The 72089-nt window shown below is 40.0% G+C and overlaps 2 protein-coding genes across 2 annotated transcripts; one reads left to right on the forward strand and one right to left on the reverse strand.

The window, feature by feature from the left end:
* The first annotated feature begins 14156 nt into the window (after positions 1-14156).
* On the forward strand, positions 14157-43082 carry RGMB (repulsive guidance molecule BMP co-receptor b). The gene is made up of 5 exons (XM_030325533.1): positions 14157-14208; positions 15173-15248; positions 18447-18712; positions 23948-24456; positions 39718-43082. Exons 2-5 carry the CDS (start codon positions 15244-15246, stop codon positions 40384-40386), a joined length of 1449 nt encoding a protein of 482 aa, XP_030181393.1. The 5' UTR covers positions 14157-14208; positions 15173-15243; the 3' UTR covers positions 40387-43082.
* Positions 43083-62574: 19492 nt separating this feature from the next.
* Positions 62575-63131, reverse strand: LOC115520828 (peptidyl-prolyl cis-trans isomerase A-like). Its single transcript, XM_032594953.1, is given in 2 exon segments — positions 62575-62970; positions 62973-63131. Coding segments are annotated over 2 exon segments (495 nt in total). The 5' UTR covers positions 63118-63131; the 3' UTR covers positions 62575-62620.
* Positions 63132-72089: the final 8958 nt, after the last annotated feature.

Raw genomic sequence — 72089 nt, forward strand, 5'->3', positions numbered from 1 at the left:
AGCAGAGATAATACCTATCCTTCTCAAGCTATTCCAAGAAATAGAAAGGGAAGGAAAACTTCCAGACTCATTCTATGAAGCCAGTATTACTTTGATTCCTAAACCAGACAGAGACTCAGTAAAAAAAGAGAACTACAGGCCAATATCCCTGATGAATATGGATGCAAAAATTCTCAATAAGATACTAGCAAATCGAATTCAACAGCATATAAAAAGAATTATTCACCATGACCAAGTGGGATTCATTCCTGGGATGCAGGGCTGGTTCAACATTCGCAAATCAATCAACGTGATACATCACATTAACAAAAAAAAAAGAGAAGAACCATAAGATCCTGTCAATCGATGCAGAAAAGGCCTTTGGCAAAATCCAGCACCCTTTCTTAATAAAAACCCTTGAGAAAGTCGGGATAGAAGGAACATACCTAAAGATCATAAAAGCCATTTATGAAAAGCCCACAGCTAACATCATCCTCAATGGGGAAAAACTGAGAGCTTTTTCCCTGAGATCAGGAACACGATAGGGATGCCCACTCTCACCGCTGTTGTTTAACATAGTGCTGGAAGTTCTAGCATCAGCAATCAGACAACAAAAGGAAATCAAAGGCATCAAAATTGGCAAAGATGAAGTCAAGCTTTCGCTTTTTGCAGACGACATGATATTATACATGGAAAATCTGATAGACTCCACCAAAAGTCTGCTAGAACTGATACATGAATTCAGCAAAGTTGCAGGATACAAAATCAATGTCCAGAAATCAGTTGCATTCTTATACACTAACAATGAAGCAACAGAAAGACAAATAAAGAAAATGATCCCATTCACAATTGCACCAAGAAGCATAAAATACCTAGGAATAAATCTAACCAAAGATGTAAAGGATCTGTATGCTGAAAACTATAGAAAGCTTATGAAGGTAATTGAAGAAGACTTAAAGAAATGGAAAGACATTCCCTGCTCATGGATTGGAAAAATAAATATTGTCAAAATGTCAATACTACCCAAAGCTATCTACACATTCAATGCAATCCCAATCAAAATTGCACCAGCATTCTTCTCGAAACTAGAACAAGCAATCCTAAAATTCATATGGAACCACAAAAGGCCCCGAATAGCCAAAGGAATTTTGAAGAAGAAGACCAAAGCAGGAGGCATCACAATCCCAGACTTTAGCCTCTACTACAAAGCTGTCATCATCAAGACAGCATGGTATTGGCACAAAAACAGACACATAGACCAATGGAATAGAATAGAAACCCCAGAACTAGACCCACAAACGTATGGCCAACTCATCTTTGACAAAGCAGGAAAGAACATCCAATGGAAAAAAGACAGCCTCTTTAACAAATGGTGCTGGGAGAACTGGACAGCAACATGCAGAAGGTTGAAACTAGACCACTTTCTCACACCATTCACAAAAATAAACTCAAAATGGATAAAGGACCTGAATGTGAGACAGGAAACCATCAAAACCTTAGAGGAGAAAGCAGGAAAAGACCTCTCTGACCTCAGCCGTAGCAATCTCTTACTCGACACATCCCCAAAGGCAAGGGAATTAAAAGCAAAAGTGAATTACTGGGACCTTATGAAGATAAAAAGCTTCTGCACAGCAAAGGAAACAACCAACAAAACTAAAAGGCAACCAACGGAATGGGAAAAGATATTTGCAAATGACATATCGGACAAAGGGCTAGTATCCAAAATCTATAAAGAGCTCACCAAACTCCACACCCGAAAAACAAATAACCCAGTGAAGAAATGGTCAGAAAACATGAAAAGACACTTCTCTAAAGAAGACATCCGGATGGCCAATAGGCACATGAAAAGATGTTCAACGTCACTCCTCATCAGGGAAATACAAATCAAAACCACACTCAGATATCATCTCACGACAGTCAGAGTGGCCAAAATGAAGAAATCAGGAGACTATATATGCTGGAGAGGATGTGGAGAAACGGGAACCCTCTTGCACTGTTGGTGGGAATGCAAATTGGTGCAGCCGCTCTGGAAAGCAGTGTGGAGGTTCCTCAGAAAATTAAAAATAGACCTACCCTATGACCCAGCAATAGCACTGCTAGGAATTTATCCAAGGGATACGGAGTACTGATGCATAGGGGCACTTGTACCCCAATGTTTATAGCAGCACTCTCAACAATAGCCAAATTATGGAAAGAGCCTAAATGTCCATCAACTGATGAATGGATAAAGAAATTGTGGTTTATATACACAATGGAATACTATGTGGCAATGAGAAAGAATGAAATATGGCCTTTTGTAGCAACGTGGATGGAACTGGAGAGTGTGATGCTAAGTGAAATAAGCCATACAGAGAAAGACAGATACCATATGGTTTCACTCTTATGTGGATCCTGAGAAACTTAACAGGAACCCATGGGGGAGGGGAAGGAAAAAAAAAAAAAAAAGAGGTTAGAGTGGGAGAGAGCCAAAACATAAGAGACTGTTAAAAACTGGTAACAAACTGAGGGTTGATGGGGGGTGGGAGGGAGGGGAGGGTGGGTGATGGGTATTGAGGAGGGCACCTTTTGGGATGAGCACTGGGTGTTGTATGGAAACCAATTTGACAATAAATTTCATATATTAAAAAAAAAAAAGATTCTCTCTGTCCCTCTCTCGCTCTCTCTTTCTCTCTCTCCACCCCCCGTCCTTTTTCCCTGCTGTCTCTAAAAATAAATAAATAAATAAATAAATAAATAAATGTATGTTATGATATCATCAAAGTCTTTAAAATACCCTAAAACAATTATGGTACAATTCACCTCAAAATAGCATGGATTCTTATAGCTGTAAATTATAGTATGAAGATTCAAAGTGCATATTGTAAAACCAGGCAGATATGGGAGGTGGATAATTAGATATCTCTAAGTGTTCTACCAATTACCTGACATTCTTAAAACACAGTAATAAAAGGTACCTATTGGAGATCCTTCTCCCACTGGATTTAAAATGTCCAATTATTTTCAACCCTTCTGATTAGAAACAATCTCTGAAGAAAGAAAGAAAGAAAGAAAGAAAGAAAGAAAGAAAGAAAGAAAGAAAAAGAACACTCTTCAAATTGTGTTTTATTTTTAAGAAAAGAGAAGAGAAAGATTGACTTGAGAACTTACTCATAATAAATCTATTCTGGCAGAAACCCAAACAGAAACTAGAAGTTTCAAGTTTGAACATGGCATTTGATTGACATTTTGCTTGCCATCAGTCTTAACAGTTAAAGAAAATCAGTGAGTTAACATGGAGTGCCTTGCAAAGAAGTATAGAAAAACCAAAGAATATGCCAAGACTCAGATTCCTTGTAAGACATGTTAGAAAGGTAAATTTCAGGCGTGAATTCAATGACATGCTAAATTTTGAATTATCTCTTTCTCATAAATTTGAGCTATAGCATGCAACCAGCTTCATGATTTCATTATTGAGTCACTTAGTGGATTACCCAGTGTTGACTAGCTCTAGTTGCATGGCTGGAACTGCATTGTTGAAGTCACCATGTTATGAGTATTGCAGGTATACACAGCCCGATATGTTTCTTAAGTGAGTTAGCCCTGAGTGGAAACCTCTGAAGGCAATTAGCATTTTGGCAGTGGGGAAGGCGAAATGACCGAAAGCCCCTATAGCTAAAATAGCTCTACCTATGAATTATTATTCAAGCCAATATGTGTCATTTCTTCTGTGACAGGAGATGGGAGAAACTAAAATTAAACTACTGGGGAGATAACATTGCTTTAAAAAAAAAAAAAAAAAGGAGGCATTTCAGAAAAAAGCCCAGAAAGTAATTATAAATGTAAGATATCCTGATTGGGAGAAAACACTACCTAGAGTTTCACACAAGTCTTTTAGACGCTAGTATTATTTAATGCTTTCATTAAAAGCTCAGATGAAAATGTTAATAATAATCAAACTTACAAATGATTACAAGAATTACTTTTGTTTTGAAAATTAGGATTAAAATAGAATATGAACCTGAGAAGTTGGAGAAACAGGTTAAAAATAACAACAATAGTTCATTTGATAAAAGAGAAAAATGAAGTGGTTTACACAGACAACAGAGTCCTACAAAACATTAATGAGAACAGAACACCAAAGAGCATGAGAAAAATGAAAAATGTCAATAATGTGTCACTAACACAAAAATTCTATGATACATTTTACCCTTCATTAAATACAGTATTTAACACAATTGAGCGAATTCTATTTGCATTGCTCTGGTTTGGTACCAAGTGAAATTCATTCTAGAAATATTATGTAATAAAAGAGACACAGATTATATCATTTCGAAGAGAATAGAAGAATTCGTAGGTTAAGAAAGAAGTACCTTCAATACGAAGATTACAGGAATTTGTTAGTCCAGAAAAAAGAAGACAAAGTGAAAATGAAAAAAAGTATTGAATAATATATAAATGGAAAATTGTACTAGTTGTGATGGTTAAGAGACTTTATAGGCAGAGACATGGACTTGAATCCTACCTCTTCAACCCTACTATCCGCAGAAAAGAGAACATGACTTGGTAAGTTACCTCACCCTCTAAATTTCCCGATCTGTAGAATGTAGAAAATAATAATATCTAGGTTTGTAGGGTTCTTATAAGAATAAGTGAAATAATATATTACTGGAGAGTTTACATTGGTTTCTGAGTCTCATTTTTTTGTTGTTAATTAAGATAATTTAGTTACAGTAATGTTTTTCTATTTTTTTAAGTTTATTTATTTATTTTGAGAGAGAGCCCACATGAGCAGGGGAGGGGCAGAGAGTATGAAGAGAGAGAGCATCCCAAGCAGGCTCTGCACTGTCAGTGCAGAGCCCAGTGTGGGGTTCTATTGCTATGAACCGTGAGATTATGACCTGAGCTGAAATCAAGAGTCAGACACTTAACTGACTGAGCCATCCAGGTGCCCCTACAGTAATGCTTTTCTAAAGTGAAAAACAGGAAATACTAGACTACATCCCAACTGTGGGTTATTTTAAAACCAAGTCATTTTTTCCCAAAAATAAAGGGAATGATCTAAATCAGATTCCCAAACTTGCAAACAAAGCTTGTTTAAAATATTTTATTGTATTTCACAAGCACCTTTTGTCCTTGGGGCTACAGTTTGCTCTCACTCTTTTTATCTTTTGTGCCTTAAACTTAACTTCTAAGATTTCTAAACTTAATGTGTTATTTCCTACCTAAAACCTTTATATCCTCACTCTTTTCTCATTCTTCATACATATAATTTGAAGTCTACTATTTCCAGTGTCTTTTCCAAAAGGCCTACATTTCTTGTCACTTCCCTAACCACATCGATCAAATGTTGGCTGTCCTGAATTTCATAGGAAATGTGAGGCACTCTATGAGGGGTAGGACATTTGGTGAAAATCTAAATGAATAATTTCTAACGCTATAAAAAAAATTAACCATTTCATGTATTTTATTGTATATAGTTATCAGAAAGGTTTTCACGTATCTTTAGGAGATTTTACTAGAGAAAGGCATGGTTTTTCTAATTCACTGGACACCTAAGTGCCCACAGGGGAGAGAACATATGATACATGGGGGGGGGGCAGTGAATATGAAATCAATTCTGATGAGCACTCAGAAGTCTTTCATGATTCACGAATCCTGTCACTGAGACCTAGAATATCTAAGGTGTCAGATGAAGAAAAACTTGGCTCCAATTTCATTAAAATAGATCATTTAGTAATATGGAAGCTGTTATGAAAATGCTTACATAAGAAAAAACAGTTCAGAGACCTCACCTGCATTCTGAAATAAAATTGATTATTCAAACACATATTTTTACATGTGACTTGAGAATTCAGGGTTATATACAGCAAATATCTTGATGTCAGGCATGAAAATATTGAAGAGATTTTCACTAGGAAGTCTAACAAAAATCTCGAAGCTAATAAATCCAAAACTAAATCCCCCAGACAAAATTTAACTTTACCTGAGCCCTCTGCTTCCACCCTTTTGCATTAAAAAAAAAATGGGTAACCACCCTGCACTCAAATATTCCAAGATAATTAGGGGTGCCTGAGTGGCCCAGTCGGTAAAGTGTCAGACTTCAGCTCAGGTCATGATCTCATGGTTCATGAGTTCTAGCCCTGCATCGGGCTTTGTGCTGACAGCTCAGAGCCTGGATCCTGCTTCAGATTCTGTCTCCCTCTCTCTCAGCCCCTCCCCCACTCGTGCTCGCTCGCTCTCTCTCTCTCTCTCTCTCTCTCTGTCAAAAATAAATAAAAACATTAAAAAAATGTTTTTAATAAAATAAAATAAAAAAATATTCCAAGATAATCACCTCCACCCTTCCTCAAGGACTCAGGTAGCAGTCTTCTCCATCTTTGCTCATGACTCCCATAAGACAACCTGATGATTCCCTTGCCTTACCTGCCTCTCCTTCAAAGCCCCTCTCTTTTCTTTGAGATGGTCCTCATTAATAATCTTTCTCCATATTGCAACAGACTGAATAAAATCCTCTCCCTAATTGTCTGGTGCATTTTCTCTTTCACACACCAAAAACCGGTTCCAAATCTTGGCTCAGTTGATAGTAACCCATCCTGATGGTGGCTCAGGCTACAAGTCTTAGAGTCATCCCTGACTCCTCTCTTTCTCTCAAAGATCCCTGTCTGATTTATCAAGAAATCCTTTTGATTTAAACATCAAAACATATCCAGAATCTAGTCACTTCTGAATAATTTCTTCACTATCATTGATCTGAGCCACCAGCATCTCTTACATAGATTATTAAAATAACCATCCCACTGGACTTTCAGCTTCCACCTTTGCCTGGCTATTGTATATTCTCAACCAAACAACATGAGTGAATTCCTGAAATTTAGATCATGTCATGCTCAAACGTTCTCCAAAGCTTCTTATATTCAGTCAGAATCCTTACAGTGGCCTACAAGTTCTCTGCGAACCAGGCCCCCGTAATATCTCTGACCAATCTCCCCTGCTCACTCCATTCTGACAAAACCGGCCTCTTTTCTCTTTCTTGAATAAGCCAAGCATGCTCCTGCCTCAGAATCTTTGCATTGGCCATTGCATCTGCCTTGAGCTCCCTTCCTTCAGGTAGCTACATAAGCCATTCAGTAGGCTCCTCCAAATGTTTGTGCAAATGTCACTTTCTCAGTGAAGCCCACCTTAACCACCCTTTAAAAATTGTGCAAACAGGGGCGCCTGGTCGGCTTAGTTGGTTAAGCTTCCGACTCTTGATTTTGCCTCAGGTTGTGATCCCATGGTTTGTGGGTTTGAGCCTTGTGTAGGGCTCTGTGCTGATGGTGTGGAGCCTGCTTGGGATTCTCTGCCTCCCTCTCTGTCTGCTCCTCCCCTACTCACTCTGTCTCAAAAATAAACATTTTTTTTTAAGTTTTGCATGCAAACCAGTTTTCCACATCTCACTACCATGTTCTGTTTTTCCCAGAGCACTTTACTTCTCTTAATACACTCTAGAATATCTTCATACCTATGTTTATTCTCTCTCTCTCTCTCTCTCTCTCTCTCTCGGAAGGAGAAACATTTTTATGTTTTATTCATTGATGTACTTCTTAGTCCCTACCTATTTTCTTTTTCATTGATATATTCCTAATACCTATAAAAGCATTGGCACATAGTAGGCAGTTCAATAAGTATTTGTTGAAAGATTGATTGGCCAGGTAATTAACTTGACTGATTGAATGAATAAGTGGACATAACAATACTGGCTATCTGTCTATAGTAATAATGAGTGCAGTGATGAAGCTGTGCACTGATGACCTGGATTATTTTCATTATGATTCTGTTTTAAGTTTTCCACATCATTACCCCTAGTTCTCTTTCCAGGTTCTGAATGTGGTAAGAAACACTAGTATTACTGTGTATCGGGCAACATGGACACTACTTATGCATTACCATAGCCACACAGTCCTAAATAATAAGGAAATGGCGTAAGCTAAGTTGTGAATCAGGCAAGAGTATGCTCATAAGATAATTCTGTTTGTGAATTCACTAGAAACTTAGAGACCTTGGGGCACCTGGGTGGCTCAGTCAGTTAAGGGTCTGACTCTTGATTTGGGCTCAGGTCATGATCTCATAGTTTGTGAGATCAAGCCCTGAGTGGGGCTCTGGGCGGAGCCTGGAGTCTGCTTGGGATTCTCTCTCTCCCTCTCTCTCTCTCTCTGACACTCCCCCTCCCCCCATCAAAAATAAATAAATAAACATTAAAAACATAGAAAGAAACATACAGACCTCCCATTAAAGGAATATGTATCAAAACCTGTACTTCCAAGATAAAACCATAGGCTACTGGGCATTTAATCAAGCCAAGAATGTTCATTCAAGTCTTGATAAGAGCTGTACAGAGTGTCAGGATGTGAGGTGGGGAAAAAGAGACTCCAGCTCTCTTCTCTATTTGAGGAGAGAAGGAGAGATTCTTGATTGGGCTGGAAGAGGACCACAGGTTTTATTTAAAATTTTTTAAAAATAATTCTTAAGGTTTTTTTTCCCAGCCAGTTCATTTTCAATTCGCCTATTAACTATACTCATTTTGTCAGTGGCTCCAAAACTTTAGGATCAATCTCTGAAGACTGTCCAGTAAATAATATAGAACAATGAAGTCCAATGGAAACAACTGGCTTTTAGAATCAGAAAGATTCAGTTCAAATCCTGTACCAATCACTCATTATGTATCTTTGGCCACACTTTTAAATCTTTTAACGTAGTTCCTCATCTAGAAAATGAGAACAATGATCTGTGCTTCAGACAGAGGTTGTGACAGTGCAGTTAGAGCTCCAAATACTAGATGTCGCTCATACTAGTAATTAAATAAACACTATCTCCGGGGCTTTTTTGTTGTTGTTTTTTTGTTTTTGTTTTTGTTTTTCTCTTCCTGAGGTTTAGAACCAACCAAGAAATCTCCCCTCATTCAAATGCCAATTGGGAATTAAAGAACTCTGTTTAAATTTCTAAAATTCTCCCAGGTTAAGGTACTTTCTGCCATAGGTTTTTCTGTTCCTTGAACACTCCAAGATTGATCATACCTTGAAACTTTGACCTCTGCCTGGAATCCTTTGCCCCATTTCATTACAGGCCTTCATTACAGGTGTGATATCTTAGAAAGTCCCTTCCCTCAATGGTGGCTCCTTCCCACATTTATTACTCTCTATCATAGCACCCTGTTCCTCAAACTCTATAGCATTATTAAAGCTATTTTGTTTATTAACTTAATTAACCCTTTATTCTCCCTCCACCACCAGAATGTACTTTCTAAAGAGCCTTGTCTGAATTGTTTATAGCAGTATCCAGAGTACTTAGAAGATTGCCAAGCTCATTAGTGAGTGCTCAAAAATCAGCTGCTTAATGGAAGAATTAAAAGGATTTGTATTTAGTTAGTATCCTTTCTTTAAGGAGGAGCAAGTATCCTGGGTGCTGATTGCTTACCAGGGGGCTGGGGCTTGCATTCCCATCTCCCCCATGGAACCCTCCCCGAGAGGCAGGGGAAAGGGAACTTCATCTATTTCGCATAGATGCCTGTATCACTCATACATTCCTCACATTCTTTGTTGATGGACAGTCCCAACTGGGACAGCTGAAGAGCATATTAACAACTCAGCAGCAAGAGACTGACCTCTGACAATCCTTTCCTACTCCTAAAGGATCCTCTTCTTTTGAAACAAACCCCACTCCTGAATTCAGCCAGATTTATTTCACTCAAGCTTCTGACAAACATGCAGTTTTCATCCCTGGGTTCATTCTCAGGCTTGAGTCTAGCCTTGTTTCTGGCGCAAACACGACCCGAGCCTCTTTATGTGGCTTGGACAATTTGAAATGATGGGATGATGAAATATGAGAAGAGAAGAAGGAAAATAATACTTACTATTTTTGTACTTGTGATTATTTGAGCAGATTCCTTTGGTCCCATTATTGTTCCAATCTACTAAATTGAATTAAAATGTATGCTTGGGGAATTTAATATTGGTAAAGTATAAGCATATATCATCTATTATATTAGAACACAGCACTTAAAATTCTTAATTGGTAGTATTGACTATTAGAATACATGGTATCCAATTTCCCATATATCTTAGATTTCATGGAATTTGAAGGATTGTAGTATATTCCATTCTGTAATGTTTTCATAACCTTCTTGCCACTGTGTATACAGGTGAGTGTCTGAATAGAGATTTTGCCAATGAAAGAAACTATGAATTGCCACCATAGATCTAAACCAGTTCACAGAAGAATAACTTTGCATTTGTTTACCTTTCTAAAAAGATTATTTTCCAACTGCTGGAAGTTTATTTTTTTATAGAGCAAATGTAATGAAAAAGAGTGAATATTTGGGGGGTATATATATTTAGCCTCTTAAAACTCATATTACAAGATCCAGAAAAGATAGCATGTGTGTATAATGACTGCAATTGAAAAAATCAACAAATACAATAGGAAAAAGGCCAGTCCCTGTAGCTTCATGTCTACTGTTTTACACTGTGTTGAATGGCTAAATGGTTCATGACAAAAGATTTTCTAATGCCAAGCCAACCAAAAAATATGGCTTTTCTCCTGGCACTTCAAGGAGATTATGGTCTATTTGTTTATCACATATTTTTTTCATGAATATTGACTTTATGAATTTAATATGCATTCATTTACCTGTTTTATTATGCACATATGTAGGAGTATTTTAGAACTGCAGGATTTTTCTAGAAAGTTAGGCTTACATTGCTGAAAGAACAAAATAGTTTTCACATTCTGATATTCTTTTATTTATTCAACAGCTATGTGTCCAGAGGTTCCATTTTTAAAATTTACAATTTACCTGAATTCTTTACCTTAACCATCATATGTGCTGATGGTTCAAGACAGCTGTCTTACATCTTTATATAGAGGGAAAAAAGGCATAGCAAATTCTCACCCTTTTAAAAGTAAAAGTAGGTCTTGGATCCTTTATGTTATTACTCAATTTAAACAATGATCCTCCAAAATAAAAAAGAGATCTTGAGGGACTTCAATAATATTTAACTACAGAAGCTATTTTTATTAACCACATGTAGAAAGTAGCATTTCTCCTAGCATTATTTTATAAATATTCCGTTTCTTACCAATATTATTATAATTACTATTAATATTTAAAATAGTGTAATTTATTAGCAATAATAATAATTCTCAAACATGATGAGTACATAAAGGAATTATCAAATTGAGAATCAGTCCAAAACTAGAGAAGAATTTCAACTAAATATGCAAGAAAACCAAAACAAGAAATACTAGAAAACAGATTCATATGCTACTTCATATTTGAGATGACTCCCCCAATTTGCAAAAGGAAAAAATGAGAAATATCAAAAGTAAACAAGCTATGACCTTAACAACTGGAGAGTTGGATGTATACATTAGCTGAACATTTTAAAAGCTGAAGTTCCATCACATTTAAGTGGAAAATCAGAAGGTGGTGCAAATACACATTGCATCATCAGAAGGTCTTTTAACAGCACAGAAATGGTAAGTCGATTTTACTAAAAAGTGATTTCTTGTGCCTTTTCTATTCCTATCTTTGGTTTATTTTGGTTGGTATGAGAAAAAAAAAAAGGAAGATTAAAGTGAGGTAAGAGAAAAAAAAGTCGTGGAGCCTTGAACAAGATAGAATTTTGGGAGAAAAAAAGCCATGTCCTTTTACTAATGGAACATCCAAGGTCCAATCAGAAATATAACCAGTTTTAGCTTGTATGAATGGGACCATGGGCAGGGGTGACTAATACAAATGAAAGCAACCAAATTAGATAAGTTCAAAATATTTTTCCACCACTATTGTTTAAAGAACTTTTTTCCCCCAGTGAAGGTATACTAAAGAGTTTTCTTTAGTGGATGATTTTTTAAAGTGTGCATTGCTATGAAAGCTAAGCAATTCTGAAATTTTTATGAAATTGAAGAAGCAAGAGATTTTTAGGTCAAGAATTAATACTTCATTATGAAATTTCACCCTCTTTTGTTTTGGTTTCAGAAAAGATTCCACAGAAAACAAACAGCTAAGGTTGCCCAGAGGGAAAACTAAGGCTCCGTGTTCCAAAGTGGGTAGTGAATCGAAAATCCTGGGAAGTATCATGAAGCTAGAGAAAAGGTATTGATTTAATGAACGCATGTACATGATGATTGACAAGTTAGCATCCAGGTTCACTGCCCAATATTTATGGGAAGGAGTGGGGAGAAGGGGATTCTGGCAGCTTGTGCCTACTATTTCTGTAATGTCCAAAACAACCTTAGCAAGGGAGTGAGCAAGGACTGGGTCTGCATTAGGAAACATTCTCTAGGTTCGTGAGGCTTGCTTTGAACTCTTTTTCACCACTATGTGTCAGCTTGTCTTTGTGTTGGTGGAAGGAAAAGGAAAAAGAATAACATAAGACTGGCCTTTAGGTTCTAAATCAAAGCTCTATGCTGCTGATTGTTGGTGTGGCTTTTCAAAGGCAAAGCGAGTGGGGGACATTAAAATTCCTTGTTTCTATGGACCAGGAGCTGAGATGCTTTTTAGTTTTTTGGTTTGGGTTTTATTATTATTATTATTATTATTATTATTCTAAGTAGCAAGAAGAGGATTTTTCAATGTATCTTACATTTACCTTAAAATATCCCTAATATTTATTTTTCAATTTGATTGGCACTTTGACAGGAAAAAGCAAGGTGAGAAAACTCTTTAAAAGGGAACCTAAACAGAGTGTGAGGAGGCTTCCCTTGTCACGTGATTTAAGAACCAGAGGGACCATTGCCCCTAACACAGTTTCTTGATAGTGACCCCAAGGTTCAAAGACATTAGATCAGTCGCCCAGAATCCCACTCAGAAAGTCATGACAGGACCCTCCTCCTTGGATTTTCACTCTGTCCTCTTTATACTGCCCTATGCTGCCTCTAGCGTTAGATCAGGAAACTTTAAGGGATATTGAGGACAGGAGAATAGAAGAAAGCTGGAGAGGGTCAAAGATACTTAAGTGATTTACCTAAGTCAAGATGCTGGACAAGAAGAGGCAGCCTGCTCGTGCCAGGCAGTGAACGCACAGAGCAATAGCTAGCGCTGAATACCTCTGATGCTCATTTTCAACATTGGAAGATCAGCCTAGGGGAAGAAAGCTAATCGCTTCCCTCTTGCCCTCCACACCTTCTACTGGGATTCAAGTAACTGTCCTTCCTCAAACATCTTTGTGGGCTTGTTCTCTATAACACACGTCCTCACCTGTGTCTTAGGTGCCTCTTTAAATTCTCCGTCCCCTCACAATTCGCAAATCATTATCCTGGGCATTCGTAAGCTGTAAACTTTGCCACTTTGGCACCTCAGGTGGACAGGAAAGATCTCTAGATTCCTTATTTCAGCGAAAGTCCAGAGGACCGTTCCTGCCACTACCTCAACGCCTTACACCAACCCCCGCCCCCGCCCCCACACATACCCACTATTTATACACGCTAGGAAGACCCTCAGAGATCATTTATGGAGAAGAAGGGGTGCATTTTTGTGGCTGCTGGTGCACAGTTACCGAAAATCCTGGAAAGGCGGGCGCGGGACCGCATCCGTGCCTGTGCCGAGGCGCAGAGCGGGAACAGCCTGCACGTGTCCGCTGCCGCCCGGCCCCGAGACGGCTGGCTGGCACGATCGCCAACCGGGAATCGGTTGGTGCCGAGGGTGGGCAAAGGCAACACGACCCGGTGGAGGGCGGCGCGGAGGGTGGCGCTGGCGGCATGAAAGGCGTCTTTGTGCGGGACTTGGGGTGAGGAGGCGGTGAGAATGGCGAGAGCTGAGCCGGGACCTGGAGGCTGGGGCTCGGGGACGCCGCCACCCGCCACTCCTCAGCCGCGCTGGAAAGATCCGGGTAGTGCCGGCAGGGGGCGGTGTGACGCCGGAGGGGGTGAGGTGAGGGCCCCCGGGTTTGGTCTTCTTTGAGACCTGAGGGGAGAGACGCTTGGAGAAAGCGGGACGTAATTGAGAGATTTGTCTCCCCGCCCCCTCCCCTAGGTGGCGGAGAGATCGCGCTGGCTGGAAGGGTGCAGCCCCTCTCCGGACGCTCACTCCGCAGTCTAGGAGGCGAGAGAGCGGCCCCCGAGGCGGAGCCTCCCTCCTGCCCCCGGGTATCGCTGCCCCCACCTGGGGGGGAGAGGCGGGCGCCGCGCTGCCCTCCCTCTGCGCCCCCGCCGCGTGGCTTGCGGCTTATTTTCCCAGCTGGCAAGCGTCGCGCTGCAGACAAGGGAATGCCTGTGGTGAGTTGTTTATTTTGTCGAAGTTTGCGGTGGGCCAGGGGGACGTGGGGGGCGAGCGGCAGGCAGCAGCCGGGACTATTTTGTTTAGGTCTTGCTCCACCTGTGTGGTATAAATCTGCCAGCCTCAGGGCCGGCAGGGGGCCAGGGTGAGAAAACCCCAGGGCTCCAAAAGGCCTCTTTTTGCCACTTGCAGACCCTGAACTACATTTGATTTTCCACTCCTGGAATCGGCTAGATCCTAGCTTATACTACGCCCCATACCTCTAATCACTGCTTCACGTACCCGCTGCGGACAGGGCTTGCGCTGTAAAGGACGGTCAGCGCCATGGCCCAGGGACAGCTGGCCGTAGAAGTTCTTCCCGGGTACCCTTCCCCATTTCTTGAGGATAGGAGAGCTGTTTGATAGGAGGGGCGCTCTTCAAACTAGTGGGAACTTGTTTGGGCTACTTATGGCACGAAGTCCGTTCAGGCGTGTCGGGTCTACTAGTACCGCAAACAGATCCAGGTTGGCCAGAGTTTCCCAGACTTGAGGCTGGGGGTCGGTAAGCGCTTGGCTCCCAGGGGAGTCCAGAGGAATCCCCCAGGGCTGATGATGACAGTCACCACCGCGGCTGCGTTTGCCTGGAAGAAAAGCCTAAATACATTAGCGAGCTGGTAAAGCTTTTAAGGCCTTCTCCGGAGTGAGTGGCTGGCTAATGAGAGGTTAATTTTGTTTGGAAGGGAAGGCTGCGCTGGTTTCCTGAGATAAATGGACAGGAAGCGCATTACCTCCGCGCGCTGGCAAGCGGCTACCAAATGCTTTTTGCACCTGCCGCTTTGAGCGGTGCGATCCGCTGCAGAGCCCGCAGGGATCGTGGGGGCCGGTTGTGTATGCTCGGGTGATGAGCCCCACTCAGGCCCCGGGCCCTCTCCTTCCGGGGGCGCAGCGCTCACGCCAGGCTCTGGGGTCTTCTCTCACACCCAGGTCCTGCGTGCTCAGGAGCTCAGGGGCCCCCTGATCCCGCCAAGCCCCCTCCAGGAGCGGAAGGGTTAAGAATGATGTAAGTACAATCCACTAGCTGCTTTCTGCTGGGCTGTGGGACTCAGGGCTATTTTAGCCCCAGCTTTGCGTCCACCCTGGACTAGGGAGCAGCGAGGGGGCCTTTACTCTAGAATGGGTTGAACAAATCGCTACCCTGGTAGCTCCTCTGTCCTAGGTGATCTGTTAAGCAGAGAGACCCTCATGTTAGATTTATGGAAATGGAGATATATTAATGGGAATAGTTAAGACATCATGTATGGGTTCAGGAAAATAAACCTGTAATTCTTATTTAGAACCCATTAATGTTGCTGGCATGTGTTTTAATTCTATCTATTCGCACGTTCATACCATGGGATGTTTTGCTGTGACCCCTAATTGTGCTGTTCTGGTCTCATCTTTTCTTCCTGAAAAAGATGAAGGGAGAAAGACTAGAGATGGCAAGGAATAGGGTGCGTTTGTGAGTTGTGCGAGCTGTCACTTCACGATTTTTTTTCCTGATTAAAATGTAAAACTTTTATAAGTCATTGATTTTACGGGGGGGAGGGGGAATAACCAGATTTTTCTTTGTGTAATCTTAAAATTCTCCTAACTTGCAGTATTCGAGCTGGAGGAGTGGATGCGCTATAAGCGACCATTCACCACGCTCTTACTTTCCAAGCCAATTCGGGGGATCTTGCTAACCAGTCCTAATTAACCCTGCGAGTGTGTCAACTGACCTTAAGTCTTGAAAACAGGAACCACCTTGTGGTTTAATTGTGAAAATTAACATTTTACTCTAGCCGGCTGAACACTTATGTGGTAATAAAAAATGAATTGTTAGGCGTATAAATCTTGAGCTTGTCAAATTTTACAACAGATGAGCAATAAAGCACCTTAGAAAAAATGAAGTTTTCCCTCTAAAGAACAGTTCCATTCCGATGCCGAATTTGTGGTGACTCGAGGACGCCCTCTGTTGATAAGATAGTTTAGAGCAGTGTGTGTCTAAGGAACAGGATATGGATGTGGGGAAAGTGGAGGCTGGGGGCAGGGTGGAATCATAGCAAGTAATGACAGCGAAAAGACCCCAACTAAACTGAATTTGATCCCTAAATTTTGGTTATGTGTTCTGAAGTATGGTGAATAAATTGCCATGCTTTTTTCATAAGGGTCAAATTAAATCTTGGGTTAAGGAAAAAGAACCATCTTACTGTTAGTAGTCTTTGTTGGCAACATACTTTGCAAAGCTGTTCACATTTGATTACTTTAAAAAAAAAAAAAAAAGATGTTGACCAGTATTTCATTAACTTTAGTTCTTTGATTTATGTAGTAATTGCAAGGGAGTAAATTTTTAGTCCCATAGTATTTACTCCATAATATTATCTAAAAATCGTATCAGATAACTCCTCCTGCAAAAAAAGTCATTTCTCCAGGCCACTCTGAAGCTATTATTAAGCATATTATGGATATACACAAGGCTTGGATTATATCTTGGGCAGTGAAAGGTGTGTTTACCACTTGAGTCATCATAGTATGTAATAAGTAAGTAATGAAAAGTTACAGTAAAAATAGATAGGCATTCTTCTTTAGGGACCTAGTGGTTCGTACAGTTCATAATGTGTCTAATGAGTAAGCCGGAGTGATATAAGGTTTGCCCTCAATTATCCTAGTCCATTGATTAGCACATTGTAACATGTGGAATATTAACGTGTCCGTGGTTGATACGAAATTACCAATTAGAGATTATGAGTAGCGAGCGGGTAGAATTGCAAGCTACAATTTGACTATAAGTGAATTTAAAATGGCAGCCCTGAGCCCTTTGGAGGAAAGGCAAAGGCAAGGGCAGTCGAAGTAACTCCGAGCCTTTGAAGCCATCTTTTAGATTAGATACCACTTCACACCTACTGATAACAGATTGGAACCTATCATCAACCTCACAACATGCTTTCCTGTGTCTCCACTTAACAACCTCTTTTGTGGCACACAGTTGGGGTTTCTTCCTCATTTTTGGATCCATCCAAGTGGCAAAAGTAGAAACCGATCTGCCATTAAATTAATATACTAAGACCACGAAATTTTGTGGAAAAGCCACCGAGCAACAAGAAATGATGGCATAATTACTCTACACTGCATTAAAAACTCACTATCCTCATTAATCTAATTACACTGTAACAGAACACGTTGAAGTTCGCCCACTCTCAGACTCCTCCCCGCTGCTTTCAGGAAGGGAAATGTCAGAGGAACAATAACGCCAGAGCCTCGAACAGCTGCTAGCGAATTCCACCGGGAGCTGGTGGGTACCTTCCCAGCCCATCCGATCTGTTCCGGACCGCAAGTTACAATCGGATTTCCAACGCGGTGGGGTGCTAGTTTTCCAAACGTCCGGAAAGGGCTCGGAACACGGTTCCGCAGAGGTGATTGGCTGCGAAGAGACCTGCCGCCAGGCGCCTGGTAAAAGCGCCCACTTCCTCTCAGGAGCAGGAGCTGGAGCGGGAGTGACAGAGTGGGGGTGACTTAAAACACATACGCACACAACACCTTAAAGGGAAGCCGAACCCAATCACATTAATTAAAAGGAAAGTCAAAGGCCGCTTCCTTTGTAACGCCGGCAAGAGGGAGTAGCCGTTGCCAATTTCTGTAGGACAGGAGGAAAGGGGTGAAGGGAATAGAAGAGGAGGGAGCGCGAAGGAGGTTGGGCCCGGGCGCGACGGACAGGACTCTCAACAGGCGGACGCGGAACTCAAATTACAATGAGCAATCTGAGGGTGGGAGCAGGAGCAGGGGCGGGCGCTTTGTCCCCTGCGAGTGGCCAGCTGAGCCCAGTGGACCAGCGCTTGCAGCCAATGGGGTGAGAGGGAGGGGCTAGGTCGCGGGTGGAGACGACGCGGATTGGCGTGCGTGAGGAGGGCGGGGCGGCAGTGCAAGGCTGAGATTGATTGACCGCGGGGTCGTGGCACAGAGATATCCGGGCTGCAGGCGGCTGCTCGCTAGGGCTGGGCGCGCCTCTAGTGGGTCCACGCCCGCTGAACCCACGCTGGCCGGGACCAGGGCGCCCGCGCTTTGGGGGCCGGGCTCGGCACTAAGCTCACCGTCTTTGTGTCTTTTCTCCCGCCCCCTCTGCCCCGCCTGCCGCCGCGATGCCGCTGCGCCCCGTTGCCGCCGCCGCCGCCGCCTCGCTCCGCCCGCGGCGCGCTTTTCGCTGCGGCGGTGGCGGCGGCCCGTATCCGACGCGGGCCTGAAGGAGGAAAAAGAGAAAGCGAGGCACGTCCCCCGGTCCATGCCGCAGCCACGGCCCCGAACCCGCCACGGCGCCCGTGCCGCCGCCCTCGCCGGAGCCCACGAGACCTGCATGGACGGGCATGGGCTTGAGAGCAGCACCTTCCTGCGCCGCCGCCGCCGCCTCCGCCGCTGCCGCCAGGGCTGAGCAGCGCCACCGCCCCCAGCTCTGCCCGCCGCCCCTGGCGTTGCTGTTGCTGCTGCTGCTCAGCCTCGGGCTGCTCCACGCAGGTATGAGGCGCGCGCGCGAGGGTAACCAGCTGCAGGTCCAAGTGCTTTGTTCCCAAACACTCCGGCTCCCGAAGGCACACGTTGGGGCAGAAGGGCGGCGTGGCGTGGTGAGACGGTAGAGGCCTCATGGGCTCCAGCCCTGCACCTCTGCCGGGCTCACGGCGCAGCGGCAGGAACGCACCCGCAGGTCGTGCGGCGCGCCCAGGGCGCAGAGGAGAGGCCCCCTCCCCCTCCCCCTCCCTCTCGCGTTTCCCCGCCTTCGGCTCGGACCGTTGATAAATCTTCCCAGCAGTCGCTTATCGAAGATTTAGCGGGCGGGGGCGGTGGGGGCTGCGCCCCCGAGACAAACGTTCCGGATGCTTTATTGCTCGCTGCATTGGTGTTTACTGAAAGTCAGGCTGGGATCAGGTTTCCACCGCCGCCGCCCCCTTCGAAGCGAGACAAGGAGCCTTGTGCTGCTTCTCTGGAGTTGGGGGTGGCGACGAGGGGAAGAAATTGCACCAGATGTAAAGATTTTCACCGGAATTTGAAAACCTGGGGGGGTTAATCTCGAAGTAACTTAAACGTCTTTAAACAGGGATTTCTTCGTATTTGCCAAAACTGCTTTTAGTTCAGCTTTCAACCTCTGTGGAAAAACTGGTGCTTTGTGGTTAAGCCGCGTGTTTTCGGGTTCCCGGAGGGGTTGACACATCTCCCTGCTTTCTGGAGGTCGGCGCTTCCCCTGTGGAAGCGGAGTGAGTTCTCTGTCCTTAGCCAGGTAGACCTACAGATGAGCCTTCTAGCAGGTGATAGTTATTTTTGTTGTGACATAAGTTTCACTAATACAGTGTTATGTCGTTTGTATCTCAAGGGAGGGGGTATCTAGGATGCTCTTTATAAATAAGTGCTACGTCTAGGAGTTTGTCTAAAAAATTTCTTTAGTGCCAAATTGAAGCTAAATTCTCTTAATTTGAGAACTAGAGCATTAGATAAGTTTTCCTTTGAGATCTTTTTGTCCTGTATTTTATGACAGCAGTCTCAACGCTGTGATCTGGAGAATCGTGAACTGTAATGCCACCCAACTGTGTGGAGTAGTATTTATTTATTAAGTCATACCAGCCTTTCTAAAAATCTGGGAGGTCTTTTAAGTAATGGAAAAAAAAATGTGGCATTTGAGGAGACTTAATTTACTTTTGGTAACTTTGCATTGTGATGGAACAGCTGCATTTTAACACTCACTTGGGGAAACATAGAGTGTAATAGTAAGTTTTACAATGATTAAGGCTTTAAATGACTGACTTTAGAACCTTAGAAAATAATGTCAATCTGCTTATGGTTCCAAGAAAATTTTCATGATGTGTCAAAAGTTACATTCATAAGTGTTTTGTGTGAAGAATATATGTTCATAATGTCAAAGTGTAGGTTTCTTGAAATGGAAATTGAAGTACTGGGTAGGACTGTGTGTCCCTCTTGACTGCTTGGAATATTGTTTCCCTTAGTTGCCAGAGAGTTCTATTACAGAACTGGAATGTGGTCCTTGAAGATTTTTCTGGCCAATAATGAAAGCCCTAAGAAGTTGTTCTCCTCTCAGTATCTTAATGTGCCCTCACTTAAAGTCACTGTTATATTCTACCTAGAGTTTCTGTGGTGAGTGATATCTCTGGACAACTTGTTGGGGTTGGGTGATTAATTTGGTTATCGAAGAAAGGGCTTCTTTTGAAAGATAGCTTTGAAGCATTTTTCTCTTGATCATACAAGGATTGTTTCTCAGAGAAGGGAGCCTAGCCGAGTGCTCTTTGCAGATGGGCTACCATATGTTTTATGCCTGGATCCATATAATTTGCCACAGCACCCCATATGTCCCTGCATTTTACTTAATTCAGCTTCAGCATATCTTATTTCTTTTATTATAAACTGGTGATTGTGTGGCAAGTTCACACGTGCAGTCCTGGCATCAAGGAAATGGGTCTTGAATGGTGAAGTCTTTGAATCATTAACCAGAGCTTTAGACCCACAAATCCTTTAGCACTTTCATTAACTGGAATGAAAATAGTACCACACCAATCATAGATGACCTGACTCCAAAAATGAAGAGATCTGTAACTGCAGGTTTTGATTTCTGCCCTTAGGAAATGAAAAAAGAACTTTTATACTTTGCTCCCTACCTCCCCCCCATTCCCCACTTTTAGCAAATCTCTACAATTCCTGAATGGAGATCCAATATGGGAGTTACTTGCTTACTCATACACTTCATGGCCTTGTTGGCTACATCCTTGAGATTGTTTCTGCTCTGCATTTTCTTGGCATTTTGACAGGAAGCTTACTTTACCTCCTATAACAGGCAAAGTGTGCACTGTCATTATAAATTCATGAAGCCTGGATATTTCTGGGTGTATGCTGCAAATTAGTCATTATACGGGAGCCTGCAGTGGGGCTGAAACTGCTGACCCAGATGCACTCTCTAGTTAGCCCTCCTCTTTCCCATCATCTCTATTTGAAAGGCTGTTAGAAACCTCATCCCAAACAAAAGAACCCAAGGAGTTCTGTTTTATGTGTCATTTCTCAAAAGAATCAGCACCTGCCTGCTATAAAAAAGGGAAGGAGTGGGGGGGGGGGTGGGCGGCCTGGGGGAGGAAGGAAGGAGGTGGGAATCTAAATTCTTTTCTGAACAGTTGCATTTGCATTTCATGCTCTTAGTTTGGAATATTTTATGACTATTTGAAATAATTATAAGTAAATGTATGCTCGGATAGATTTTATAGACCATAAAAAGAACAAATAGGCACTGGAAGTTTAGCGGAAAGTTCTTGTGCTGTCATTTACATTGTAGTCCAGGAGCTCTTCATTATTGAGTGATCTTGGTCCAGCTTTCATTTACTTGCTTTCTGCTTGCTATGACTCTGATTTTAAAAAGAAAAACATAATTGATACAATAGTTGCTTAAGTCTTTAAGCCATCAGCTACTGTTGTGTGAGACTCAGGAATGTGGAGGAGATGTGATATGAGGAAGGAAAACGGGATTTGAGGAAAGGCATTGCGCCCTGGGCTTTGCTCTACCCATTTGTGATCCAGCCAGGACAAGGCCTGTAGTTTCCCTTTGTCCTGAACTTCCTAACTGTAAAATGGCTTTAATGCTTTTGGGGTTGATTGGGTTTTTTTGAGTAAAAACAGTTGAAAATGACTTGACTTGATCTACTTTGGAGAGAGGAAATGTATAAATACAGGAGCTGCTTTTTATCAACTCTGGAATGAGTAAACATGAAATATGCCAAACACATGAAGGTGTGCTTGTGATTTTTTTTTTTTGAGTGTGATTTAGTGATAGCTGTAAGTCCATAGCTCCAAAGTATTAAAATACTGTTTTGTTTTGTTTTGTTTTTAATTCAGGTTAAAGTAAATGCCCTATCTAGACTACACTTTTCTCTTCTTGGTCTTTGAAATTTAAAAACGGTGGGGAGGTGGCTTGAGAGGTTGTCATCTTGCAGTCTTTTCTGCTGAATTCAAGCTAGAAACAGATTACAGGCTGTTTCATTCAGGCTTAAAAGTACTTTAATACTGAAAAGATTAAAGTATCTTTCTGGAATGTTACTAGGGTTAGTTTTAAGTCTTCATCAGATGAAATCCTAAATCTTGATAGTATCCTGAAGTTTGTGTCCATGTCTTAAAATAATTATATACTTAGTGATACTCTTTTCCCCCCCCCCCACATCTAGAATAGGAATTGTAAAATATTTTATGCCTGTAAAAGATCATGAAGTTCTTTTTAGAACAGTCTCCTCATTTCTCAGCTGAGGTACCTAAGACTTGAAAGGATTGAAACTTCCTCCAGTGCAACGACCTAAAAAGAATGTGGAAGTAACACAAAATATGTCTTAGTTTCTCTAAAACTTGAGGTGGATGATTAAGAAAAGTACTTTCCTTTTCAGTAATTCTAGAGTTCCCACTTTAAGGACCAGAATATTAAACTGTTTGGCACATACAACTGACCTAGTATTGGCAATTCTTACATATTTTTATGCTTTTATATGAGAAGCTAGTGGCAAAACATCATTTGAAAACTGTGAAATAGTAGGGCACTAGTAGGTGGTTTTTCATTACTTCATTGTAACTTTGCTTAAATCATTAGGTATATTGGAACTGTCGACCTAAGGAAAAAAGTCATTTATATATGTTCTAAGAATTCTGTGTGCTATGTTCCCTTGGTTCTGATAAAACACAGTTGGTGCAGTCATCTGCCTGTGCAGCATGATTTCAGTGTGGTGTCCTTTTTGATTCAGTGTACCTTTCCTGATGAGCTGCTTGGGATCTGGGATCCAATGGTGACGGGTGTTAAGGGAGAAGTAAATCTGCAGCTTGGTTAAACGATCAACTTTATTTATTTATTTATTTATTTATTTATTTATTTATTTATTTAAACATTTATTCATTTTTGAGAGAGCACAAGTGGGGGAGGAGCAGAGAAGAAAGGGAGACACAGAATCCAAAGCAGGCTCCAGGCTCTGAGCTGCCAGCACAGAGCCCGATGCAGGGCTCAAACTCAGGGGCTAGAACTCCCTGACCGTGAGATCATGACCTGAGCCAAAGTCGAATGCTCAACTGACTCACTCTGGTGCCCCTTGACTTTATTTTTTTAAGAGAACATTTACACGTTGTAGCATCCAGGAGATTGTAGGTTTATATACGGTTTGTCAATAAACATCCTTAAGGAAATGCAGAATAACTTAGTACCTGGATTTTCTCTTGATATTCTTACCCTATAGCTGTACTAGAATCAAGTAAAGGTGTTTTAACTAATGCTATAAATTTAGGGATCCCTACCTAAGGTGTGGAACCTTAATCATGGTTTTGTGCTTTCCAAAGCAAATGAGTTATACACTTAGCAAAATCAAAACAAAGTTCACATCTTTAACTTGGCCTTAGAGCAGAGGAATCTTTCTCAAAATCTATAAACAATAGCAAAGTGATCAAATACTCCGTTTAATTTTAACATGAGAATACTGGGCTCAGACTCCTGTTCCCTCATAGTGGTTCATGATGTAAAGTTTTAAGGTAACTGATTGCGTGCAGTTTTTCTCCCAGTGGCTTAATTTGTGAGGGAAAAAGAAGCACAATGCAACCCTAGTTCTGAAGGCTTTCTTAAAATAGGAGTGTATGGAATAAAACAAACTGTTCCCAAAGGACAGTGTCATTTTCTCATGTAGCTCAGGAAGTTATGAAGCGTTTAAAAAACGTTTGGTGTTATCTTTTTTCTCATAGGTGACTGCCAACAGCCGGCCCAATGTCGAATCCAGAAATGTACCACGGACTTTGTGTCCCTCACTTCACACCTGAACTCTGCCATTGACGGCTTTGACTCTGAGTTTTGCAAGGCCCTGCGTGCCTATGCTGGCTGCACCCAGCGAACTTCAAAAGCCTGCCGTGGTAACCTGGTGTACCATTCTGCTGTGTTGGGTATCAGTGACCTCATGAGCCAGAGGAATTGTTCTAAGGATGGACCCACATCCTCTACCAACCCCGAAGTGACCCATGACCCTTGTAACTATCACAGCCATGCAGGAGCCAGAGAACACAGGGGAGGGGACCTGAGCCCTCCCAGTTACCTTTTTTGCGGCTTGTTCGGAGATCCTCACCTTAGAACTTTCAAGGATCACTTTCAGACATGCAAAGTGGAAGGAGCCTGGCCACTCATAGATAATAATTATCTTTCAGTTCAAGTGACGAATGTGCCCGTGGTCCCTGGATCCAGTGCTACTGCTACAAATAAGGCGAGTATACTTTTTTCTTTCTTATAACTTGCAGATGTTTGATTCTTCAGACAATTTTTGAAGTATGGTACAAAAGACAGTTTAAAAGGAACTTTTTCTTGTTCTTGGCATGCAGTTAACAGGGTGAATGAAAGATTAAATGAAAATCATTTAGTAAAGAATTTCTCTGGAATTCTAGGCTTATGTAAAATGTGGGTCTTAGTACAACTAAGCAGTGATATGCAAAAAACAAAACAAAAACAAAAAACACCGAAGTTGAGTTCTTTATGGAAAAGGCAGGCCTGTTTAATGGGAAAATGTATACTTTTTTTTTTTTTCTGTGAAGTCTTTTGAGTGTGACTCTTGTTGAAGAAATCCACGTTCCTATTTATCAGGTGACCAAGTGGGTGTTCCAAGTAAAGAAAGCTATCAAACCTGGGGCAATAACCCATCGGGAAACATATTTTATTGGAAATTTGGAAGCTATAGTAAAATGTAATGGCTATAAGCCAGCTTCCCAGTGGCAAAGCCACAATTGTGTTTTAGTTATTAATGTTGCCGTGACCAAGGAATTTTAGAATTGGCTATTGTGGAGCAGTGATGTATAATCCCTGTTGTAATCTCAGGATAACATTTTAATTAAGCTGAGGGGAAAACTGACAAGTTAAGCTTACCCTGCGTAGCTGCCCTTGTCTGCATTTGTGTGTGTGTGTGTGTGTGTGTGTGTGTGTGTGTACTTGCGTTAAAGAAGCTAATGCCAAATAGAGATCATTTGAACCAACTTTAAGGCACCACTGTCAGTGCAACTAGGTGAAGGGCTATGAACTGGATTCCCAGTTGGCAGTCAGTGCTAATTCAGGCATTAGTAAGTAAATACAGAGGTCAAAAAAGGTTTTCCAGAAAAAAAGACTGTCCCAAATAACCAGCTCCTTCCCTGTCTCTCCCAACTACAAAATCACACATACAGGCTATCTCATCTTGTTCATTTTCCTTTATCTGTTCATCAGTTGGTTTGGACTGAAAGATAGTTGACAAGGATAAAGCTTTTGTAATAGTTATGACGGCTCTTTTGATTCCAGGACACCCTCCCTTGCCTCTAAACATGTGTGGCATATTTTTAAGTGAATTTAAATGATTTTACTTGGCATTTTGTGGAGGTAATTTTACAACCCCTCCAGAGATAGCTGGAGACACCCAGGGGTGTCACAAATCTAAGATTAGAAGTCATTGCTCTGAACAAAGAAGTCTGTTACATTAGTCCAGACATTTTAGGTGGACTCAAAAATGTTTATGCTTTAACTCCCAATAAAAGCCCAGGCTTGCCTTTCCAAATCCTGCATCTCAAGTAAACTTTACCTCCTCTGGTTTTTGTTTTTTTTTTTTTTTTTTATTATTTTTTTAATTTTTTTTTTCAACGTTTTTTATTTATTTTTGGGACAGAGAGAGACAGAGCATGAACGGGGGAGGGGCAGAGAGAGAGGGAGACACAGAATCGGAAACAGGCTCCAGGCTCTGAGCCATCAGCCCAGAGCCTGACACGGGGCTCGAACTCACGGACCATGAGATCGTGACCTGGCTGAAGTCTGACGCTTAACCGACTGCGCCACCCAGGCGCCCCGTCCTCTGGTTTTTATAAGCATGCAAATAATTTTTCTTGTCTATATATTAAAATAAGTATCAGCTGTAAGTTATGGTAGACAGGTACACAATTATGAACTTATAACACAAATCATGGCCAAAAATCCATCATTGCTGCAGAGTCATAGTGCATAAAACCTGGGGATAGTCTTTGGGAAAATATGAGACTAAAGATTCAAGAAGGCAGTTCCACTGGGAATGGAGAGAGTCATCATTGATCGTGTAGACAATTGAGGGTTTAGAGGGCCTTCACAATACCTTTGAGATTAGTAAGTGCTTTGTGCACAAGAAAATATTGGTTCTTTTCACAAGCCCTAAATTTAATTTTCCATGCCTTGCATCCAATCACATGTCACGTCTACTTGTTACTTAGCCTTTCAAAATTCTATACTTTTTACTGATTGTGGTGAAATATTTGGGGACAGTGAATTTTGTTATGAGTATTAATATTACATAAATAGAACAATTGACACTGAAGTATTTTAGGTCATTCCATTTCAGTTGTGATTGAATCTGTCATAGTTTTTAGCAAATAAATAAAAAGTACAACTTTGCTTTCTCCCTCAGTTTTGTAATGATCAGAAGTTTCACCCATTCCAAAAAGGATGTGGGAGAAAAACCGTCCTCTGACTTAAATTCAAGCAGACAATGAGAACGCGTGGTCTTTAAGTGCACTGCTGGAAAGTAGTTCCCCACATCTGGTGACCATGCTTTTCAGCAGCAGATGACTCCATGGCTTTGCGACCTCTGGTAGTTGTGTTGTGTTGTTTTGTTTTGTTTCCCTTCTACTTTTTTCAACTCTCTGCAAAGCCCCCCAAAATATCTGGAAGGTTACTGCCAAAGACCTGTCTCAATGCTGATATGATCTGTGCTGGTGAAACACAACTAAGGGCCTAAAATTTTGCAGCACAATTTCCTTTTACCTACCCAGGGCCAAAATAAAACCTTTAAAAATTTTTAAGCACGAAAAAATGATGGTAATAAAAATAAAAATGCTCTGAAGCAAAAAGAACGTAGGAAATAAGTTCCAAAAAAGATCTGATTTTTTTTTTTCCTGATGTCTACTGTAATACTTTCTTAAAAAATCTTTCAGAAGATTTTTTTGCATGAGTCTCAGCTTTACTGAGACCTGAAAGAGGTACATAGACCAGCTCCTTAATAACTTAGCACTGCACATTGGAGTTACTGTATCATCCTTGGGGTCAAGCATTTTTAATGACGTATGTGCTCAGTGTCACTAGATTTAACAGCTGACCAATGCTATGGTAGAGGCTAGCCAACTGTGCTGCTGAAATTGTTGTATGTAAGCACTCATTCATTTCACTGTCTTCAGCTATGAACTGAAGCACTGACCCCAGCGTTATGCTCAGTGAGGGCCTAGAGATAATTTCCTCAGTCCTGGGAACCTGGCTTCTTGAGCAAGCCATCTTGTAGTCATCTTTGTGATCTCTACCTGCCCCTTAGTACCTTTCCATCCTCACAGAAAGAAAAAATGTAGGGGGAAAAAATCTAAACGCAATGAAAGTGAAGTCCTCTCTATTCAAGGGATCATTTATTAGCTAAGCCTTTTTCTTTGTCCACATAGCAAGCATCGAGTTTAGGGCAGCTAGACTTGCAGTACTCAACAATGTGGCCTCATCCACCGTCATCTACTTTCTGTCCTCCTTCCCTGGGAAACTTAGGGTGGTTTTCCAGTTGATCATGATGGGCACAGATATGCCTCCTCCAGGCCACTCTTGTTAGGCCCTCCACCAGCCCGTCTCCCTCTCTTCACAGGAGTCTTGTGCGGTCGCTACCTTGCCAGGTAGGTGTGTGTGTCGCTAAAGGGGAAGCCAGGGCTAGCTTTTTATCCCCACCCAGGGGCTTGAGGGGTTTCTGGCACAGCTGCATGCCTTGGCTGAGATCCACACCAGCTCAGAGCTGTCTTCCCCACCTTTGGCTGTGAGCGGCGGCTTCAGGCCTGCAGGCCCTGGAGAAGAGAGATGAGAGGGACAGGCTTAGAACTGGCAGAATTGGCTAAATAGGGAGGGGAAAAAAAAGCAGTTTTTGTTTTGGGGGAAGAGGCGGCCGCACTATTTAGGCTCCAAAAAGGACACATGTGCATAGCTCTCCTGGGCCCCAGACAAATATGCCAGATCATCTGGAGAGAATTCTGTTCAGTACCATCTCTTTCCCATTCTCTTTGCCAGCTCCTTCATCTCCTGTTCACTTCACTCTGTGTATCTGTGTATCTCTGTTTAAGTGGACTTAGGCTTTGTGCCATGGTTACAGAAGGCAATTTTGGAGTAAATTTGATGAAAAGATTCTTTATTTCACAAATGTACTCCTAGTAGCCTCAACAATGGGAATACTTTTTAAAATGATTTCCTACAAGTACTTTGGATACCTTAGCTCTATTTTTCAGTTTATTTTAACGTAATCTTGTCTTTGTGCATCACTCTGGCTTTGTCATCCTGTCCTTCAGTCTCAATAAAACAAAATTGTAAGTAGGAGGGGAGATTGGGGATGACGGCAAGTGCCTTTATAGACTGCTACAGAATTTTCCATGCTTCCTCCTTTAGTGAGAGAAGGCGGTTTACCTTAAGGTGTTTGCATTTGGGAAAGAGGTATGTTCTTCATCTTGGCCAAGCCAGGTGACTGTTGGCCAGGTGGCTGAGCACCCTGCGGTGCCTTGTATGTTCCGTGGGCTTCCAGCTCCTGGTAATCCTGTTGGCAGTAGTACTTAGCGCCTATCCAAAGCATGGGAGGAAGAGGCCATGCCCAGCAGCTAGTTACTTATTTATTAAAGTCCATAATTATCCCTAATTCTCAAATTCCAGCTACTTTCTGGGAAATTCCTAAAAACTTCCACTGGTTGATGATACTAGAGATATAGGAAGACTTAGATTGTTGGGTTCATTCTTGCTTTCTGTCTCCTTCAAACTATAACCCAAAGTGCATCATTGAGGTAAAACATACTTGCTTGTGGGGCCCTAGAGCATGGTTTGGGTCCTCTCCTCCTCTCTGACGCCCATTCACATGTAGCTGTTGTTTCACAGCAGTACGTGGGCACGTAAACCAGTGTTCTGGATCATTTTCTGTTGGTTACAAAATCAAAGCAAGATGTGCCTGCATTTCAAAGGCTTTCAACTGTCATGTTAAACATATCTCTGGATCAAGGTCAGGAAGACTGTCCTCTTTTGAACCCAGGCCTAGTACATCTTTGTAGCCAAGTTTTTGCCCCCGACCCCACCCCATTATGTTTTTAGTATCTTTACAGAGATAGTCTGAGCTAAACAATAATGATCATTCTTCTTTTTATTGACTAAGGAAGATGCCTCATACTCCCATAGGCAGGATTGTATTTTGAATATATGGACACTGTTCTTGCATGCTGGCTGCATTATTAGAGGGGACAGTGGCATTTGCTTTGTGAATATAGAAGCCTTTGCTTCCAAAGATGAGAAACTTCCTTGCAGGTGACTAACTTTTAAAGGCTGAAGTTTCTCTTTATTTTGTTGTGATTATCTTTTATGCAGGTAATTCTTGCCATCTCTTTAAGATTGCTCCTTGTCCTAGCATTTGCAGAAATGCTGGGGGGGAAAAAAGTAAGAGTGATTGAAGCATATTGGGGAACAGATGGGAAAGAAGTTTGCAGTTGTAGCTCCCTGCTCAGTGTAATCATTTCTCTCCTAAAGTGTATGATTAACTTGGCGCTGCATTTGAACCACCGAGCTTTACAGGGCCTACCATGGGGTGGTGAGGGAGATGCAGAAGTGGTATCAGTCTCTGTCTGGGTGTAAGCACATAGCACATCAGCCGTTGGTGGAGAATTGTGGGGCTTGTGTGTAGAACTAGCCACTCAGGGTTTCTTTCTAGAACATCAGTGGCCCACATTCATAAGCTGGTTGCAGATGTTCCTACTTAGCAAGTTGTCACAGGTGTCAAGCAGGGCCAGAGAGGTGGGCTGCTCGCTGTACCCAGGGCATACCCCTTCCCCTGGTCACTGTCACAGGTCACCGGTTCTACTCCTGGTATTTGGCACAGTCTCCCTTTCCACCCACTATCGTCAACGTGGCCCCTCTCTTGAACCTGCATTTCCTTATTCCCTTACACCCTAGAAGGATCTAGAACCCTGGCTGCCACTTTTGAAGGTTGTTGGTCTTTAATAACCAAAATAACTTTCCAGAGTTTTTTTAATAACTTTCCAGAATTTGACATCAGAGTCACCAATTCTTAAATTCATTTTTCTGGGTCCCATCTCATGAAACCCATGAAAGCATATCTTAGATAACCTTCTCCTCCCTGACTTTATTTACTACTTGTAGAAACAAGATTGAAACAGTAAACAGGGTGCCTGGCTGTCAGTTAGGTGTCTGATTCTTGATTTGGGCTCAGGTCATGATCTCACAGTTCATGAATTCAAGCCCTGCATCGGGCTCTGCGCTGACAGTGTGGAGCCTGTTTGGGATCCCCTCCCTCCGTCCGTCCCTCCCTCCCTCCCTCTCTTCCTCTCTCTCTTTCTCTCTGTCTTTCTCTCTGCCCCTGTCTTGCTCTCCATCCCAAAATAAACTTTTTTTTTTTTAAAGAAGATGAAAATAGTAAATAGTTTTTAGAAGAGAAGTCAGCTATAATTCCAGGTGGTTGTGTTCTTCCTTTGTCCTTTTCTGTTTCCTGTCTAGCTCCTGTTTGTACTGGATTATAAGGTCTTAGGCCCAGGAGCTACTCAACTTTGCTTCATACGGGTTCAGCAAATTTCTTGGAGGGAAACGGATTTCCAAATATATGTAAGGGGGAAAAGAAGAAGGAGAAGAAATTATTAGCTGTATGGTTTATCTTTTAGTGTAAAAGATCATTCTGTAAGATGAATGGGCCTGCCTTGGTGGTTCTTTATGCCATTCTTGCCATACAAGCTACATCATCCTATTGTTATGTACATTAAAATCCTCTGGGTCCTAGTCTTTTACCATCTCTGTTCTGTAGAATGAAGAGACTTAGAAGATGTTAGTAGAAACCATCTAAAATTGTATAAAGTTTGTACCTGCATATCTATTAAGCCCTGTATTTTGAGTCCTCCTTCTCTGTGCCCCTCCCTCTGTCCCAGCTGTGGTTTAGGAGGAGGAGACCTTCAAAATATCCTCCATTTGTAAATGAAATGAACACAAGTCCTGTGCTAGCTGGGCAGGACTCCCTGCACTGCTTATGGGCCTCTGCTCCTTTCAAACAGATCCATGATCCTCCACAGCTTAAACCAGAGGCCAAGTCTGATACACAACTGACAGAACTTCTTTTACTGTCACATTTCTAGCTGCCCTGTTAAATTTTCTTTGGGTCAACATTTTGAGAGGAAGGGGGGAGAAGGAAACACTGGATGGTTGGTACTTTTTTATGTTGGCTTCAATTAATGCTACCCAAACAGTTTCTGCCTATGTGGAATGTGGCACATAAAGAGAGTTACCCTACAGTGCCGAACAATGAAAAATCTACCTTACCCATCTTGTCTTTATTTGTTTTGACTGCAGTAGAACTTGCTCTTCCACTGTTTTGAATTTTGTGTTCTCGTGGGTGGGGTAACTTCAGGACTTTGTAAAATGCTCAACTTAAGCGATAACTAACAAGCATAGCAGCACACATCTGAGGTACAGAACTGAACTGGACAGGCTTCCAGTGAAAACACAGTGCTGTTAATTGTAGAAAGAGCTTTTGGTGAAACTGGGTCTCTGGCAAGACGAGTTCTTTGTGTCCTAGTGAGCCGGTTATTTTAAGAGTTGAAGCTAAAAGAATGTTTGGCTAATTCTGATGGGGTTCTGTGAGTGTCAGAGCATCGCATGTGTGCCACGGTAGATTGATAATGATGGCATTTAAACACTAAATGCTCCTCAGCTCTGCATTTTCTCCTGAAATGAGGGGTCAGGGTTTAATCTTTATACCTAAAGGTATGTTCAAGTGTGCCCGCGTGTCCAAGTTTGCACTCGGTGGTGGTGCTGACTTCCTCTCTCCTGCCTCACGCACATGAAGACCAAGGCTATTGCTTGTAGCATTTCAGTTAACTGACTTCTTGAAATACATGGTCATCACCTCCAGCCACCTCTTTCGTGAATGGGCTTTTTTTTTTTTTTTAATAGCCCCGGGAACTTGAAATTGAACCTAGTAGTGGTAGAGAGTGAGTGTATTGTAAAGACCTTCAGACCCTTTTAGTTTTCAAATCATTTCTCAAAACTGAAAAATGATCGGAAGCTGTGATTTCCTAATCCCCATAGGTTTGGGCAATAACTCTGCTGAACCAAGGCCTAGGGCATTGGCCAGAGGTTCTGCTCTAGGGCCTCAGGATCTATGGCACTGCCCCCTCCCCCTCTTTGGAGGGCAATCCGCAAAGGCAAGACCTGCTAGGGCAGATTCCTGCCCCTAGAGTTACGCCTCCAGCCCTGGCTCTCACCTTTCAGAATACTTCTGGCCTCTGGTCTGAAGCACAGTGGCAGTGGAGGCCTGTAACACTGTCCACACATACTTAACTTCACATCTAGAAACATGACTTCTTACACTTGGTGGCCTCATCATAATGCAAAATCCGAATACAGCAACCAACAAGTGCCATGTTGAGTCCTCTGAGTGGCTAAGACTTGAGGACTAGATGCCCTCCCTCCTCATGCCCAGCCTAGCCTTGCTCTGCTCTGTACAAGGAAGCTGGCCTATTTCACTGTCTCGGAGCCTATTTATACTTAGAGCCTTCCTTGTTTTAAGTACACAGAAGTTACTCTTTGGAAGTCTGCATTTTTGTGCCTGTCTCTTTTATGTGTCATCCCTGGGCCTGCTTCCCTTTCACTCTTGCGTATTCTTTCCAGCCACTGAGATTAATGCTTCTCCCCTGGACCACCCTAGCAGCCTCAGCTGTGGGTGTCCTTCGCCTCTGGTTTGGTTTCTTCTTTCTCCATCCGCTGCCAAGAACCCCTCCAGCAGCCAAGGCAGCCCTTGTTCCTGCATGTATTACCTGGGGCAACACTGAAGAATAAATAAGTCTGATCCATTCCATTTCTCTGGAATCCTGGAAGTGCGCCTAGAACAGAGCTCTGTGGAAAGAGATTCCGAGGGTAGAGAAACCTATTTTGATACCTCTTTTGAAGGTAAGAGGCCACATTCCAGCCCTAAAAGAGGAGTCCGCCACCCTCCTCTTACACATGTATACTGTCTTTCTGCTAGTACCTAAAAAAATACACTTTTGTAGGTCTTAGGTTCAGCTTTCTTGTATGTAGATACCTGATGTATAGGTTAAGTCGTCATTTTAGAATTACATATCAGTTACTGACCATCTCAACATTTTCCCCTAAATACTGTATATAATATTCTCCTGTGTCTTTTTTAATTCAAGTATACTTCACATACAATGTCATATTGCTTCCAGGTATACAACATAGTGATTTGACAACTCTATACATTATACAGTGCTCACCACGATAAGTATAGTCACTATCTATAACTGTACGATGTTATTACATCCTTATTGACTGTAATCTCTGTTGTACTTTTCATCTCCATGAGTTACTTATTTTATAACTGGAAGTTTATACCTCTTAATCTCCTTTATATTTCACCCATCCTTCCACTGCTACCACCACCCCGCCCCCAGCAACCACCAGTTTGTTCTTTGTATTTTGAGTCTGTTTGTTTCTTATATTACAGGTATAAGTGAAGTTATACAGTGTTTCTTTCTCTGACTTACCTTACTTAGGATAACACCCTCTTTATCCATTCTACTTTCAGTAGACACTTGGGTCACTTCCAAATCTTGTTTATTGTAAATAATGCTGCAGTAAACATAGGGGTGCATGTATCTCTTTAAATTAGTTTCCATTTTTCTGGAGTAAATACCCAGCAGTGGAATTACCAGATGGTATAATCTTTTATTTTTAATTTTTTGAGGAACCCTTATACCGTTTTTCCACAGTGGCTGTGGCACCTGGCTCCACCAGTTTACATTCCCACCCTTTTCTCTCCTACTCACTAATACTTGTTAGCTCTGTCTTTGTGATACTAGCCATTCTACCTGGTGTAAGGTAATCTCTGATTGTGGTTTTCATTTGCATTTGCCTGATGATTAGTGATGTTGAGCATCTTGTTATGTGTCAGTTGGCCATCTGTATGTCGTCTTTGGAAAAATGCATATTCAGGTCGTCTGCCCATTTTTTAATAGGATTTTGTTTTTGGTATTGACTTCTATAAGTTTTTTATATGTTTTTGAAAATTATTCTCTTACTAGATACACCGTTTGCAAATATCTTTTCCCTTACAGTAGATTGCCTTTTCATTTTGTTGGTTTCCTTCACTGTGGAAAACCTTTTTAGTTTGATGGAGTCCCAATAGCTTATTTTGGTTTTGTTTCCCTTGCCCAAGAAGACCTACGGAGAAAAGTGTTGCTAAGGCCAACATTCAAGAGATTGTGGTCTATGTTTTCTTCTAGGATCTTTAATGGTTTCCAGGCTCACATGTAGGTCTTCAATCTATTTTGATTTTATTTTTATGGTGTAAAAAGTGATCCGCTCTTCCCAACACCATTTATTGAGAGACTGTTTTTTCCATTGTATGTTCTTGTGCCACTTTGTTATACATTAATTGTCCATATAAGCATGGGTTTCTTTCTGAACTTTTTTTCTGTTCCATTTATTTGCGTGTCTGTTTTTGTGCCAGTGCCATACTGTTTTGATTACTACAGCTCTGTATTATAGTTTGAAATCAGGGATTGTGATGCCTCCAACTTTGTTCTTTTTCAAGACTGCTTTAGCTACCCAGGGTCTTTTGTGATTTCATACAGATTTTAATCCTAATTCTGTGTAAAATGCTGTTGGTATTTTGGTAGAGATTCCATTTAATCTGTAGATTGCTTTGGGTAGTATAGACATGTTAACAGTATTCTTCTACTCCATGAGCATAGTATATCTTACTGTGTATTTACTTTTTGTCTTCAATTTCTTTCATCATTGTTTTATAGTTTTCAGAGTAGAGGTGTGTCACTCGGTTAAATTTATTCCTAGGTATTTTATTAATTTTGATGCAATTACAAATGGGATAGTTTTCTTAATTTCTCATTTTGAGAGCTTCTTAGTAGTATATACAAAGGCAACGATCTCTGTATATTAATTTTCTATCCTGCAACTTTATTGGATTTAATTATTCTAATAGGTTTTTTGTTAAATCCTTAGGGTTTTCTATACATAGTATCATTGTCATCTGCAAATAGTGACAGTTTTACTTCCTCCTTACGAATTAAGAATGACTTATCTTTCTTGTCTGATTGCTGTGGCAAGAGTGGACATCCTTATTTTATTCCTGATCTGAGAGGAAATTGACCCTGAGAAATAAAGAGTAGATATTTTGGACCTAGAGATAGAGCTTGTGAATGTTTTCCTTTGAAGCATGTACCCTTATTGGAGTGGTTTATTTTTGCTCACACCAGAGGACTTAATGTAGACGCTGTGTGCCAATTTATCTAAGTAAGGGTAAAAGGGGATGTGAGCAGTGGTTCTCTTATCCTCCCTTATAGGTGCCTTTTTTTTTCCAACCTATAATTGCACCCAGAGGATCTAATGAAGCAGACATATCAGCTGGTGATGCGAAATAGAATTAATCTTAGCTTCCTTTAACACAAACAGAATTTTAACCAGGTACTTATCAAAATTGTGTTTCTCTGTGTTCTTTCCTAATTTCTGGGACTATTTCAGTTTCGTTTGTTGGCCCATCTTAATCCAAGAGATAGGAGTCCCTTGGTCTGAGAGTCCAGTTCTGGAATTTGAGGATTCTGGTAAGGTTCTGCACTTACAGTGCTGAATAGCCTGACTAAACGCTGATGGTTATTTCTTCCAAAATACAATAAGCACTAGTTAAGTGTACAGCCTTAAGGGAATTCTGCTGTTTGAAAACCTATGCACAGCACTTTGCAAAGCTGTTGAGCCTGGTGGAGCTCTTTCTCTATCTTGGCAAAGCTGGGCCTGGGTTTTCCTTTGTTGGTTACCTCATTTTCTTTTAATGCATTTTCTTTTCGTGGTGGAAAAGAGAGGCAGGTGCCCCTAAAGTTCGATTTTTCACAGCAAACCTTAAATCCGTATATCACATGTAGAAAGGTTGATTTGTAGCTGCTATCTCTGTCTTCCTAATAGACCTTGTGGGTGGTAAAGATCTTAGGGAGTGCAACATTAAAAATGAATGAGGAGTAGTTTGTCTGAGGTAGGGGTTGAGAGGGACTTGGTGGGAAAGGTTTAACAAAAGGCATTGATGTTTTAAATGCACAGAAATGCCATCCATCAATAATAAATGGTGTGGCGTAGAATAGATGTGCCAAATTGAGTTATTACAGCATATGGATCAGTTCATGGATGGGGAAAAGTAAGCACTATAGCTGGTGTTTTTAAATTATCTGTTTGAGAGCTTTAGAATACAGTTTTGAGGGTAGGTGATGGGTATTGAGGAGGGCACCTTTGGGGATGAGCACTGGGTGTTGTATGGAAACCAATTTGTCAATAAATTTCATATATATAAAAAAAAAAGAATACAGTTTTGAATATCCTATTAGGCTGCTAGTTGGCAGTTGAAAACGTTTGGAATGTCCAAAAATTCTGAGGTGTTTTTTTTTTTGGTTTTTTTTTTTGTTTGTTTGTTTTTTAAGAATAAGAATTGGGGCGCCTGGGTGGCTCAGTCAGTTTAGTGTCCGACTTGGGCTCAGGTCATGATCTTGCAGTCCATGAGTTCGAGCCCATGTCGGGCTCTGTGCTCATAGCTCAGAGCCTGGAGCCTGCTCCAAATTCTGTGTCTCCCTGTCTGTCTCTCTGACACTTCCCTGCCCACACTCTGTCTCTCTCAAAAATAAACATTAAAAATATTTTTAAAAAATAAGAATAAACAAATTTTGTTTTTCTAAAAACAAGATAGAATCTGAAAATTAATTTCTGGCTCCTCACAGCTGAGTGCCTTTTTTAAGAGCTTGAGTTGTAATTGTATAAGGAATGAAGTTACATTACAAAATATAAGTCACGTACAACTGTTGCCTGGTGTTTTCTTCACTGACGTTGAGTATATCTTTAGGTACCTCTTCAGTACATACTCAAACTACAGGGAACCACTCAGGACCCCTCTAGAGAGCAAGAGAATGTGAGGTGGGGAGAGGGGCAGAAGGAGAAAGAGAATGAATCTTCAGCAGGGCCCACACTGATTATGGGTCTCAATCCCACAACCCTAGGATCATGACCTGAGCCGAAATCAAAAGTCGGATGTTCAACTGACCGAGCCACCCAGGAGTCCCAAGATTTTGATTCAAGGGCTAATTCTGTACATTTGCGCTGTGAGAATTATTTTGCCCAAAAGAGAAATATCAGCTTTGCTGTCTCAGAGAGAAAATGACTCCTAGAAAATTGGACAAAAATCTGTTAGAAAGACTGGAATATTTGGTAAATGTAGATCTTAGTGCAGAAGTCAAGCTTGAGTGTTATTTGATCTAGGGTTATGGGAGTTACTGTTAGTGGAGAAGGCATAGCAGAGGACAGTACTGCATGAGGTGTTTGAAATGACTCCTGAGTTGGAATTGGTGTGCTTAAAGAAAACACTAGGCTTGGTAAGACATGTGGAACTATTCCACTCCTCTTAATGTTGACCCTTGCTTGCCCGTGTAGGAACTTGACCGGAATTGGGTCTCTGATTGTCTCAACAAAACTAATTCCTCTTTGTTTTTCCTAAGATGAACAAAATGGTACTTGATTCTTGCAAATAATGTTCACTTAAATTTGAGGTTGGTTAGACTAGAAAGACAAATTACTTAGCTGTTGTAGAATCATTGGTTTAGTCCTTGAGTGTGTGAATGCTCCGGGTTAAAATGAGGACAGTGATTATATGAAAAGTTTTACTCACCCTTATTGGAGCCATCTGTATTAGCTTTCAACTCTGTGAGGGGCAGAATTTACTTGAATTAATCTTTTCACCTCCAAAGGATCCTGGCTTGTGTTAAAAAAGGCACTTGTCAAACTGTCTTTAGAGCCACCAAATAAATCTATTTTATAGTCCCATTAGATATCTAGCTCAGAATCCCATTCACTCTGGAAGGTCCTATGGTTGGATGCACAACAAATTTCCTGCAGTCATCTCTGGTACACCTCCTTTGGGTTGTTAAGAAGGTGTTGAAATGTGAGAAGGCCGGTAGTGAAATTAAATTGTGGGTCAGGGTAATTAGGAAGGGAGAACACCAAGCATTTTCATAGTACATTGTCTGGCTTTTAGTTGCAGCTGCAAACAACGGATATGAGTTTAACCAGTTGCTACAGTGCAGCTGGTTCAGATCTGGCTTTATAACTAACTGGCTGAAGTAAAATGAAATGGCTGGAAAATTCCAGTCAAGTAACACCAGTGGGAACATGTGGAATTAAATAGTGTGAGTAAATGCTGGCCAGGTTGAGGAAAAAAACTTCAGACAAGCTAGAGGGTGGTGGTGAGGATGTGTAGAAGAGAGGTGGGGAGGGGGCAAGCAGGGCATTTTCTGGCCCTTGTAACAAGGGTCTGTTGTTTGCATTAGCTCCCTTGCAGGAGAGGGGAGTTTTCCTCTCTCCAGAGAAGTTTGTAGTGTGGCTGGTCTACCTTCCTCCTGGACTGAGGTCACCTGTTTTTGTTTGTGTTTTCTTCTTCAAGAAGAAAGAAAAATATGCCATTACTTCAGGTCCTGACAACAACAGAAATGGCAGGCTATTGTCTTTCCTTTTCTTCAGGACGCTTTTCCTACCTTGTGTGACCCAGAAGGCCCTGTCTCTCTTGATAGTCCTCTTCTTACACCATGTGTACCAGACATGCTGAGTGTGTTGGAGGTGAAGGTTCAGTGTCTTGTAATTGTTCTAAATAAGGAAGGAAAATGGATTTACTAAAGGAAAGCTTTTGTATTATCCATTTTGTCTGCTTAATTTGGAGAATTTAGACTTGGCTCCAGAAAAAATTTCTGAGAAGTTCAAGGGCCATTGTGCTGTTTGGGGAAAACATTTGCTGTAACTAGGTTGAGGGTATTTATTCTCTGCCAGTGCCCGGGACCTGTGTTTGCCAAGTGATTTCCCAGTCCCAGGGATTAGCCAGTCATGTGAAACATTTGATTAAGAGACTTAAAGAAATCTTAGCTGAGGCACGATTGGTGGCTATTGGCAGGATGGCCCCATCCTCAACTCTGCTTTGTCTCTTGAGTGTTTGTAAGAATGTTTGTAATGATGAGCCATGGGGGCTGGATTTATGATCCAGTGAGGAATCTTTTTAGAAATCAAAGTTCTGGTGGATATATTATTAATTAAGCCCCATAAGTTTCTACATAACTTAGGAGTCTTTTTTTTCTCAGAGCTATACCACCAGTCAGCTGTTTGGGGAAGAAGATACCAAGTTATCAGAAAAAATTACCTGTATCCGAACAGCAACATGGTTCTGTCTGAGGAAAGTAAAGTTTTTCTTGATGCACATTTCCTGGATTTGCATTAAATTTTTATACTTAATCTTGAGGACTTTTTCTCCCCCTTAACAGTGGCACCTTTCATTTGTGAGGCAGGAGCACTTGGGCCTGAGTCTGGAGATCCTGTCTCCAGCCATTCACCTCCAGCCTAGAAGAGAACACTTCTGTTTCCCTTCCACCCTGTTTAAATTTGTATGCGTTCCTCCCCACAGATAACTATCATCTTCAAAGCTCACCGTGAGTGCACAGATCAGAAAGTGTACCAAGCTGTGACAGATGACCTGCCGGCTGCCTTTGTGGATGGCAGCACCAGCGGTGGGGATGGCGACACCAAGAGCCTGCTTATCGTGGAGAGGGAGAGCGGCCGCTACGTGGAAATGCACGCCCGCTACATAGGGACCACGGTATTTGTGCGGCAGCTGGGTCGCTACCTGACCCTCGCCATCCGCATGCCTGAAGACCTGGCCATGTCCTATGAGGAAAGCCAGGACCTGCAGCTGTGTGTGAATGGCTGCCCCCTGAGCGAGCGCATTGATGATGGGCAGGGCCAGGTGTCTGCCATCCTGGGGCACAGCGTGCCTCGCACCTCATTGGCGCAGGCCTGGCCTGGCTACACACTGGAGGCTGCCAATGCTCAGTGCCATGAGAAGATGCCAGTGAAGGACATCTACTTCCAGTCCTGTATCTTCGACCTGCTCACCACTGGGGATGCCAACTTCACCGCCGCTGCTCACAGTGCCTTGGAGGACGTGGAGGCGCTGCACCCGAGGAAGGAACGCTGGCACATCTTCCCGAGCAGTAGCCATGGGACACCCCGTGGAGGCGGCCATTTGTCTGTCAGTCTGGGACTCACATGCTTGATCTTTATTGTGTTTTTGTAGGGATTGTCTTTTGTTTTTTTTTTATTTTTTGTCTATAACAGAATTTTAAAATATATATTGTCATAATATATTGAGTAACAGAGTATATATGTATATACCATGTATATGACAGGATGTTTGTCCTGGGGCACCCACCAGACTGTACATAATGTGCGTGACTGTTCCAAGTATGTTGGATGTAGTGTTCTTCGACTGTATTGATTTTGTTTTGCAGTTTTGTGAAATATTTTATAATGTCCCTGCCAGGGGACCTGTTAGAAAGCACTTTATTTTTTATATATTAAATATTTATGTGTGTACCTGGTTAGTACGTATAGTACATATACACAGACGCCATCGCAGCGTTCCCGCTGAAGAGGACCAGTGACGGTGCTCGTGGCTGTCCCTGGCTGTCCGTCCCTGCCTTCTCCCTTTGCTACTGATCTGCCACATTGGGTGCGCAGCTTTCACTGGCCTCCTGCTGGCGGAGCTGCGTCCCTTGAGCGAGGAGGTCCTTACTCTCCGTGTGGAAGGACAGCTAACTAACTCCACGACAGGCACTTTGGCTCTTGTGAAACACGCATCTCTAAGCAACCCTCGCCCTCCTTCACAACTGTCACTTTTTGAAAGGGCAGGGAGTATATTACTACAGTTTTCATTAATTAAGATTGTTCTGAGCACTTAGGGAATGTGAGGTTGAGCCATATGAAACTGCTGTTTCTATTAGGTCAGAAGGGGCTGGTGATGGCAATTTCATAGATAAATACCAGGCATTTTACTAGACGCCAGGAGCTCTCAGACATTTCCTCCTCCCATGTTCCTGTTTAAACCGTATCACGCCTTGCTCTTCTCTGTATCATTTGTGCAAGCCCAAGTTCTAAGCCTTCTTTCCTTGGCTGTTTATGCCCAGAGACACACTGCTCCCTGTCTCCACCCCCCGTAAACCCTCCTCAACCTCACCTGATGAACCCAGAGACTAGGCCTTGTTAGATTCTCTCTTCATGTCGAGGCCCAGATCCCATCACAAGGTGTGCCACTCTTCCTTGCCGTCCACACGGTGGCCTTCACAGTCACTGGCGCTGACGTGTCTGCATGCATGAGGGAGAGGATAGGGTGTTAAATGACAGGAAAACTTTGAGGGCCTGAGCCAGTAAGTGGCAAAATGGGCTCTGGTGAACCCAGACCTTCTCACTGAGCAACGTTGCTTCCCAGGTGGTCCCTCTTTCTTTAATTAGATATGCTCCTTTGTAACATCTATAGTGATAATATACTAGTGAGTGCTCATGTAACTTGGTAAAATTCCTATAAAGTAAAATACCTCCTTCCATTTCACCTGTTGGCACGCCCTTGCAAAAGGAAAGCACCACCCACAAAATGCAAGAACAATGAGGAAGTGAGTTCTACCTAGGGCAGGTGGATTTCTATTGTATCTATGTAAATGTTTGGTTCCAAGGAGAAACAAAAGAATTTGTACCTTACCTTACTCAGATTTACATAAGTGCAAGAAGAAAGTTAATTTTATATACCACAGCAATTAGGATCCAACTTGTGCTGAATTTTAGATAGCCAGGTATCTAAACTAAACCCATTGATTAGGGTCACGGCAAGAGGCCCAAACTGGCAGGAGAAGAGGATTTTGGTTCGTGAAATTCTATTTCTTAGTGAGCTGATGATCCAATTACAGCATGGAGCTGTGGGTTCATCTAGAGGTGGGAAACTGCTCTTTTTCTGATCTAGGAGAGGATAGTCTTGGGAAGTCTGGGAAAATCACAAAGGCACCCTACTTCTTACTTGATAAAAAGACACAATACCAGAGAAGTGAAACTGAACTTGTTACCCTTCTATAAAGACGCGGGGGCCTACCTACCATGAGCTCTGAACTGTGGCTATTTCTGTTCACCTACAGAACATGTGCCAGTTCAGAAGCTATAGTTAGCTAGTAATTTTGTTAGGTAATTGAGTAGAACAAAGGAGGAAAAATATTTAGAGTATAACCACTATTCTTGTGTGAACAGTATAAAAGTGAAGTAAAAGCAATAGAAGTTTCTACAGTGTCTGGCTTTAGAGTGTATATGGTTCATATTACCTTTGTCCTCTTTAGGGAAAGCAAAATCACCACCTCTACTAATAGTTGGGGAAAGAAACAGGTTGCTCTGCCATATCCTAGCTGGGAAGGATGCCTCTAAGCATTCTGTTCCACTAGCATTTGTGCCAGTGTGTTTGGCTATTCTCCCTTTATAATCAGTGTCCTCCTACAACATTTACAGTCCCCACAGATGACTAAGAAATACAGATGCTTCTCTAGAGAAGGGCCAGCTTATTTTCCATTTCTTTTCTAGGACTTTTAGAGAAAATAGTACTTGTACATTTTGGTTCTTGCAATCTTCCTTAACCAAGAGTTTCAGGTGATCCCACCACATGGATAAGATGTAGCTATTCAAAGGTCTCCTGGGGGAGGTTAAAACTTGAGGGAAAACACTGGTTTTCACAGATGCTCCACATGGCTGTCTTTAAAAGACTCAAAACATTTTTTTGTCCTTTTCTTCCCATTGTTAATGCTTGGAAATTCCCACAGTGTGTCGAGTCTTTGCAAAGAAACCTTTAGATGTGGTTCATAGGTATATGGATAAGTATCTGTGTAAAACAGTGAGTGTGCAGTGTGTAAATACTTTAAATTATTATGCTAGAAAAATAAAGTTACATACCATGCTGTGGAATGTTTGTTCTGTGATTATAGTGACACCTGCTGGAAGAGCTGCAGAACACAGGAGGGGAAGAAAGGGCGTGAGGGGGTGTTTGTGCAAAATCCTCTGATTACTGACAATCCAAAACTGTCCACCAACTTGCGTGTTTTCTAAACTACATCTTTACTGTAGCTTTTCATTTTTCAATTTTAAGCAATTTCAAGTAAGAATCTGTAAAACTAGTCCACTGGTATGATCCTAAAGGTCTGTCTTTAGTAATAGTTTTGGTCCCTTGGCAGACATGGGACCTGCCCTGTGGTGCTTTTAAGATAGCATGGATGGGAACTTCTGGTGGGAAGGACTTGGGGGCAGGATTTTTTGGCTTTGGGAACTTGTAAATCCCTATTTCTTGGATGTTCTAAAAAGAGATCACAAGATCTCAACTTGTTCTTTGTTTAAGAGACATGCCGAAGGGTAGAAAAACTTGAAAAAGAAATTAAACCCAAACTGAAAGCAAAGGAAATCAATTACTAAGTCAAATACTAAATGGGACAAATTCCAACTCAGGGAAACCTACATAATCATTTCTTAAATAGAAGACTCAATCCTTATACGTAGTGTTTAAGTGTAGTTCAGAACAACAACAAAAATCCTCTGAAACACAAAATAAGATGACTGTGATACAGCCACTGAGAACCTAATACATAAGCCTACACTAAATGAACACTAAGAAATAAACCACATCACAATGACGTCTATACTTACAAGTCAAAATTTATCTTTCTGTATACTCTAAATCCAGACCCCCAGCTTTTCAGGAATTGAAATTTAAGGAACTGTCCAAAAACCTAACAAGGAGGTCTTTATTGTTTTACACAGGAAACCGTGACTTTAACAAACATTAAGCATCCTGTTAGTTACTGGAATTTTGTTGTCTTTTGGGGGTTTGTTTGTTTTTGTAGCCACATTTAGTATTCTATTGCCTGAGATCAGCTGGAATACCAGAGTCTTGGATTGCTGCGGTCCTTTCTGAGCAAATATACTTTAAGGGAACAGCAAGAAAAAAATCTAGCAGTTTCTTTGTATGTGTCCTAAGGACTATCTCCCTGTCTCAGAGAATCTAAGACATTAAAAAAAAAAGAGGAAGCAGTTCACAGTTCCTTATTATTTGACTGCCTAAGCTCACCATATTTCTCTCCTTCCATTCCCTTTCTGTCTTCCAAATGGATAAGCCATATCACAATATTATTTCAAGAATATTTGTCTCTGAACTTATTACTCTACCTTCACCAAATAAACAAATGTTTGACACTATCAACTAAATAACATCAGCTAAATAGCATCAACTAAATAAATATTTAGTCCTTTGTACCCAAAATATGAAGTATGTGCTGGGAGTGCAGAAGTTTGTGTTTCCTCTCTCTTGTGAGCAGTGTGTATATTTATAAACAGAGTGGGGCAGCCACAGCCTAGGAAATATACTAACAGATCCAACACAGGTGGAATGTGCACCCTGCCTGGTTACAATGATGTTCAAACCAAGTGAACCCACCAGGCTGGTCAGCTAAAATATATTACAGTTGGTATACCAAACTCCAGCAAGAAGAAAGCAACAGGGCCAAGTTTTTTAACTGACAGCTCATCATGGATGACAGTTAATATGACACATTATTATTATTACAGTAATAAAAAGTCCAACTACAGAAAAAGAAAAAAAAGTAAGCACTGCTACCAAATGGAATACACAGGACCAAACCATACACAAATTAACCAAGTAGGAATTGCACTTGCCATCGATGACATAATTTTTAAAACATGATTATCTCAATCACTAATGTAGCCCTTGCACCTAAATATATAAAGCAAATATTAACAGATGTCAATGGAAACTTGACAGTAGTATAGTAATATTAGGGGACTTTAATACCCCACTTACATCAATGGATAAATCACCCAGACAGGAAATTAGTAAGGAAATATTGGCCTTAAATGACACATTTGACCAGATGAATTTAACTGATACATATAGAACATTGCATCCCAAACTGCAGAATAGACAGTACTTTTCAAGTGCATATGGAACACGCTCCAGAACAGATTACATGTTAGGCCACAAAACAAGTCTCAATGCATTCAAGAAGATTGAAATCATGTCAAGAATCTTTTCTGACCATAACAGTATGAAACCAGAAATCAATTACAAGGTAGAAACTGGCAAAAAACACAAATACATGGATACTGAACAACCAAAGTGTCAGTGAAAAAATCAAAGAGGAAATTGATACCTTGAGATAAATGAAAATGGAAACAACTTACCAAAATCTATGGAATGTAGTAAAAGCAATTCTAAGTTCATAGTAATACAGGCCCACCCAACAATCAAGAAAAATCTCAAATTATCTAACTTTATACCTAAAGGAACTAGGAAAAGAGTAAAGCTCAAAGTTAGTAAAAGGAAGGAAATCATAGGGGCGCCTGGGTGGCTCAGTTGGTTAAGCGTTCGACTTCTGCTCAGGCCATGACCTCACAGTTTGTGGGTTTGAGCCCCACGTTGAGCTCTGTGCTAACAGCTCAGAGCGTGGAGCCTACAGCCTGCTTTGGATTCTGTGTCTCCCTCTCTCTCTGTCCCTCTACTACTCGCTCGCTGTCTCTCTCTCAAAATAAATAAACATTAATTTAAAAAAAAAAAAAACTTTAAAAAAAGGAAGGAAGTCATAAAGATCAGAGTGGAAATAAAATATAGATTTAAAAAATAGAAATATCAATGAAACTAAAAGCTCGTTCATTGAAAAGATAAACAAAATTGATAAACCTCTAGCCAGACTCATCAAGAGAAAAAGAGAGGGCCCAAATAAATAAAATAAAAATGAAAGAAGTTACAACTGATACAGAGGATCATGAAAGATTACTACAATTATTAATTACATACCAGCAAACGGGAAAATCTAGAAACAAATGGTTCATTTCTACAAAACTTCCAAGAATGAATCACAAAAAAAAAGGAATAAACCCATGCAAGAAATGAAATTAAATCACTACTTTTAAAACTTCTGGGGCACCTGGATGGCTCAATCAGTTGAGAAATCTGACTCTTAATTTCAGCTTAGGTCATGATCTCATGGTCATGAGGTCAAACTGCATGTCAGGCTCTGCAATGGGTATGGAGCCTGCTTAGGATTCTCTCTCTCTCTCTCTCTCTCTCTCTCTCTCTCTCTCTCTCTCCCTCTCTCTCTCTCTCTCTCTATCTCTCTCTCTTCCTCCCACCTCATGCCCCTCTCCCCCACTCATGCTTTCTCTCCTTCTAAAAAAAAAAATAGAAATAAAACTCCTAAAAAATAACATTTTAGGACAAGACAGATTCACAGGTGAATTCTACCAAATATTTAAATAAGTGTTAGTACCTATCATTCTCAAATTATTCCCAAAAAAAAGTGAATAGGGAAAAATGCTTCCAAACTCATTTTGCAAGACTAGCATTATCCTGATACCAAAACCAGGCAAAGACACCACAAAATAGAAAACTGTAGGACAATATTCCTGATGAACATAGATGTAAAAATCCCCAACAAAATATTACTAAACCAAATTCAACGATACATTAAAAGAGTCATATACCATGATCAAGTGGGATTTATCTCAGGGATGCAAGGATGGTTCAACATCTGCAAATCAACATGATACTCCACAATAACAAAAAGAATAAAAGTTCTATGACCATCTCAATAGATGCAGAAAAAAATGTTTCAAAATTCAACATTCATTTGTGATAAATACTCTCAACAAAGTTGTTATAAAAGTAATGTACCTCAACAAAATGAAGGCCATTTATGAGAAACCCATAGCTAACATCATACTAAATAATGAAAAGCTGAAAGCTTTTCCTCTAAGATCAGGAACTTTCATTCTAGCCATAGCAATTAATCAAGAAAAAGAAATAAAAGGAAAATTGGCAAGGAAAAAGAAAAAGTAACTCTATTTACAGATGACATGATAATATATACAGTAAACACTAAAGACCCCACCAAAAAAAAAAAAATATTAGAAAAAAAAAATTCAGTAAAGTCACAGGACAAAAATGGACAAACAGAAATTGGCTGCATTTCTATACACTAATAATGAGCTATCAGAAAAAAAAATTAAGAAAATCCCATTTACAATTCCACCAAAAAGAATAAAAAATCTAGGAATAAAGTTAACCAAGGAAGTGAAAGACCTGTAATCTGAAAACTATAAAACAACAATGAAAGATATTGAAGATGACACACAAAATAATGGAAAGATATTCCATGCTCCTGGATAGGAAGACTATTGTTAAAATGTGCATGCTATCTAAAGCAATCTATGGAGTCAATGCACTCACTATCAAAATACCAACAGCACGTTTCACAGAACTAGAACACATGATTCTGAAATGTGTATGAAACCACAAAAGATCCTGAATAGCCAAAGCAATCTTGAGGAAGAAAAACAAATCTAGAGGTCTCACCATCCCTGATTTCAAGATATACTGCAAAACTAGTAATCAAAACTGTATGGCACTGTCACAAAAAGAGACACTTAGGGGGCGCCTGGGTGGCTCAGCTATTAAGTGTCTGTCCTTCTGGCCTTGAAGGACAAAGGCTCTTCAACAAATGGTGCCAGAAAAACTGTAGAGCTGCATGCAAAGGAATGAAACTGGACCGCTTTCTTACACCATGCACAAAAGTAAATTCAAAATGGACTAAAGAGCTAAATGTGAAACTGGAAACTATAAAACTCCTAGAAGAAAACACTTCTTTGACATTGGCCATAACAATATTTTTCTAGATATGCCTCCTCAGGCAAAGGAAACAAAAGCAAAAATAAACTACTGGGACTATACCATAATAAAAAGGTTTTGCATAACAATGTGAACAATTAAAAAAATGTAAAGGCAACCTACCAAATGGGAGAAGATAGGTGCAGATGATATATTCAATAAGAGATTAATATCCAAAAATGTAAAGAACTAATACAGCTCAACACACACACAAAAAAAACAAATAATCCAATTAAAAATCCCACAACTGATAACATCTGCTACCTACTGGAACCAACGCGATTTGTTTGACTAAATAAATGTGTGACCGCAGGGAAATCCACTGTGGCAATTTACTGATATTGCCATGGTGTTTCAGTAATAAACCTGGGGACCAACTTATCCTAAAATATTGGTGGCTGCCACAGGATTAAGCCACAGTAGGCTCTAGGGCAAAAGAAAACAGGCAGAGGACCTGAATAGATGTTTTTCTAAAGAAGGCACCCAGATGGCCAACAGATGCATGAGAAGATGCTTAACATCACTAACCATGAAAGAAAAGCAAATCAAAATCACAGAGATATCACGTTACACCTATCTTAATGACTAAACTCAAAAGACAAGAAATTGTAGGTTTTGGTAAGGTAGTAAAGAAAAAGGAACTCTCATGCACCACTGGTAAGAATGTAAGTTGATTCAGCCTCTATGGAAAACAGTATGGAGGTTTCTCAAAAAATTTTAAATGGGAAAAAAAATTAAAAATGGAAATACCACATGATCTGATAATTCCACTACTATTTACCTAAAGATAGAAACAACACTAATTCAAAAAGATAGATGCACTGCTAGGTTTATTGCAGCATTATTTATTTACAATAGCCACAATATGGAAGTGACCCAAGTGTTCATCCACAGATGAGTAAAGAATATGTGGTATATATACACAATAGAGTATTACTCAGCTATAAAAAAGAATGAGATCTTCACATTTCACAACAACATGGATGAACCTAGCAGCTATTATTCTAAATGAAATAAGTCAGAGAAAGACAAATACCATATGGCTTCACTCACACATGGAATATATGAAACAAAACAAAGAAGAAAGAGGCAAACAAAACAAAATAAAAAACACCAGACTCTTAAATAAAAGAAAAAAACTGGTTGTCACAGGAGGGGAGATAGGTGGCAGGATGGGTAAAATAAAGAGGTTTCAGAGGTGCAAACTTCCAGTTATCAAATAAGGAAATCTCAGAGATGAAAAGTACAGCATCAAGAATATAGTCAATAATATTGTAATAACTTTGTATGGTGACAGATGTCAACACCCTTATTGTGGTGAGAACTAATGTATAGAATTATTGATTCATTATGCTGTACACATGAAACTGATATAAAACTGTTAATTGTACTTAAACAAAATACAACATGAGCTACCAAAAAATAAAGATGAACCTCGTAACAAATTAAACCACAAACTTGAAAGTCTTATATGCTAAAAACTGTAAGACATTGATGAGAGCAGTTGAAGGACAACACAGATAAATGGAAAGATATTCTGTGTTCATGGACTGAAAGAATATTGTTAAACATTCATCCTAACCAAAGCAATCTACAGATTCAATGCATTTTAAAGCAATTTATCAGTGGCAATTTTCACAAAACTAGAACAAATAATCTTAAAACGTGTACGGAACCACACAACACCCCAAATATCCAAAGCAATCTTGGAGAAGAAGAACAAACCTGGAGATATCACAATCCCTGATTTCAAACTATAATACAAAGCTATAGTGATCAAAACAGTGTGGTATTGGCATAAAAGTAGACCCACGGATCAATGGAACAAATTAGAGAGCCCCAAAACAAACCCATGCATGTATGGTCAATTAATCTATGAGAAGTGAAGCAAAAATATACAATGGGAGAGAAAGAGTCTCTCCAATAAATGATGTTGAGAAAACTGAACACCTACATGCAAAAAAAAAAAAAAAAAGAATTAGGACACTATCTTAAAGCATAGAGAAAAATAATACCAAAATAGATTAAAGACTACGAATTTTTTTTTAAATTTTTTTTTTCAACATTTATTTATTTTTGGGACAGAGAGAGACAGAGCATGAATGGGGGAGGGGCAGAGAGAGAGGGAGACACAGAATCGGAAACAGGCTCCAGGCTCTGAGCCATCAGCCCAGAGCCCGACGCGGGGCTCGAACTCACAGACCGCGAGATCGTGACCTGGCTGAAGTCGGACGCTTAACCGACTGCGCCACCCAGAAGCCCCTAAAGACTACGAATTTAACAACTGAAGCCATAACACTCCTAGAAGAAAACCTAGGCAGTAAGTTCTGTGAGGAGAGCCTTTTTTTTTCTCCCAAATTTTTATTTAAATTGTACTTAGTTAACATATAATATTATTTTAGTTTCAGGAGTAGAATTTAGTGATTCATCACTTATATATACACCCAGTGCTCATCATAGTAAGTGCCCTCCTTAATACTCTTCAGCCATTTAGCCTATCTCCCACCCACCTCCCTCTATCAACCCTCAGTTTGTTCTCTACAGTTGAGTCTCATGGTTTGCTTCCCTCTCTCTTTGTCCCCCTTCCCTTATATTCATCTGTTTTGTTTTTTAAATTCTACATATGAGTGAAATCATATGGTATTTGTCCTCTGACTTATTTGGTTTAGCACCTCTAGCTCCATCCACATCATTGCAAATGGCAAGATTTCATTCTTTTTGATGACTAACATTCCATTGTGTATGTGTATATATATGTACATATGTGTGTGTATATTACACATACACACCATATCTTCTCTATCCATTCATCAGTTCATGTACATTTGGGCTCTTTCCATGGTTTGGCTATTGTTGATAATGCTGCTATAAACATCAGGTGCATGTACCCCTTCAAATCTGTATTTTTGTATCCTTTGGGTAAATACCTAATAGTGCAATTGCTGGATCTTAGAGTATCTCTATTTTTAACTTTTTGAGGAATGTCCATAATGTCTTCCAGAGTAGCTGCACCAGTTTGCATTCCACTAACAGTGTAAGAGGTTCCCCCTTTCTCTTTGACATCGGTCTTAGCAGTATTTTTTTGGACAAGTATCCTCAGTCAAAGGCAACCAACGCTAAAATGAAGAAATGGAAGTACATCAAATTAAAAAATTTTTGCATAGCAAAAGACACCATGAATAAAACAAAAAGGCAACCCACTAAATAAGAGAAGACTTTTGCAAATAATACACCTGATAAAGAGTTAATATCCAAAATACAGAAATAACTCACTCATCTTAATATTTAATTTTTTTCATTGTTTTAAGTTTATTTTTTTGAGAGAGATAAAGAGTGAGTGGAAGAGGAGCAGAGAGAGAGGGAGAGAGAGAGACAGAATCCCAAGAAAGCCCCACACTGTCAGCGCAGAGCCAGATACGGGGGCTTAAACTCACAAACCTTGGTATCATGACCTGAGCTGAAACCAAGAGTCTGATGCCCAACCGAGTCACGCAGGACCCCCTAAAAAAAAAATAAAATGAACAGAAAACTTTTTCAAAGAAGACATATGGATGACCAAGAGGTACATGAAAAGTGCTCAACATCACTGACCATCATAAAAATGTAAATAAAAACCACCACGAGATACAGCATTGCACCTATCAAACTGGCTGTTGCAAAAAAAAAAAAAAAAAAAAAGTGTTGGCCAAGATGTACAGAAAAGGGAACCTTTATACACTAGTGGTGGGAATATAAATTGGTGCAGCCACTATGGAAAACAATATAGAAGTTCCTCAAAAAAATTAAAGTGGTTTCTGAGTGGCTCAGTCAGTTAAGTGTCTGACACTTAGTTTTAGTTTTGGCTCAGGTCATAATCCCATAGTAGTAGGATGAGCCCCACGTCAGGTGCCATATTGAGCATGGATCCTGTTTAAGATCCTCTCTCTCTCTCTCTCTCTGCCCTTCTCCTCCAAATCTATCTTTCTCTAAAATAAATAAAATGAAAAAAAATAATCGAAAATAGAACCACCACAAGATCCAGAAATTCCACTTCTATTTATCTGAACAAAAACAAAAACACCAATTCAAAGAGATATATGCACCCCTATGTTCAGTGCACCATTATTTACAATAGCAATGATGTGGAAGCAACCCAAGTGCTCATCAGTAAATGAGCAGATCAAGTAGAATGTGGTATATACATACATACAAGGGAGCATTACTTAGTCATACAAAGAATGAAATCTTGTGATTTGTGACAGCATGTATGAACCTAGTGGTTATTATGCTAAATGAAATAAGTCACGTAGAGAAAGACAAATACCATATGATTTCTTACATGGAAACTAAAATACAAAATAAAATCAGACTTACAGATACAGGAAACTAACTGTTGGTTACCAGAGAGGGGAAGGGGCTGGGAGAGCAGGCAAAATAGGTGAGGGAGATTGAGAGTCACAAAGTAAAAGAGTCATAGGGATGAAATATACAGCATAGGGAATATAGTCAATAATATTGTAATAACTTTATATGGTGAGAGATGGTAACTAGACTTATGGGGATCATTTCATAACGTAAAAATATTGAATCGCTATCATGCACACCTCAAACTAAGAGAATATTATATGTCAATTATACATCAATAAAAAATAAAATAATTTGGCAATGCCAAGGGAAATAGTGCTACTTGATGGCACAAAAGGCTTTCAAAGCCTTTACACAGGAAGCAGCAAGGTAGTAACCACTGCCGAGGACAATAAATTTATTTTCTAGCAAGATCGGAGCTGTCAATAACAATGCCATTAATACATTGTTGGTGATTTGGACTATGGAGGACTATGGAGTAAGGACTATGGAGAGATCTATTCATTTGCTCATTCTAAGTACAAGGGATAGATTCTGAGCCATGAATGTTCATCTTCCATCTTGGGAATAAAAAGGAAAGAGTAGTCAAATAACTTGGGATGGCACAAAATACAAGATTCTGAGTTTTCTGTCAAAATGGAAATTTGGTTGACATTTGGAGGTTGGGAAATAGGTGAAAGTTTATTTGGGGAGCTGGGAAGAAAGGAAGATATGTTCATTTTGGGGAAGTGGCAAACCCTTGAGCTATTTCTAGAACTAAATTTGCATTTATGCCCCTATGAACGTTCCAGAATCTAGGTCTGGGTCAAAGTTCCAAAGACACCTAAGTTAGACATATCCATAAGTGGGATGAACTTGGTACCAGGGCTTCTAGAAAAATGAGTGAGACCAAATGCAAAAGTTGCGCATACCACATGACTCCTGCTTGCCTCCTCATGGTAATGCCCCAGAAGTCTCAGCATAAATTCTGTAAGGCCCTAACTCAGAGTAATGCTGACCCGCAAACAACTATTTGCCCTGGACAGAACCTTAGGGATGAAGAGTGGCCTGGGGACAGGAAGAACTCTGAAGAGAAGCTGCTACCAGAGAAATTATTGCAGATTTCTGGTCATGTATTATGCCCTTCAGCAAATAAGAGTCCCAGTAGAGTATCCAGCTTTGGGAAAGGACACTCTAAGATGTTTTCATTGACTGGGTTGCACACAGAGTGTTTGGAGACAGGTCCCTGCAGTGCTTACAACATAACCTTAGCTCTTGTCTGCAGATCCCTTCCAATTGTTCAGACTAGGCCAGGGATAGCATTCTGAACTCTTCAGAACTGCTTGCAGTAGAAAATGGCAAAAGGAAGGCAGCCTAGCCTGGCGGTTGAACAAGTCTTTCCACTCTCTGATCTTACAATTTTTTCAAAGGTAATAAGTGAGAGGAGACAAATGTGAGAAATTGCACACAGACGCTCAATAAAAAAGCAACATGGACAAAAGTTAATGAAAAGATGTTGAAAAGGACTATAAAAATAACAGAACTGGGAAGAAGAAAGTGACAAAGAAGTAAACAGTGAAGGAGGGACAAGTGAAAAAAATTGTACATAGCTAATAAAAACACAGAATGGAGTTATAAAAATGCAAGGCAATGCTGGAGATATTTACGAAGAAAAGTAGTGGCGTAGAGTAATCCCATATCCTCTGTATCAGTCAAGGTTCTCCCTGAAATAGAACCAATGGAATATATAATATATAACAACATGTACATATATAAATATAGATAGGTACAGATACACTGTGTATATAACCAAATGTGTATGTATATACATGTGTCTGTGTATACACACATATATACGTAGATGTATATGTAAAAACACAACAGTTGACCTTTAAACAACACAGGTTTGAACACAGTAGTACATGGGTCTACTTAGGATTTTCTTAATATTTTCTCTAGCTTACTTTAAGAAAATGGAATATAATACATATACAAAATATGTGTTCACAACTGCCTATGTTATTAGCAAAGCTTTCAGTCAATAGTAAGCTATTAGTAGTTAAGTTTTGGGGCAAAGTTGTATGTGGATTTTTTACTGTGTTGGCAGTTGGGACCTCCAGGCCCCATGTTGTTCAAATGTCAGGGATGTGGGGTGAGGGAAGGGAATTTGTAATAGAAATTTGCTCATGCAGTTATGGAGTTTGAAAGGCCCACAATCTGCCATCTGCAAGCTAGAAAACTAGGAGAGCCAGTGGTGGAATTTAGTCTGAGTCCAAAGGTCTGAGAAATGGGGAACAGCTGGTATAAGTCCAAGACTCTGAAGGCCTAAGAAGCAGCAGCCCCAATATGCAAGGGCAGGAGAAGATGGATGTCTCAGCTCTTGAAGAGAGAGAGAATTCACCCTTCCTCCACCTTTTCATTCTATTCAGGTCCCCAGTAGATTAGATAAAGCCTACACACATCGGTGAGGACAGATCTCTACTCATTCTACTGAATCCAATGCTAATTTCTTCCAGATACACTCACACAGACATATCCAGAAGTAATGTTGTACAGTCTGGACATCTTTAGTCCACTCAAGTTGACATATGAAATTAAAAATCACATCCTCCTTTCATATATTTGCTTTTAAAATTTATTATACATCTCTTAGGCATTGGAAGGGGTAATAACTGATCAAGACTCTATGATGTCCTCAACACAATCCAATTTGAACTACCTCAAGCACAAAAGCACGAGGGATTTATTGTAAGGTTTCAGAAGTATCTTATGCAACCCCAAGGGCAGGAATGGAGCCAGACCCACAAGGCTGGAAACTGCCTGGAAAGCTGTTAGGGTCTCATTTCTGCTTTTGATTCTACAAGTACTTTTTATTCTCTCACTCTGCAAGCCGGTTTCTCTACTTCACAGGAACTCTTACTAGAACGTGGCCAACTGTGGTTCCAACTACCTGCAGAGAGTTTACATTCTTGGGAGCAATCTCTTTGTTAGGTGAACATAACACAAAATGGGCAGTGAGCCTCTCCCTCACCTCACCACAGACCTTCATGAAATTTTGGCACTTTGGTGCTCTACAACTTTGGTGTTGCCCACTTTATTCAGTTTCTGAGAGGAAGGAAGGGAGGAAGGAATAATTCAACTTAGTAATGCCACAAGAGTAGAACTAGGACTGAAATTAGAAGAAACAAAGAAGGAAAGAGTCAAGAATAAGTTGACAGATGTAACTGAGATCATTGTAAAGACTCCAAGCTCATGGTAGCCACTTTTTTTTGACCCTAACCTATTAAGAATACCAACATGGAGGCTGTGTGAAAGGGAAAAATACTAGAACTGGACTGATCCTACACCAACAGAGGGAAGCAAAGGGATTTTTTTGATCATCTATCATGTCAATGCAGGCACTTTGCAAATTCAATGAGATTTGAAGAAAATGAGCAGAGAGGTTGACTAATTAGGGTGTGATCACCAAGCAGTAAGGGGTGGAGCTTGTTTACATTAGCATCCAGGCTCACTGAGATTATCAAGTCAATGCTTGCCATGTGAAACCATGCTCAGTCCAATAATGTTTTATTGTTGTATATGATTTAAAGTATAGTTACCTACCTGAAAGAAAATGCTAAGACAGTCTATTAAAAATCATTTTTTATGAATTAGTAAATACTACAAATTATCATTTTGTTAGTTAACAATGCATCTAACATATTTGAAAATATTATCATAAGAAGATAAATCACACACCCATAATCTTAGTTAAATACTTTATTTAGTTACTATAAAAATGAACTTCACCATCCTGTTTGAATCAATAGGGTCAAAAAATTTTAAATATTTAGACTGTTTTATATATAAATACTGATATAAACTCATGTGCATGTATATAACATCAATAAAATCTTATATAAATATCAACATTACTAATCACCTTACAAAAATGTGCTGGAACTTGTCAACTCATCAGAATCACATTCTTTGGCAATCATGGGATAGGACTATAAATTCACTATATAAAATAACTCACTGCAATTGAGGACATATATTAATGCGTAGAAGAATTGGATTGAGGGTAATATTAAAGGGAAGAGTTATTCAGTTAACAAATGTTTGTTGAATACCTACTAAATACAAAACACTGTTGAATGCTAGAGATTCAAAGCTAAATAGTCTTTTTTTTTTTTTTTAAAGCTAAATAGTCTTATTTCCTTACCTAGAGAAACTTACAATCTAGGATACAGATGTCTATAATGTGTACCCACGGTTTCAATTAAGTAAAGTAACTTGTCTCATGGTTCTATGGATTAGCTGGGCTCAGTGGGGTGGTTCTTCCTTGGGATCTCTCATTCAGTGGTAGTTAGAGATCAACTGAGGATACTGTGATCTAAATGCTCACTTGGGCTGGACATCCAAGATGGCACACTCAAATGGCTGATAGCGACTTCACTGGGGGATCAGCTGGGGCTGCTAACTAGAGTACCTGCACATGACTTTTCTATGTTGACTTTGCCTTGGGCTTACATACATAGCATGGCAGCTCTAAGAGGGAGACAGTATAAAAGCAGAGAAGATAAATAAAATGGAGTTAATGGCTATACCAGGAACTAGCACAGTGTCACTTCCACTGTATACCATATGTCAGAGCAATCACAGGGCTTATCCAAATACTGTATAAGAAAATAGAGAAATAAACCATCTCTTGGTAAGAAAGTATAAAAATCATAGTGTAGAAGATAATGTAGGATTAGAGTTATCTTCAGACATCTTTGGAAAACACCATCTGACACAGATACAAAAGCAGTGTTTTGGCAAATGATTTATTTCAAATCATTTTAACTTACTATTAAAACTTTGTATGCAGTAAATTACTATCTATCTAGAAAATGAAATTATCCTATCTATACTTTCCTGAGGGAAAGAAAGAAATGCCTCATTTAGGGAAAGAACCCCCTACAAATAGTAAGATAATACTAGTTTGTGTCTAACATGTGTATCACACACACACACACCCCACATAGAACAAAAACAAGTCTTTAATACGCAGGGCAAGATAATAAATCCAAACACAACCTTCACTGATAATGAATCTAAGTGCTTATCTTAGAGTGTTGTATCTTTTCAGCTCTTCATCAATTCAAACAAATTAATCTATTGAAATCATGTATATGATACTGTTACATGTTTTAGACTATATAATCATGTCTTCTTGGCATTTACAACCTATGTCCAAGAGGAGAAAAATGCTCTCTCTCCTTCATGAAGAGTCTTAACAATGGTTAATGTGTCTATTACTGAGTGTTTGGTTTTTGGCTCTTTCCCCCCACCCCCAATGGCTACCAAAAAAAGTTACACAAAATACAGAATTGAGTGAACTGCCTCTTAACCTGCATTAATTTTGAAACAGGTTCAAGCATCTCTTCTTGCTCATCAATAGACATGAGATCACTGTAAAAGTCTCAAAATTTTTCCTATAATGCTCTGTATAAAATAGAAATGTGAATCATAAATTTGGTGAAACTTCCATCAACTCTTCATTTTTGAATAGGGTCATTAGATAGGCATGGAAAACCCAAAAATATCCCCCTGCTTAAAAATGTCTTCCTAGGTCTCTACATATTTTAGTCTTCTTATAAAGGCAACTTACTTAAGTGGAGACTTAGAAAATCCCAGATGGTAAATATATAGGTTCTTCCATGGCCAGAAGAAAGAAAAGTATATTAAAATATTGCAGTTTTTCTGAGAAGAACCACCTCCTCCCTCACCTTTTGGTACAGAGGAGAGAAGTCTTTCTTTCACCTCATGTTCTCCATGAGCAAAAATTCAGTCCTCTTTCCTAGCTCTCATCCCCAGTGTAAGCCTTGCTGTCATTTATCAGTAAAGACAGTCCTGATAGCTTCCAAGCTCTCTGAATGATGAGGTTAGAAAAAAGTAGAAGGTGGCTGATTCACTGGAGGGCATGTTGAATCGATACCCAGCATGTGTTGGGTATGCAAGTCAATGAATTCTGGGAGTGGGCTCAGGTGGCTCACTGAAGAAGGTTTCTTCCTTGGGCTACCTTTGACCTCAATTTAAGCAATTTATTTATAGTTGGGATAATGTAGGGATTATATGACCTCAAAGTAAATTGAACAAGCCCATTAACAATGCAATAATCACCCATTATGAAGCCCATTTTTTACAAGAACGATGCATTTATCTCTTGGATAGAACTTGATAGGGACCAAGATGGTAGAAGTGTGGGGAAAATTTTCAGAAACAAACATAAATGGTTTGTTTTCTGAGGAATAAATAGGTCAGGGTTCCAAACACTCCATTTCATTAATCAACTTGGCAGGAGCATCAACAAGCTCAATTGTAAATTATTAAAATGGGAAAATAATAAGCCCAAGGAGGTGGGAAGAGTGGTCTAAATTTTGTAACATTTTAAAATACTCTTAATAAATTCTTCACTGACTGCGCAAGTAATATGTTGGGTAACACTTTTTTTGGCCAAAAAAAAAAAAAAATCTCAAGGATTTATTTCTTCATTACAGACTATATATCCCTTATTATCTGGAGAATCTTACTTCACTTCTCAAGTGTACTGAACTACACTGATCCACTTATAAAACTAAACTGATCTCAGTTATCCTTGTTCATGATGCTAAAAATGAATTCCTTAAGGTCATATTGTGTTATATTGTCCATGCATTTTGTTGTGCCATTCTCAAAAATATCTAGGTTACTAAAAATAATTTTGGTAAAACAATTAAATCACTTAATGAAAATTGGATATAATATGCAAAACATTCAGAGAATAAAGGAACATTCTTTTTACTCTACCCACAGAATATGAAAACGATGAAGAGAGGCAATGACTAACCCCAAACTCTTGCTCCAAGGACAGGCAAGCGATGTTTCAAATGGGTACAGATGGATATCTAGGACATTCAATTTCCAAGCCCTGAGCCTTAACACCTCTGTCTCCTACGTTGGATGACTCAATGCTACAGTCTGGTTTATCTAGTCCCCACTCACCTGGAGCTCTTGCTTAACTAATCTATTATGTACAATAAGAGGACTTTCCCAGAAACACTTCTACAACCTCCTCCTCATGCAATATTTTACATGAAAGCTCTCCCTTCGACCCCTTACTCAGCATAATACTGTATCCTGTGTAGATCAATATTGCATTTGTCTGAGGATCAGTTATCTGCAAAACTCTGCTATCCAGAACACAACCATGATTAAATAGTAAGACAAGAGGTCAGGTGAGCCAAAAAAGGAATCTTACAGAGCATGTACACAAAATTGTGCATTTTACCCACCCTCTGGTCATCACTCGGGGCTTATTTACTTCTATGTTAGGTACAATTCTTACATCCCAATCAGCCAACTTCTTATTCACCATCAGAAGGAAAACAACATATATACAGAGGGAAAAGAGAAGGCTAAGAGAAGCGGCACACACACAGTAATAAAAAAGAAACTGGACAACTGCTTTGGATGCAGAAGTGAGAACTTCAACACATACATCAGAATAAAAGACACATCATTGTGAAGCAGAGTGCAGGAGCAGACAAGCTTATGCATCTCACCATCCCCTGAGGCCATTGGTGATGTTCACTGTGGTGGAACTGAGTCATCCAAAAGAGGTTAAGTTATATTTTGAATTTACCCAAATAAGAAGGCAAAATGTGTATCACCCATTATATAATGTTTTTCAATAAAATGGCTGAAATCACTCATTAAGTGGATTTTGAGTGTTTATCATGTGCCAGGCTCCACTCCCAACCCTGCCTTTTGTTTTTAATTTTAGGTAACTGAGTCCTGGAAGATAAGCTGTCTTCCTAAGGACATTCTCCAAGTCAGTCCTAGACTAAGCCAGGCCACAAAGATAGTCTGTAACCAACCCAGCGGTCCACCTTCTGTAGTTTGCTGCAGACCCAGATTGCTCTCAATGGTATATTTATGATGTGACTGAAAAGGATAATGACACATAGGCCAATAAAACCTGTTGCTTCAATAACTGCGAGAAACTTTGGGGAAACAATAGATATTAGGACCCAGGGATGTATTTATCTCTGCTCTTCATATAAGGAACAATACTAGCTCTTGTTTGTAAGTTATGGGCTCTATGAATCATATAACTGATTGCCTTTCTATTTTGTCTTGGAAGCAGAAAGCTCAAAGCTAAGACTGTGATTCTCCTTCCTATTAACGTAAAGGATTTCATGGGCATGTTTTTGTGTACTGCATTTTGTCTTCAAACCTTTTGTTTTCCATATGTCTCATCCTCCTCACTTATTTTGACTTTATATCTTTTTTTGTTATGTTGTTTTATTTTTAAAAACTTGTATGGGATTTGCCATGTGCTGGACACTGTTCTAAGCACTTTACAAATATTAACTCAATGATTTCTCATAATTATGCCATGTAGTAGTACCTACTATTATATCCACTTAGAGGTGATTAAAAACTGAGGTACTGAAAGATTAGTGTAACATCAGTGATTTGATGTTTCAGAGTATACTTCTTCCTGGACTTCTGAGAGATATGTTTCCCACTTCCTTATTTAGAAATCTATAGCATCTATAAGTGCTCTAGTGAATGGCCTCCGTCATTCATCTTATTGCTTTATTAAGCAATTAAGCAATTAAGTCCTGTTAGCTGCCTGAAACTAAGTATTCCACGTCTTCAAAAATCCTGAGAACTCGGGAACAGGATTTCCGTGAGTATTTTAAGGATTCTTTTTGAGGACTTTAGCGCAACATGCTATGAATACTTTCTTGAATTATTAAGAATCATGGGACATCTGGATTAATTAGCAGGGCAAATCTGAATGAGCCTTTTACTCCCAAAGTACAGTGCTCTTCTCCTCCTGGGTTGATATTATGCCCTTGACTTTGGCTGTGGACAATTCAGCAGCTGAAGGAGGAATTAACAGTTCAGACAAGACTAATCCCACTACCAAGAACAAAATGGCAAAGAAAATACCTTTTGATCCCTTATTCACTTTAAAATCAGCCCAAAAATGAGAATAAAAGAAAGTCAATTTTAGATGATCCTAAAATAAATCCACATTCCCTAAACCATGTTTAAATCAGAAGTGAATAGGGGAATGGGAATGCATTTACCAGACAAAGAAACATCCAATGCAGGTAAAGGTAGATACCAGTGGAAAACAAGTCAATTTGCACTGAATCATTTCTGAAAACCTCAGGAAAAGGAGATACCAGGTACCAAGAAAGGTATGGGTGATTCCAGCAAGTGAACGCAATAAGAATCCAGGTCTCCCCTGAAAAACTGGTCCAGAGAAACAACCTGTAGATAACTACTCCTGGAGGAGACCAATAAAGAGTGACAAATGAACACACTACTGACCTACAGTGAAGCTTGTCAGTAACTGGGTCAGTAAGACCCACTACTCACAGGGAGTTTTCAGTGAGCCTCTGAATGTCCATGCCTACACATGAATGGGAAACCTAGGGTCACCAAGAGGTCAAGGGACACCCCTTCCTGAATGAGAAAAAACCCTCACCTCTAACCCACCCAGCCCTGCCATGAGCTTAAAAGGTGTCAGGGAAGGGGGAGAAGCAGGGAAAAAACAAACTGCAGAGAAGAGATTTTCAGATGTACAAGATTTCACAACCACAACCAAAGAATTGGATTCTATTTTTTTTAAATCTTGAGAACAAATGAGGAATTCTGGAAGACTAAAAATATTACAGCAGAATTAAAGATACCCCTAGGAGACATGGAAAATAAGTCTAGGAAATCTCTAAGAAGGTAGGACAGAAAAACTAAGTAATGAACAAAAGGAGAGAAAAGGTTTGTTTGGTTTGGTTTTATTTTGAGTATCAAACCTGGATGTGAACATTGACTCTTGGGAGTTGCAGAAAGATTGAACTAAAAAATCATTTGGAAAAGACAAAGAGGATTGAAGAATGACAAGCAAATGAAACCATGAAACAACTCCTGGTGGGGGAGTGGGGCACTACTTGGTCCACTGAAGAAAAATACTTGAATATACTAACGGAAATACTACATGAATTTAACTAAAAAATTATGTTGTGGTTGTACCATATTGAAAAAAAGAGGTGGACAAACTATGTAAGAGGGCAAAAATTATTATTTGCTATAAACACAGAAAATGCTTAGAATTGATGAATTAAGAGAAAGCAATAAATATATAGAGATACAAAGGTAAATACAGAGGACAAAATCTAACAATTTAAAGTGGTTGCTTTGTTGTTGTTGTTGTTGTTGTTGTTGTTGTTGTTGTTTAGCCTTTATTTCATGATCATAAACTTCACTCTGCAATCCAGCTAAACTTAGAGGGGAGTAAGGAGGACACGGGACCCATAGAACTGCGGCGGGAGCATAGCGACTCTAGATTTCAAGCAGATGGGGGCGGAGGGGCGCACTCCCGAGCTACAGAAGGAATGGTCTGGTAGTTAAGATAAAACACGAGTCAAATTTATTGGATTTGTCCACAGTCAGCATTGGTGATCTTCCTGCTGGTCTTGCCATTCCAGGACCCAAAGGGCTCCACGGCTTCCACGATGTTTGTGCCCTCCTTCACCTTGCCAAACACCACGTGCTTGCCGTCTAAACACTCGGTCTTGGTGGTGCAGATGAAAAACTGGGAACCGTTCGTGTTGGGTCCAGCATTTGCCATGGACAGGATGCCAGGACCTGTGTGGTTCAGGATGAAATTCTCATCGTCAAACTTCTCCCCGTAGATGGACTTGCCTCCGGTGCCATTATGGCGTGTGAAGTCACCACCTTGGCACATAAATCCCGAGATGATCCTGTGAAAGCAGGAACTCTGTAACCAAATCCTTTCTCCCCAGTGCTCAGAGCACGAAAGTTCTCTGCTGTTTGGGGGACTTTGTCTTCAAACAGGTCGAAGGAGACGTGGCCCAAAGGCTCGCCGTCCACAGCTATGTCAAAGAACACGGTGGGGTTGACCATGGCTGAGCGGCGTGGGCGATTCCAGGGCATCAGCGTCTGCCTAAAGTGCTTGCTTTTAAAGAGTGGGATTTGGGGGTGAGGGACATGGATACTGTGTGGGGTTTTTTAAAGCCTTTTCATACTTAAGTTTTTTAAATTTTATTCTGAGAGAGAGAGAGAATGCATGTAAGCATGGGAGGGGCAGAGAGAGGGGAAGAGACAGAATCCCAAGCAGGTTCCACGCTGTCAGTGAAGAGCCCAACATGCGACTCGATCCCGTGAAAAACCGTGCTATCAAGACCTAAGCCGAAGTCAAGAGTTGGACACTCAACTGACTGAGCCACCCAGACGGCCCCATACTTAAAAATTTTTTAATCTGGGGCATGATTACCCTAAAGAATTAAAAATACAATTACAACATCTACATAAACTTTCCAGATCACAAAAATGACTATCCTTTGATAAATAACTATGTTCACTGGAAGCATATGGACAGTATGATGATCTATCATAGAGGATTTCCTGGGTAACAAGATGAAATTTAAGGTAATACTTGCTAGAATATAGGTCTGGCTGCATTTGAAGCTGTTAGTACAAGTCTCTTGTCAACTCACAGGTCTTTAGGTTGTTTGAGTTTCACTTTTCTGAACACAGTATAGAGCTTTTAAACTGTGAAGTAAATGCTTTAGGACAGTGTGTTTCAAAATGTTTTCCTCAGTCCCTGGATGGTTCCTCATAGTCTACGAAGGATCCTCAGTCTGGCAATTGTAACCTTTTTTTTTTTTTTTTTTTTCAACGTTTATTTATTTTTGGGACAGAGAGAGACAGAGCATGAACGGGGGAGGGGCAGAGAGAGAGGGAGACACAGAATCGGAAACAGGCTCCAGGCTCCGAGCCATCAGCCCAGAGCCTGACGCGGGGCTCGAACTCACGGACCGTGAGATCGTGACCTGGCTGAAGTCGGACGCTCAACCGACTGCGCCACCCAGGCGCCCCTGTAACCTTTTTTTTTAATGTTACATTTTTTCCCATTTATTTCATAAATTTGACATTTAAGGTGAATTTTAATTTTTGCTAAGATCTCATTAGATCTTAACAATGTCTGAGCTTTTAGAGTTGTACATGTGCTTTTTGGACTGTACTCATCACAAAATCTTGTATAACATTCAACTATATGAAAATACTGTCTGTTCACAGTGTTTTCAAGTCAACTGAATACTGTCATTTCAATTTGTTAAATATGCATTTTTCATCGTCCAAATTTAAAGAAAATATATCCATAGTATAAAGTAGTTCACTAAAGATTAAAAGGAGTGACGAAAATGGTAATGTACATACTGTGACTCATAATAAAAGCAGAAAAATAAATAGGGTGCAAAACATCAGTATAAATATAGAAAGTGAATCTACGTAAGTGAAAGCAAGAAAATCTAAACATGTAATGATATTCCACAAGCAACCAATAAAGAAAATTATATACAGTAAAAAATATAAGATAAATGAACTTTATTGGAAAACTGATCCACTGCCTCCAGCCCTAGTGCATTATCTGTTAAAATACTTGTCTACAGTAGCATATAGCCCTAGAGGGTCTTATGCATAGTGACTATTCTTGTAAACTTAATCACATTTTTGTAAAACTATGCAAAATAATGTTATTCAATATACAGTTGCTTAAATTTTTTTTCTGAGAGCAGATGAATGACCAAACTACATACTAGTATTTATACACCTGCTACCCTTTATAGCTGTGAAGATTTAAAAACCAAAAAAGGTCAACGTCTTGTTATATCAAAAACAACGTCTTGTTTTCTTGTTATACGTTTCAAGAAAAACATCTTCAAACAACATGTCTTACCATGTATCAATAATTTATATAACATCATAACAATAAAACAATGTGATACTGCCTCAGAATGAGAAAAATAAGCCAGTGAACAGAAAAGAGGTAAGAAGTTGACCTAAGTCAACTTCCTATGTATATAGGAACTTGATATATTATGGGGATCTGTTGAAAAGTTTTCCAAGGATGAAAGCACTAGCAGGCACCGTTTTTTTGGCCCTTTCCTTCTACCTAGCTGGCCTGGCTCTCATGGAGCTCTGATACTCTCTCCATCTACTTACTCACTCCAGCATTTCCTGCAGACTCACTGGCCCATGCCACCCACGTGGCCCAGAACCCCTTCCAAACAGCTCACCACCCTCCCACACCTGACAGGCCCCCATGGCCATCACCAGAGCCCTTTTCAAGGGGCTCACCACCCCCACCACTGCCAACAGGTGGCCTCAGCCAGCACCAGAATTCTTCCTGGGCACCTCTGTCTGAGGGGATCAGCCCAGTACACTAAAACATCTACAAAAGTTGCAGCCAGACCTCACAGCAAGTCTCACTGGAGGCCTATCTTGCCCATCGGTATGCTATCACTGTCACAGCCAAGCCTGTAGCCAGCTATACCAAGAACTGACAGCACACCCAGTGGGCCCATAACAGTCATATCCAGGCCTCTCAGTGAGAGATGCCAGGGGCCAGCCCTGATTACTGGTATGCCAACAGCAGTCACAACGAGACCTCACAGAAAGATGCACCAGGGGACAGTCCTGCAAAACAGTGAGTCTGCACCAATCACAACCTAGCCACAAAAGGAAGGTACATGCAGCCCACACAGGGGGTACTTCTAGGGCAGCTGGCTCAGGTTACCAAGGTTACCCATAGGACTCCTTCTGCACAAAGCCACTCCTTTATTATGGGGAGACATAAATGATCTACCTAACACAAAGAAACAGGAAGTTAGGCGAAATGAGGAGACAGAGGGATATGTTCTCAAGAAAAGAGCAAGAAAAACACCTTAGAAAAAGAATTAAAACAAAGCTATCTGTCACATTAAGAATTCAAAGTAATAATCATAAAGATATTCACTGAACTCAGCAAAAGAATTAATGAACACAGTGATAACAGTGATAGGAACTACAAAAAAGAACCAATCAGAGGTGAAGAATACAAAAACTGAAATGAAAAATACACTAGAGGCAATCAATAGCAGATCAAATGACACAGAAGAATCAATCAGTGATCTTAAAGATGGGATGATGAAAATCACCCAGCCAAAACAACAAAAAGAAAAAGAAGAGGGGGAAAAAAGATAGCTTAAGGAAACTCTGGGAGAACATGTAGCATAATAACATTCACATAGTAGCGGTCCCAGAAAACGGGAGAGAAAAAGGCTGAGGAAAACTAGATGAGGCAATATTGGATGAAAACTTCCCTAATTTGGTGAAAGAAACAGACATCCAGGGGCACCTGGCTGGCTCAGTCCATGAAAGAAGCAACTCTTAATCTTGGGGTTGTAAGTTCGAACCCTATGTTGGGTATAGAGATTACTTAAAAATAAAATCTTAAGGAAAAGAAAAAAGAAAGAGACATCCAAATCCAGAAAGCACTAACAGTCCCAAATAACATGAACCCAAAGAGACCCACACTAAGACACATTATAATCAAAGAATGAACAGTTAAAGAGAGAATCTTAAAAGCACCAAGAGAAAAACAAGTAGTTATTAATAAGGAAACTTCCAGAAGAATATTAGCTGATTTTTCAGCAGAAAATTCATAGACCAGAAGGAGTGGCATAATATATTAAAAATGCTGAAAAGAGGGCACATGTGTTGCTCAATTAAGCATCCAACTCTTGATTTTGGATCAAGTCATGATTTCATGGTCATGAGACTGAACCTCACATCAGTCTTGAGATTCTCTCTGTCCCTCTCCCTCTGCCCATCCCCTGCTTGTCTGTGCCCTCTCTCTCTCAAAAAATAAAAAGTTTAAAAAGTACTGAAAGGGAGACACCTGGGTGGCTCAGTCGGTTAAGTGTCCAACTTCGGCTCAGGTCATGATCTCATGGTTTGTGAGTTTGAGCCCCGCATAAGGCTCTGTGCTGACAGCTCGGAGCCTGGAGCCTGCTTCGGATTCTGTGTCCCCCTTCCTCTCTGCCCCTCCCCCGCTGGCACTCTGTTTCTCTCTCCTTCAAAAATAAACATTAAAAAAAAAAAAGTACTGAAAGGAAAAAAATACCACCAAGAATATTCTACGGGACAAAGTCATCACACAAAATTGAAGAAGGGATAAGGAGATTCTCCAACAAACAAAAGCTAAAGTTTGTCAACACCAAACCGGCCTTACAAGAAATGTTCAAGGGACTTCTTAAAATGAAAAAGAAAAGGTCCTAACTAGAAAGAAGAAAATTATGAAGGAAAAAATATCTCACTGGCAAAGATAAACATATAGTAAAAGTAATAGATCAACCACCTATATAACTAGTATGGAGATTAAAAGAATAAAATAGTAAAATCATCTAGACCTAAAGTAATTAGTCAAGGGATACGCAAAATAATAAGATGCAAATTATAACATCAAAAACATAAAATATGGTGAGGGAGAGTAAAAATGTACTGTATGTATGTATATATTTTTATATTTGAGAGAGATAGAGACCAGGGAAGGGGCAGAGAAAGAGAGAGACACAGAATCCAAAGCAGGCTCCAGTCTCTGAGGTGTCAGCACAGAGCCTGACACGGGGCGTGAACTCACAATCAGTGAGATCATGACCTGAGCCAAAGTCAGATGTTCAACCGACTGAGCTACCCAGGTGCCCCCCAGAAATGTAGTGCTTTTACAATGCATGAACTTAAGTGACCATCAAATTAGACTGCTATATACATAAGATGTTATATATGAACCTCATGCTAACCACAAACCAAATACCTTTGATACACAAAAAATAAAGAGGAAGGAGTCCAAGAATAACACTAAAGAAACTTACCAAATCACAAGGAAAGAGAACAAAAGAAGGATAAAAGAACAGAGAAGAACTACAAAACCACAAGAAAGCAATCAACAAAATGGCAATAAGTATGTATCTATCAATAATTACTTTATTTTTTTATTTTTTAAAATTTTTTTTGACATTTATTTATTTTTGAGACAGAGAGAGAGAGAGCATGAACAGGGGAGGGTCAGAGACAGAGGGAGACACAGAATCTGAAACAGGCTCCAGGCTCTGAGCTGTCAGCACAGAGCCCGATGCGGGGCTCGAACTCACGGACTGCGAGATCATGACCTGAGCTGAGTCGGACGTTTAACCGACTGAGCCACCCAGGCGCCCCTCAATAATTACTTTAAATGTAAATGGACTAAATGTTCCAATCAAAATACATAGGGTGGCTGAATGGCTAAAAAAACAGACCCGCATACCTGTTGCCTACAAGAGATTCATTTCAGAGTTAACAACACACACAAAGTGAAGTGAAAGTGAAAGGATGGAAAAGTTATCTCATTCAAATATAAACAAAAACATAAGGCAGGATACCAATACTTACATAGGACAAAACAGACTCTTTTTTAAAATTATTTCTTATGTTTTATTTTTTATATTTGAGAGAGAGAGAGAGAGCAAGCAGGGGAGGGGCAGAGAGATGGAGACAGAATCCAAAGCAGGTTCCAGGCTCTGAGCTATTAGCACAGAGCCTGATGCGGGGCTTGAACTCTTGAGTAGTGAGATCATGACCTGAACCGAAGTCAGACCCCCAACTGACTGAACCACCCAAGTGGCCCCAAAATAGACTTTAAAATAAAGACTGCAACAAAAGACAGAGAAGGGCATATGTAATAATCTAAGTAGGGGATATACAACTTATGAATATCTATGCACCCAACATAGGGGCAACTAAATGCATATAGCAAGTATTGACAGACATAAACAGAAAAACTGTAAAACAAGAGTAGAAGATTTTAATATCCCACTTACATTAATGGATAGATTATCCAGACAGAATGTCAATAAGAAAACATTGGTCTTAAATGACAACATTAGACGAGATGGACTTAATAGATGTATACAGAACATTCATCCAAAACCAGCAGAATTCACATTCTCTCCAGTACACACAGGGCATTCTCCAGGACAGATCACATGTCAGGCCACAAAACAACCCTCAATAAATTTAAAAAGAAGAAATTTTCAACCACAAGGGTATGAAACCAGAAATCAGTTACAAAAAGAAAACTGGAAAAACACAAACATGTGAGGCTAAAAAGCATTCTACTAAACAACGAATGTGTCAAAGAAGAAATCGAAGAGGAAATAAGAAGAAATACCTATTTACAAATGAAAATGGAAACACAGCTTTCCAAAATCTGTGGGACTCAGCAAATTAGTTGTAAGGGGCAAGTTTATAGCACGACAGGCCCAAGTAAACAAACAAGAAAAATCTCAAACAATCTTAAACTTGCACCTAAAGGAACTAGAAAAAGAACATAGTAGAAGGAATGAAATAATAAAGATCAGAAAAAATAAATGAAATAGAGACTAAAAACAATAGAAAAGATCAATGAAACTAAAATGGTCCTTTGAAAAGATAAATACAACTGATAAACCTTCAGGCAGACTAATCATGAAAAAAAGAGAAATGATTCTAATAATTAAATCAGAAGTGAAAGAGAAATTTCAACCATACTATAGACATACAAAAGATCATACAACACTTCTATAAACAATCCTCTGCCCACAAATGGGACAGCCTAGAAGAAATGGATAAACTCCTAGAAACATACAACATTTCAACACTGAATTAAGAAGAAATACAAAATCTAAACAGACTAATTACTAGTAATAAATTGAATCAGTAATCAAAAAACTCCCAACAAACAAAAGTCAAGGACCAAACGGATTCAAAGATGAATTCTACCAAACATTTTCTCAAACTATTTTGTTCCAAAGGAACAAAAGAAGAAGAAGAGAAGGAGAAGGAGAAGGAAGAGAAGGAGAAGGAGGTGGAGGAGGAGGAGGAGGAGGAGGAGGAGGAGGAGGAGGAGGAGGAGAAAAAGAAGGAGAAGAAGAAGAAGAAGAAGAAGAAGAAGAAGAAGAAGAAGAAGAGGAGGAGAAGGAAGAGGAGGAGGGGGAGGGGGAGGAGGAGGAGGAGGAGAAGGAAGGGGGGGGGGAAGAAGGAAAGCTTCCAAACACATTCTATGAAACCAGCATTACCTTGATACCCAAACCTGAAAAAGATACCACAAAATAGAAAATTACAAGCCAATATCCCTGATGAACATTGATGTAAATATTCTTAACGAAATATTAGCAAACTGAACTTAACAATACGTTAAAAGGATCACTCACCATGATTAAGTGGTATTTATTCTAAGAATGCAAGAATAGTTCAATATCCACAAATCAATCAACATGATACACCACATTAACAAAAAGAAGTATAAAAATTCTATGATCATCTCAATACATACAAAAAATTTGGTAACATTCGACATCCATTTACAATTAAAAAAAAAAAACTCTCAAAAAAGTAGACATAGAGTGAACGTATCCTCAACATAACAAAGACCATTTACGAAAAACCCACAGCTAACATTATACTCAATGGTGAAAACCTGAAAGCTTTTCCTCTGATTAAGAACAAGACAAGGATGCCTACTCTTTCTTGCCACTTTTATTCAACATAGTATTGGAAGTTTTAGCCATATCAATTAGGCAAAAAATAAAATAAAATAAAGTAAAACAAAACAAAATGAATTCAATTTTAAAAAATAAAAAATTTATAAATTAAAAAATAAAATAAGATAAAAGGCATCCAAATTTGAAAAGAATAAAACTATTTGCAGATAATATGATACTATGTACATAGAAAACCCTGAAGAGCAACAAAAAATTACTAAAACTAATAAATAAATTCAGTAAAGTTTCAGGATACAAAATTAATAGGCATAAGTCTGTTTCATTTCTATACACTAATAATAAACCATCAGAAAGAGAAACTAAGTAAACAGTATCATTCATAATTTCATCAAAACAATAAAATACCTAAGGAATAAATTTAACCAAAGGGGTGAAAGACCAATACTCTAAAATCTATAAGACACTGATGAAAGAAATTGGAAGAACAATACAAATGAAAAGATATACCATGCTCATGGATTAGAAGAATTAATATTGTTAAGATGTCCATACTACCCAAAACATTCTACAGATTCAATACCATTCCTATCAAAATACTAATGACATTTTTCACAGAATTAGAACAAATAATCCAAAAATAGCCGAAGTAATCTTGAGAAAGAACAAAGCTGGAGGAATCCACTTCCTGATATCAAACTGTACTACAAAGCTTTAATAATCAAAACAGTGTGGTACTGGCACATACATATCAATCAATGAAACAGGACAAAGAGTCCAGAAACAAACCCATGCTTATACACTCAATTAATCTTCAACATAGGATGCAATAACATATAATGGGGAAAAGTCAGTCTCTTCAATAAATGGTGCTGGGAAAACTGGACAGGTACATAGAGAAGAATGAAACTGGACCTCTTTCTTACACTGTGTATGAAAACAAACTCAGAATGGATTAAAGACTTACATGTAAGATCAGAAACCATTAAACCCTTAGAAGAAAGCATAAGCACTAAGCTCTTGGACATAATCAGTCTGATGAATGGTTTTGTGTGTGTGTGTGTGTGTGTGTGTGTGTGTGTGTGTGTGTGTGTATCTGCCTCCTCAGGCAAGGACAACAAAAGCAAGAATAAATAAATGACACCACATCAAACAAAATACTTTTCAACACTGATAAAAATCATTAACAAAATGAAAAGGTAACCAAGTTATTTGTAAATGATATAACCAATAAAGAAAGAGTTAATATCCACACAACTCAGTATCAAAAAAACGCCAACAATCCAATTTAAAATAAAAGGGGGGGGGGGTGCAGAAGACCTGAATAGACATTTCTCCAAAAAATACATACAGATGGCCAACAGACAAAAAAAAAAAAAAAAAAAAAAAAAAAAAGTGTTCCATATCACTAATCACTGGGAAAATGCAAATCAAAACCACAATGAGATATCACTTCACATCTGTTAGAATGGCTATGATCAATAAGACAAGAAATAACAAGCATTAATAAGGATATGGAGAAAGGGAACCTCATGC

This window comes from Lynx canadensis, chromosome A1 (genome assembly GCF_007474595.2).
Source record: "Lynx canadensis isolate LIC74 chromosome A1, mLynCan4.pri.v2, whole genome shotgun sequence".
Taxonomy (NCBI): domain Eukaryota; kingdom Metazoa; phylum Chordata; class Mammalia; order Carnivora; family Felidae; genus Lynx; species Lynx canadensis.

Excerpts from the sequence above, each read along its gene's own strand:
- RGMB (XM_030325533.1), top strand. Across the intron at positions 18,713-23,947 it reads CCTCGGGCTGCTCCACGCAG|GTGACTGCCAACAGCCGGCC; the intron begins GTATGAGGCGCG and ends TTTTTCTCATAG. Across the intron at positions 24,457-39,717 it reads GTGCTACTGCTACAAATAAG|ATAACTATCATCTTCAAAGC; the intron begins GCGAGTATACTT and ends TCCTCCCCACAG.